This window comes from Curcuma longa, unplaced genomic scaffold, assembly GCF_044706935.1.
Source record: "Curcuma longa cultivar G26 ecotype Majalengka, Jawa Barat unplaced genomic scaffold, ITB_CL_G26_1.1 contig_20762, whole genome shotgun sequence".
In the NCBI taxonomy this organism is placed as follows: domain Eukaryota; kingdom Viridiplantae; phylum Streptophyta; class Magnoliopsida; order Zingiberales; family Zingiberaceae; genus Curcuma; species Curcuma longa.
In genome coordinates this window covers 511-70,594 of record NW_027431474.1, presented here as the reverse complement: position 1 = coordinate 70,594, position 70,084 = coordinate 511, and the positions used below count along the sequence as shown (strand labels likewise).

The 70,084-nt window shown below is 36.3% G+C and overlaps 9 protein-coding genes across 14 annotated transcripts in view; 1 reads left to right on the top strand and 8 right to left on the bottom strand.

The window, feature by feature from the left end:
- LOC141817508 (uncharacterized) overlaps positions 1-18,267 on the bottom strand; it is a 22,949-nt gene extending 4,682 nt beyond the window's left edge. The window contains 11 exon segments of the mRNA XM_074705151.1: positions 2,165-2,334; positions 2,415-2,528; positions 4,275-4,353; positions 6,268-6,414; positions 6,670-6,927; positions 10,327-10,522; positions 13,163-13,344; positions 14,888-14,995; positions 17,248-17,353; positions 17,870-18,149; positions 18,152-18,267. Of these exon segments, the coding sequence (XP_074561252.1) occupies positions 2,165-2,334; positions 2,415-2,528; positions 4,275-4,353; positions 6,268-6,414; positions 6,670-6,927; positions 10,327-10,522; positions 13,163-13,344; positions 14,888-14,995; positions 17,248-17,353; positions 17,870-18,149; positions 18,152-18,191 (1,680 nt within the window). The 5' untranslated portion in view covers positions 18,192-18,267.
- A 2,905-nt stretch (positions 18,268-21,172) lies between these two features.
- Positions 21,173-23,992, bottom strand: LOC141817506 (myb-related protein 2-like). The gene is made up of 7 exons (XM_074705147.1): positions 23,616-23,992; positions 23,310-23,520; positions 23,164-23,240; positions 23,015-23,072; positions 22,865-22,943; positions 22,723-22,792; positions 21,173-22,409 (listed from the first exon to the last, which is right to left on the bottom strand). The coding sequence occupies exons 2-7, from the start codon at positions 23,518-23,520 to the stop codon at positions 21,780-21,782; spliced, it is 1,125 nt and encodes a 374-aa protein (XP_074561248.1). The 5' UTR covers positions 23,616-23,992; the 3' UTR covers positions 21,173-21,779.
- Positions 23,993-26,351: 2,359 nt separating this feature from the next.
- On the bottom strand, positions 26,352-28,604 carry LOC141817511 (E3 ubiquitin-protein ligase SIRP1-like). Of its 2 annotated transcripts, none has more exons than XM_074705153.1 (2): positions 28,517-28,604; positions 26,352-27,763 (listed from the first exon to the last, which is right to left on the bottom strand). In XM_074705153.1, the coding sequence occupies exon 2, from the start codon at positions 27,729-27,731 to the stop codon at positions 26,694-26,696; it is 1,038 nt and encodes a 345-aa protein (XP_074561254.1). In that variant the 5' UTR covers positions 27,732-27,763; positions 28,517-28,604; the 3' UTR covers positions 26,352-26,693. The 2 variants fall into 2 exon arrangements, with proteins under 2 accessions (XP_074561254.1, XP_074561255.1); XM_074705154.1 differs by lacking the exon at positions 28,517-28,604 and adding an exon at positions 28,207-28,341.
- Positions 28,605-35,797: 7,193 nt separating this feature from the next.
- Positions 35,798-39,659, bottom strand: LOC141817507 (protein ETHYLENE-INSENSITIVE 3-like 1a). 3 transcript variants are annotated; one of them, XM_074705148.1, is made up of 2 exons: positions 39,433-39,659; positions 35,798-37,894 (listed from the first exon to the last, which is right to left on the bottom strand). In XM_074705148.1, the coding sequence occupies exon 2, from the start codon at positions 37,803-37,805 to the stop codon at positions 35,970-35,972; it is 1,836 nt and encodes a 611-aa protein (XP_074561249.1). In that variant the 5' UTR covers positions 37,806-37,894; positions 39,433-39,659; the 3' UTR covers positions 35,798-35,969. The 3 variants fall into 3 exon arrangements, with proteins under 3 accessions (XP_074561249.1, XP_074561250.1, XP_074561251.1); XM_074705149.1 differs by having other exon boundaries at positions 35,798-37,813; XM_074705150.1 differs by lacking the exon at positions 39,433-39,659 and adding an exon at positions 38,302-38,307 and having other exon boundaries at positions 35,798-37,813.
- Positions 39,660-40,953: 1,294 nt separating this feature from the next.
- LOC141817512 (GDP-mannose transporter GONST3-like) lies at positions 40,954-44,047 on the bottom strand. Of its 2 annotated transcripts, XR_012600836.1 has the most exons (3): positions 43,930-44,047; positions 41,156-42,536; positions 40,954-41,030 (listed from the first exon to the last, which is right to left on the bottom strand). XR_012600836.1 is itself a non-coding variant. In XM_074705155.1 (2 exons), the coding sequence occupies exon 2, from the start codon at positions 42,534-42,536 to the stop codon at positions 41,412-41,414; it is 1,125 nt and encodes a 374-aa protein (XP_074561256.1). In that variant the 5' UTR covers positions 43,930-44,047; the 3' UTR covers positions 41,047-41,411. The 2 variants fall into 2 exon arrangements, 1 of the variants encoding a protein (XP_074561256.1); XM_074705155.1 differs by lacking the exon at positions 40,954-41,030 and having other exon boundaries at positions 41,047-42,536.
- Positions 44,048-44,668: 621 nt separating this feature from the next.
- On the bottom strand, positions 44,669-49,265 carry LOC141817513 (cell number regulator 5). Of its 2 annotated transcripts, none has more exons than XM_074705157.1 (5): positions 49,070-49,265; positions 48,242-48,411; positions 45,688-45,861; positions 45,026-45,252; positions 44,669-44,955 (listed from the first exon to the last, which is right to left on the bottom strand). In XM_074705157.1, the coding sequence occupies exons 3-5, from the start codon at positions 45,854-45,856 to the stop codon at positions 44,791-44,793; spliced, it is 561 nt and encodes a 186-aa protein (XP_074561258.1). In that variant the 5' UTR covers positions 45,857-45,861; positions 48,242-48,411; positions 49,070-49,265; the 3' UTR covers positions 44,669-44,790. The 2 variants fall into 2 exon arrangements, with proteins under 2 accessions (XP_074561258.1, XP_074561259.1); XM_074705158.1 differs by having other exon boundaries at positions 48,242-48,372.
- Positions 49,266-52,853: 3,588 nt separating this feature from the next.
- Positions 52,854-59,274, top strand: LOC141817503 (protein ROLLING AND ERECT LEAF 2-like). The gene is made up of 6 exons (XM_074705144.1): positions 52,854-53,028; positions 54,390-55,543; positions 55,835-55,909; positions 56,187-56,398; positions 57,367-57,590; positions 58,175-59,274. Exons 2-6 carry the CDS (start codon positions 54,415-54,417, stop codon positions 58,827-58,829), a joined length of 2,295 nt encoding a protein of 764 aa, XP_074561245.1. The 5' UTR covers positions 52,854-53,028; positions 54,390-54,414; the 3' UTR covers positions 58,830-59,274.
- A 173-nt stretch (positions 59,275-59,447) lies between these two features.
- Positions 59,448-62,177, bottom strand: LOC141817509 (putative steroid-binding protein 3). Its single transcript, XM_074705152.1, has 2 exons — positions 61,758-62,177; positions 59,448-59,939 (listed from the first exon to the last, which is right to left on the bottom strand). The coding sequence occupies exons 1-2, from the start codon at positions 62,078-62,080 to the stop codon at positions 59,681-59,683; spliced, it is 582 nt and encodes a 193-aa protein (XP_074561253.1). The 5' UTR covers positions 62,081-62,177; the 3' UTR covers positions 59,448-59,680.
- Positions 62,178-65,472: 3,295 nt separating this feature from the next.
- Positions 65,473-68,517, bottom strand: LOC141817514 (guanylate kinase 2, chloroplastic/mitochondrial-like). Its single transcript, XM_074705159.1, has 5 exons — positions 68,293-68,517; positions 68,014-68,148; positions 66,495-66,686; positions 65,804-66,158; positions 65,473-65,734 (listed from the first exon to the last, which is right to left on the bottom strand). The coding sequence occupies exons 1-4, from the start codon at positions 68,515-68,517 to the stop codon at positions 65,820-65,822; spliced, it is 891 nt and encodes a 296-aa protein (XP_074561260.1). The 3' UTR covers positions 65,473-65,734; positions 65,804-65,819.
- Between the last annotated feature and the right edge of the window lie 1,567 nt (positions 68,518-70,084).

Here is a 70,084-nt window from a genome sequence, read left to right as displayed (position 1 = left end):
AAGATTGGAATTTATATTTATGAATAGGCCATCATACTTCCAGTCAATTGGTTAAAAAATATCATAAAACCACAAAATTTATCACAAACATATTCAATTTTAGGATCTGTTGAAGACTTGGTAAATATGCTATGTGACAAGTGATCTCTATACTTTGTCTTCTTGTGAAAGATTGAATCTGAAGCAATGCACATGGCAGTTTGATTATAAGCAATATAACTTCATTGACTCAGTAGGAGCATTACTCAACTTGGCCAGCAACTGTTTGTGCACAAGATGCTCACATGCATGAGCAGCATAGCCACATATTCTACCTTGTTGGTATTTGAGTTGGTTACTACGGTTTGTTTTTTGCTCTCATAAGATATTAGATTTCCTCCTGGAAGAGCACAATACTTCAATGCGGATTGCCTATACAGGAGACCTTGCCAAACTACATCTATGCATCCTAGAATTAGAAGATGGTCATGATCATATTCAAGGAACCTCTTTATGAGCACTTACTTGAGGTACTGCAAAATCCTTATACCTGCCTCATAATGACAGATCATGAAGAAACTGATAAATCACATTCACAACAAATCATCAAAGTGTAGGTAAACTTGGTCATCAATTATTTGAGCTAAAGAAGCTCATATGTCATAAGAGAGATAGCCATACATTCTGTTTTGTTGGCATTCCCATTTTTGCTCTTCCAAATTACCTCCTAGAAGGCCATAATAGTTGAAGTGGATTACTTATGTAGGAGAACTAGCCTAAACTATATCTGTGCACTATAGAATCTGAAGATATGATCACGATGTAGAAGACTTTTATAGCGCTTTGTTGAGGTAGTGTAGAATTCTTAAAGCTGCACCCCAATGATCATGATAGAAAACTAAACTGTCTCCCAATGATCATGATACAGACCATGAAGAAACCAACAAATCACAATGCAACAAATCATCAGTGTAGATGAGGTAAGGAGCTTGCAAAATAGAACTCATCTGAATTCATCTCTGCATGATTTATCATATGCCGAAACATGTCATGCGCTGTCATGCTCTGTTACTATAAATTTAAACTCAATTGCCTATCTAATTTTTATGATTTTATTTTTATAAGTAAATAAATTAAGTGATATTAGATTTATGATCTGTTACTCTAAATTTAATTCAATTGCCAAAAAATGTCAAGGATTGAAACCCCAGGACACCCTAGCACAAAGATATCTTACACCTTGACTCTACTTCATGTCCACTGTTTCTTATTTGAGTTGAAAATTCATAGTGAATAATCTTGATGGTGTTAATAAATTCAGCCAGTGCAGCCAGAAATATATAAATGTTACGAATTTCATTTTGGTAAACTTCATTCTTTAATTTGCTAGTCTTGCTTCATTATATCATGATTTTTGTCTCCGCATTTAACTATCTAACTCCAATAACCGTGACCACTACTTTTTTTATGTCTTGCTGCATACATACTATGGAAGCTATGGAAAAGTGTTACATTATTAGGCCAAACTGTGTCACCCCTGTGAATTCTAATTGATAATATGGCATAAAAGTTGGTTAATTTTGTACTAATAATAAGTATTCTAAATGGATCTCTATCATCTTTAAATTTTCATTAATATCTCTAATTAGAAAATCAGGGCGGTGGCTATTGAGGGAAAGCTTCGAGAGACACGTTTAAGATGGTATGGAGTTATACTTAGGTGACTAATAAATATACCAATTAGGCGATGCGAGATCATTACAAACATGAATATTGATTAAGGAAGAAAGAGACCAAAGAAGACGATTAACAATGATTAAACAGGATAAAGTTCATTTAAATATAGATGAAGATATAATAAAGGACAAAACCTAATGGTGTAGGAGGATCCATCTAACCGACCCCATATAGTGAGATAAAGGCTTAATTGTTTTTGTTGTTGTAACTCTAATCAGCTTAATTTTCTTTTAATAATATGTAGGTTAGTCTTAACAAATCTTTCTCTTCCACCCTACCTAGTAATCAACTTAGAAGCCTATTTCTTTCCTTCCCTGCATCTGCTCTTTCTTTTCCCTTCTTTCCTTTAGTAGAGGTAAGATAGTCTTCAAGTAAAGACAAGGAAAGGCAATAAAAACAATATTTCTTCATCCATTACCAACCAAAATGGGAAAAATATTAATATTACCTTTCGATTCACAAGCTCGATCACCAAGGTTTCATGAACGCATGTGTAGATTGTATCAACAAAATCTTCAAGCATCCCTTTCGAATGATAAATTTTAGCAAGTTGCATCTTTATCTTCCCACTTTCCCACCAAGGTTTTGGTTGTGCAGAATTTTTTATAGGTGTTTGCTCTGAAGGATAATTTGACATCATGATAAATAAGAAGTCATCAACTTGTACACAATAGCAAGATGAAAAGATAATCATGTACTTGATTTTTGTGGAGGGGAAAGTAGATTGATTGTTTCTTGAACTTTTCCATCTTCAAGCAGAAGGGAAGATAAGATGATACGGGCATCAATACAATCCTCCATTTTAGATAATGCTGATACAGATGGAAAATATTATAGAGGGTTAGAGTACTATGAAAACCTTAAGTGTAAGCACCAATGCACATGCATGCAGACATAAGTCTAAAACACTTAAATTTGCAGCATCAGGCAAACCTCACAAAGAAACAGAAAATTTCAGAAATAGCATCTAGATTTTTAAGTGTTCTGGCTGATCAACAATGAAACCAGGAATAGTTAATGGGAAACATCCATTGCAAAATGAAAGAAGGTTCTACCTCTCATCATATAACAGTGCACACCTACATTTTACAATACAAAGAAAAAGAAAATCCTGCTCATAATTTAATTTCATAAAAAATATTTAAATTATGGAAAACATAGCATATCTCGAATCTAGGGGTCCAGCCAAATTCCAGTACAATATATCACAAAACAAGTAGAAAGAAATTGCAAAATGCACTCTGACAAGCACTGAATAAAAAACAATGAAAAGCATAAATTCGTAAGAAATCAAAAAAAAAGGGGGAAAAAACTTCAGATATATTATTTCTTCAGCCATATGAAAACACCCAATATTAAGTAACATAACGAAGAAGCTTTTAGTACACAATTTGGAACAGTCAATCTCATTCTAAATTGAAGAAATCCAGCCCCAAGATTGAAGCATTCACTGGTCATAAGGGCAGAACAAGAAATTAGCACCTATTTTTATCTCCCATCCTTGGGTCATCTTCCATTATCAGTTTATCACAATTCAATTCTTGTAGTTACATATGATACCAGCAGATCCTTGAGCAACAAGCTTATCGAATTACTTGTATTAACAATTATTAGATATGAGACCAGCAGAGAGACAAAAAGGGGTCACACACCCTTGAGTCCCCACTTCTTGGGAGCTAAGTCAGACATTTTAGACAATGCCTATACGCCTCAACTAGACTTTGGGCAATGCCTATACACCTCAACTAGAATGTACTCATGTTATCAAGATAGCCTCCTCAGCATAGTCACACCCCACAGGCCGACTATATTTTCCCTTCGTCCAATTTCAATTGAGCACAATTTGTACTCGTTTAGGTAATTAAAAACACAATTATCCAACCAATTCTTATTTGTAATTAAAATGACCCTAACAATTGAGTAGTTCAATTGGCACGTGAATGACTGCATGAAAGTAGATAGTGGCAAAAACTATGGATCACACTGAAACAACCAGTTATCTTCTAAGTAAATATAGTAGACTAGGCAAAATACATTAAATTTAGACAAGCCTAGCTGATTTCAACCAAAACCAAAAGTCAAAAAAAAATAAAACAATAAAAGATCATGGTATTACTCCTCAGACTCACTAGCCCTTTCTGTCCAACCTTGTTTCTCTATTGAGCTTCATTTCATCAACTGAAAGCCCCCTCATCTCTCAGTCCAAATACCTCTCTAGACATAAAACAGGCATCACATGCAGTGCATTTGCAATGATCTATGGCACTTCATCACTCCCCCATATGGAGCATTGAGAAAGCTGTGTACATAACAATATATTTTCGCATAAAAGAAAATTAACCTACAGATGGAATGAAAATAGAATATGCTAAAAGTTATCTGCACAATGCATGAAGAATCTGAGGCACAGAACTGATAAAGCAGATTAATGCTCTTTCTATTAGATCATCTTAAAATAAAAAATTTTGATTAAAACCCCATGCAGATGAAAATAGATGGTTATTAGTAAGAATGATTAAGATAACTATACTTGCAAGTTCAGCTAATTTTCAAAAGACCTTTATAATAGAATGTAATAGCTTTTCCTGGCTCCTTCATGGATAAGAAACATTCAGCGATTTTTAGATGTATGTTTCCCTGCCAAGAAACAAACACAACCTTGAAGCAAGAGACACTAGGGAGATCACATATATTATAGAAAATTTTGAAATACAAAATAGCTTTTATGAATGGAACTTAAACTGAAATTAAACTGACCTAATAACGTCAAAGAACATGAAATGGACCATATTTATCTAATTAAGACTACTTCCAGGTTCTAATACTGCAGATTGCTAAAGAATGAAGGTAGTATAATCTCAATTCCCTTTCATGTTAAAATAGTGTTGTAACCCTTCCCCCTCTACACAATGCTACCTAGAAGTCTCTAAATTACTATGTGGACCTCTCAGGCCAATATATATATCAAGGTTTGAAGAGTCAGTCTTGGTACCTTGTATCTTCATTAACTAAATAAATAGTCCTTAGAAAAAAGAACGCAGGGCATAGAAAGGTTATGGTGTACTTTGCATGAAATGTGCAAAACTTTATGCTATCAACCCGTGAAGACAGCAGTAGCATATCCTCAGGAAGTAATGGCATTCTGTATCAGTCCTAATGTCAAAAGTCACTAATAGCATTGGTTTCCATCCTGCATTTATAGACTATTGATTATCAAGCAAGGGCCTCCAGGTAGTTCATTTATTGATGTTGATAATTTGAGATTTCAACGAATTGCAACTATAAGAAAATTCAAAAAATGGGAATCCTTGAAATTCTTATGGGCAGAATCCAGCTACAAGCCAAGAAGTGATGTTGCTTACAACAATGTTCTTGTACATACAAATTCCCACAAAGCACTACAATGCAAATTGCATTATCAGTCAAGAAGTATTTTGTGAGTCACAACTGAGAGTAAACCCATTTTTTAATCATTTATTGCAATTATGACCCCTGAAGCAGCACAGGGGGATAACTCTCAGGTACAGCTTGGGAGGAGGGCATTACTTTTCTTAAATTCACATTTTTATTTGTCTGAGCTACAAAAGGACCCTATGGCCTTTGCTCCAAATCAACATGCAGTAGTTGTAGCAAGTTGCAGTGACCTTATTTAATTGTTTGTGGCAATAAAACATTTGCACTTACTGAACTCCCTTCAACAAGTCCTCAAACCGAGCATCTTTCAAAACACTAATTGTTTTAATGGGGCAAAATTTTCAATTCTTAAAATTGTCAATATCTGACCTAAGCCAAGACAAAAAAAAGTTGAAGGTTGCATTAGCTTCTCAGTCAGTGTAAAACAATGCTAAAACTTATGGGCATGAATCTCTCAAAGAATGACAGGATAAGATATATGTAGTCTACCCAAATATTTAGGGTGGATGCCTAATTGTTGTTGAAGTTAGTAATACCTATTCATGGAGCAGAGGATAATGCTCTGGGCATATGAATATTGCCATCAAAGTTGCATCCTTAAATCAAACATGGTCAATGACTCGATGCTTGTTTCAGGAATTTAGACTTCAGATAGCTAACATATTTTCAGCTTTTCACATAAGCAAAATGTAGTTTCACACTTGTGGCAAACGAACACTAGCTACAGAAGTGACAAAACAACCATAATAATTCACGTGACCACAAATGATGTACTCAAGTTAAAGTCACTATATGCCATATAAACTTTTGAAAAGCCCAGTTGTAGAGTATTGTCAAGTTTCCACCAAATCAGAGTAGAGTCAATTCAATAACTTTTGATCCAACTAAGACAGACTCAGAACAAGATAAACTCCCTTGAGAATTAACAGCAGTGATTGTACATACTACAACTGTGCAGTAGGAATGTACAGAGCAATTACACCAGAATCATACTAAGTGTAACTCTATGAGTGGTATCATGTTATAAAAAATGTTGTCCTTTTTTGTTAAGATAAGGAACTGAGCATAAAAGATATCCTACCTTCATGAAATGTTTAAGAGGAATTAGATTGATAGACATGATATAGTTTATCTTACATTGGCATGATTAGGTATGTCTTCAAGCATTAAGTAAAACTTCAATGCACGATGATATTGCCTGAGATTCAAAAATGAATCTGCAACTTCAGAGATCAAGACTCCATTGTCATCAGAACGTTCAGTTTGTATACCTTTAAGCAGACCCTGAAACAATATTCTACAAGTTAATACCAAGAGAAGAGAGTATCTCATATTGTACAAGTATCGAGAAGCACAACAAATTGATTATGGAGGTCTGAATGCAAACCCACAAGTGGAATTCTAGTCCTAGTGAAATGGAAGATAACCGAAAATCATGTTTGGAGGAAGAAGATATTTTTCAATGAGGGAAAGAAATAATACACAGCATAAGAATTGACTTTTATATTAGAAAAATGTTGAGAAGTGTCAAAAGCAAACCTCAGTTTGTTGCATATTTCCAAGTTGAGCATGACAGACTACCTCTTTCATCTTAAGATACAAGGTATTTTCGCTCTCTATATCACACATTGAGTAAGCATGCTCAATAAGCTTAAGTGCTTCTTTATGTGACCCATTTTGCATATAACATTCAATAAGCAAGTTAACAACATTCTTATTGCATATAGAGTGATGATCTTTCACACAATCCTCCAAGACTCGTATAGCCTGGTCAGTCATACCACATTTCCGGTACATCTGAAATAAAGTAAATATTTGATAAGAGGCTGAGTATCGTTATGAGTGATAAAATCAGAATGACATTACCAAATAAAACAATAATAAAACACTAGCACAGAACTGGGAAAAAGTTCATAATCTAATAGTGCTTCCCTCTTTACACAAGGCTTACCCATAATTTTTCTTGACGAACTTTCCACTTAAAAAAGACAAACAGACAGAAGGAAAAAGAGGGCGGGCTCATGGAGATAAGGGTATGTTAAAATGTTTAGAAGCAGCACTTTTTTAATAGCTTAAACTTTTAGGAAAAGAGGGCATCTAAAAAGATCATACAGGTATCACATGAAAATTAGCAAAAGGTGATTAGATAGTTCATAGAACTTCTGTCTATAGGCTCAACTGTAAATTGGCATTGTCATGAAGACACTCTTCACAGAAGTAGATGTATGATGGTTTTCCTCCATCCAAAAGGAAAATATGTACGTTTTGAACTGACAAAGGATATGGAAAGAATGATATTGCTCATAGAAAAAATGTGTGAATTGAGTCCTTTTAATTAGGCTTAAGAACTTGGAATACAGATCAGATAACTAAAATCAGCTTGTTAAAGCATAAAATTTTGTTTTAGACTGCATCAAGATGAATACAGTTTTTCTTTTTCTTCTTGTTGTTGTTGAGCGATGTGTCATTGCCAGAAGTTAAAACAATTGCATTTGTTGTTATTTGTTCATAAATTGAGGTAGTAAATAGACTGCATGAAGATGAACATCTAAACAGCTGTCTATAACTATGAGATTCAATTAAATGATGCAGACAACCGCCAAATAATAAGTACTCTTTTACTTCTAAATCAAATTAGGTGTACTAGCAAGAGAAGCATACTCATTTTCAAACTAAAGGGATGTAAGTTCAACTATAAAGACAATGTAAGACAAATAGTGTGCATTAGATCCATTGTTCGCATCACTAGTGTAGGAGATGTGGAAGATAACCCTGACAAGAAACAGTAGGTAAAAATTTTATTTTGATTGTGAAAGACAGATTTTTCATATGGAATAATTTGATCGACACACAACATATGATGTTTTTATCATAACCAACTTAATTTTTACGGGCATATATTTAAGCAGGATCGGTAGCAGAGTTATCCACTTAGAAAATAGGGATGTCAAATGCTTTCCTGACTCTGGAAAACCAAATAGAAAAGGCATTCTAACCAAACTTAATTCTTTTATCCACATTTTCCCCAAGCACATGCTCAAACTATAGCTTTAAATCAAAATTTAGTTGCTCAATGTAACCTAGTGGGTGAATTTACCAGAAACATCAGTGTCCATTCAAAGTTTGGGCTATCGACCTTGCTTATTTAATTCTTTGCTCATATCTTATTCATTTGACTATGATGAAAGATTATGAGTGAAATACAGAAATGTAATCAAGTGCTTGATTGAAAATTGCAATAATTAATGATCACTATGGAATTCATATTGTTGACAATGCAGAGTACAAAAATACAATTTAAGAGACTATTCTTGTGCACAGCACACCTCAAATGCTTCTGTAAGAACTCAAACACGACCCAACTAAACCTAAAACAGAATTAATCAATATTAGAACTTATAAAATCACTTTTTAAAATATATAATTAGTTTGATATTATTTCATATATTTTTTATATTGACCTGAATGATATGATCCCTTTATGACATGATTAACATGAGTCTTTAGCTATGCACAACACTAGAACACTAAAGTTTGGATAGGTAACCACTTCTTAAAAAGCTTAGGAAGCAAGGAAAAGATTCAGTTCATGCAACAAGTATCATAGGAATTAAATCACAACAAATGTCTGAGGACATCCACACAACTAAATGAACAACCTATCTAATGGACGATACAAACTCTAATGCCAAACTGAGTATTACAAGCACTGGCAATATGTACTAATCCAATCCATGCAAAGATCAACACAGGAACCATTCAGTTATAATTGAACTGGTGCTAAACTGAGTATTATAAGCGCAGGCAATATGTACTGTTCCAATCCATGCAAAGATCAGCACAGGAACCATTCGGTTATAATTGATCTGGGTTATAGACCAGCCAAAACTGAACCAAGTTCAAACCAATTCAAAACATGACCTTCCTTCTCCATACTAGAATCTTGCTGCTCCTCCTCTTATATACTTGCACTTGCACAGTTACTTGGGACCTTGCTTCCCTAAGCATCATAGGCATTGCCTAGTGTCCTCACCTACCTCCACATACAACCCTCTCATCTCCTTCAACTGTCCTCCCACTTCCCCATACGACTCCCTCATCTTCCTCCTCTAACATGATGACACCTTGGCATAGCATGCAACTAAGGTCCACCCCCTTCTTCCTCCATTAATAGAATCCACAATAGTTGCAAACCTGCAAACCACTCCACTCACTGTCCTATCAGGCAAGCCTTGCAATCATGCTGCCCTGTACCACCATTGGTATCATCTTCTTCTTGAGCCAACCTCTTCCTTCTCCTTGACACCACTGTTGGACACCTTGCAGCAACTCTTGGCCACGAAATGTTGTCTTGTACCTTTGAGTCTAAGCAACCAGCACCAAACCTACAACAACCTTGCTGTCTCTTTCTTCCTATGCAGCTACAATAACAACTTGTTACTAGTGTTATAATTAGTGACCCTTTCTTCAATGAACATCATTGACACCTCCTTCAGCCCACCTTCTTCACTATAGCTGATGCAGCATGGTACACATGTGAGTAGACATAATAGCATATTGACCTAATTTGTGGAAGCAGACTTTGACCTTATTGATGATATGTTTGTTGGCCCACCTGTATCGCCTACAACCACATACTATCCTTCTAGTAAAATGGACTTCGGAGGGGGGAAAAGACGGCGAGACCTTACACGAAAGGTTACAAGGACAAAAGATGTTGTGTTGAAATTTCATTATAATGTGAAGACCATAATATAGTATAATCAAGTTAAAGTTAACATAATATGATGTGTACAAATTTTAAGCTCAATATTAGACTATTCGATGGACCTACAATGCATGATACATACTGGTCTCATCAAGATCAATTTTGTACCAAACAGAGATTTTAAACCTTGATCTCATGTATTATCATGCCAAGAAGCTGCACATTATTCATGGTAACAGTCTTGCATGATGTTTACATGTTCATAATTAAGTGAAGTATATATGCTCAAGACAAAAACATGAAATATCAAGTTGGCACCATATGCTTTATACAAATCAGCAAGAGCAAATACCCAAAAAGACGATAGTTAAACAGACCGATATGCTGACTTGTTAGATTAATGCTATAAACGAAGAATAACAGAAACAAAAGTTGATGACGTCTCCAGTTGGAAAGGTATAAACAACTGAATAGCACCAATATCAGACCTTTGCAGCCATTTCGCGTGCTTGAGTGCTGGCAGGATTTATACCACATATCTGATCATAAGTTTCCGCAGCTTTTTGGTATTCTCCAAGGCTATAGTAAAGAAAAGCAAGATTGAACCTAGGGCTGACATCTTTTGGGTCTGCAGTTATTGCCTTCATAAGACAATACCTAACTTGACCGATATTTTCCTGCTCTCTGCACCAATAAAAATCCTATTATACATATCAAATCAAAAAAAAAAGTCATTAACTGCATCATAGTTTGTCATATGCAACAATGAATTCCCAACCTCACCAACCATGATATTTTGAGGATCACAATTTTACAGCAAGCATGATTTTTTTTCCTCGTCATCATTGTCAAGCTAAGCTTGTCTCAAGAAGCTAAGCTTGTCTCAAGTACTTAGGGTCAGTCTACATAGATTTTTATCACTTCATTGAATTTTATGCAAAACCGTATCACTAAAAATATTTAAATCAATAAAAAAGTTTTTTTGTTACGTTAACTAAAATGTCCTTTAGTACCCTCTACCTCCTACACCTTGCAATCTTGTCAATTTAATCTTCTATCTATAAAATAAATTGATTAGCCTGAAACATGTTCATACAATTTTAGAGATACACCTAATGTCTCTAAAATATTAGAATTTTTCCATCCTTTGTGGTAATGTTGCATTGGATTTGGAGCCACACTTAATGTCTCTCAGATATTAGTATTTTTTTATCCTTTCCAATAATGTCGCACTATACTACCTTAATTTAGTACACGTTGCTTTCTATCATCCCAACACACTTATAATAAAGTGTTGTTTGTCATATCATAATCTTATATATTTTCCTTGTATCTAAGGAGCACATAAGGATTATGCAAGACTCCAAAAGCTCCTCTTCATTTTGATTGTTCCCTTTATTATCCTATTAACGATGTCTAGATTGGTATGTTAATAGATTGAAGATAACTAAACTTATTACAAGAATTCCATGATTATCCATCTTAACTCCTCCCTCTATTTGTTACTTACAACTAAAACTAAATTTTGCATTTCAATTTTGGTTTTACTCGAAACTATTGGTAATACATTAAATATGTTTTCCCCATTCTTACTTCCTGGATTATCCTAGAACTTACCATATGCTTTAAACGTCATTATGCAAAATTCAGCTATCTTCTACCCATTCAAGTCATCTTAGATTCAATAATTTTGTCAACTTCTAAATATCATTTTCTTTAAACTATGAGCCTCAGTACTTCCTCGTTCCAATAACTCTCGTCACTGCAATTCTACTTTAGACTCTCTAATAATTGATCTTGGCACATCTTGATTTTATTTACCATTGAAATCCACATGACAAAATATCATAAAAGTCCTCATTCCATATTACTTTCTTCATTGTATCAATGAAAAATTCTATAATAGAGACCATTGCTGTTGAACGTTCGTCAACTCAACACGCTCTTTAGAAGTGTTGTCAAAATGTCACTGTAGTTTCACCATTCTCATTTTACCCACCACACTGACATAAGTGATGTTGATTCAATGTTGTGTTTTTCCTCTTACATTTTCTTAAAACTATATCTATCATTAGTCAATGTTGATTGCTTGAGTATTCCCCATGTATTACATTATAATCTCTACACACAATTCCTAGTCCAGAAAAAAATGTATTCACAATCATAAGCTCATAAGATGTAGCAAAATCCAAAATTATAATAACTTCATTTCTTTCCCAAAATCCAAAATTTCCATATACAACTTATAACTTATACTCCCCATAGACTATATCTATATGTCTATCTAAATCTGCTCCAAGTATAAGCTTTTGAGTCATAGGCATACTGCAAAATACTTTACCTATATTATCCCCAAACTTCCTTTCAATGTGATCATCTAACAATATTGGAGCATAATAACTTACAACATTTAGTATCTAATTTCTTAAAACCAACTTTAACACAATATTTCATCTCTAATTCTGTTTACTTTGACAGCCTTTTCTTTATTATCCTCATGTAACATAATACCTACTCCATTATTATTTTCAACTACTCCAGTATACTAAATTTTAAAGCCTGTGTTCCTACTTCTCTATCCTTTCCAACTTATTTTGTTTCCTATAAAAAGCTTACAATTATATTTTCCTAATCAATGCCCTCCAATTTTATTCCTTTCCCTGAAACTATTCCTAATTCCATGTTGCTAAACTAATCCTATATTAATAGACTAGCTTCTTTACGTATATGGATCCACAACAATGAAAGAAGCCTGGCTTATTTGTATCGCATCCGTAGCCTATGTAATGGCTCACTTATGGGCAACCTCCTGATTCACTCTTTACGTACCCAAACTGCTTTGTGAAGAAGGTCACTGCTTATGGGAGTTTAAACATATTAATGTTGGCTATTTAGGCCTAACATAATGCTCAACCTTTTCGTCAAAGCCTATGACTGTCAACGGTTGTTTTAAATTATTTCATATATTAACATATAATATCGTTGAATTTTCTCCAATAAAGATAAAGTTGTTTTAAACAGACATTGCTTAATGTAGCTTTAATGCTAGATTTGGAAACGCTAACTGCACAGAATTACTAGATATGAATGAGAATTATGACATCTTATGATTGATCTATAGAAAAAAAAATGATAATACAAGGGTTTCCCCAAAGGATAAACAACAAGAGTGATTGTTTGTGTAATTGAAAGTAGTAATGTTTTTCTGCATCAATTACCCAAATGCTGGCCTACCAGCATTTAGTTGTCAATTGAACTTCAGCAAAAAAAACTACAACAAAAGAGAATTAATGATTGGAATAAAGTAGAAGTCTAGTAGCTCACAGTGACTGAGCAACAATTTTTTTCCATTTAGCTGAATCCTTGGGAGATAAATGTGCAGCTATCATGTCACAGCCTAAAGCTTTCTCCCTGTCACCTTTGGCATGATATATGAAACCAAGCATATAATAAGCTTCAGAAAGATTAGGTGCAAGTCGCACAATCTCTTCCAATAAAGGTATTGCCTGCAATGAGAAAAAACACCATCTTTTTCAGGGTCATAAATAAGTCAATTGAATCATGCTGAAAAATTAAGGTTTATATCAAGATTAAGCAGAAATTCAGTTTGGAGTAGTCAGATAGCTTTTAGAAATCCATAATGGGGTTAGGTAGTAAATTTGCTCACAGAAAATTGCAAGATGGTCCTGCTTATATAAACATATGGTCTAGTTCACAAAGTCCTAATGCCCATGAAGTAACGGTTTCTCCCCTCTCCCAAAAGGATACACAATTTGAGCTGAATAAAAAATGTAGGCCCCTTTAACAAGGTATTTAAGCATATGGACTGGAGGATTTTTGCGTATCAACATGCAAGTATTATAGTATTGTTCCTTATAATCCAACATGCCCTAGTTTAAGAAGACCGTGGCCTTTTAAATGATGGTTGCACTCCACTCCCAATCAGGCAGTAATCAATCTATATTATGAAAGATGGAAAAGGTGGCATTTATCAAATCAATCAAAGTCTTGGACAACCCTTTCATGAACCATCTATACTGAGCAGTCAGTCCAGTACATACTGGCAGTATGAACAGGATAGGTAGGATACTACCCTGTACCAGGTACAGCCTACAGAAACTTTGAGCTTTAGTCCATTAATTTTTTTAATTTATATTGTCAGTATAGTAAAGTATAGTGAAACATGTAGGTAAGATGTACAGGTTGGATGGATCGCTCACGTCAATATCAGTGTTATTTACATGTTGCTAGTTGCTATCCATTTTCAGTTAAATGGGTGCTACAAGCCCCATAACAATGGGGGAAAAGAATAAAGAAGATCCATTAATGAGTTATGTTTATCCATGTACTGATTAAGAGAGATAATATAATCTTGTATTTGTAAAAGAGAACAATACATCCATATATATAGGACTTTGCTATTATATCCAATGAATAAGTACTCTGTGGAACTAAATATATACTCCTACAACTATTTATTAGATTGCCGTATTATGTCCTGTATGCTTTATCCTAAAAAACATATCTGTTTTCCATGCACCTTCGAGAAAGAAAGGTCTGATCCAGTGTGAAGAGCACTCACTGACCCCATGGCTACATGTTCAAGACATGAGTCATTTTTTATCCTTTTAGTGTTCTGAGAAGATATGTTTGTGTACAATCTTTGTAGGGAACAACATGGATCTAGGTTTAGGAATTTTTTATGTCGGTATGGGTAATTTCAGATTGTCTTTTCTTCAGACTTAAACACATATCAGATAAGGTTGTACAAATTGAAAAAAGGACGAATGGAGACAAATCATAGTAATCAGCAAAATGTTAACCACGAAGGTACTATTAGCTGTATTCTACAAACAATTAGACATGGAGAATATCCACAAATTTAAATAAATGCATGTTGGCGAATGACAATAAGGCTTACACTGAATTAAATGAGGAAAAGATATCTAAAAGCCACCCTCACTTATGTTTGGTGATGGTATGCTAACATTTTTTTTTTTTGCAATATTAACAGAAATAATAAACAAAATGACTAACTTACAATCTTACCACATCATAGTCCTTGGATGCACAATGAAGAGTGGCATCCCTCATTTTTCTTTCAACTTCAGGGGAAAGTTTACTTTTTGATCCCTTCTTTCTGCCCCTTTTCTTTGGCTGCAAATTAAAATACAAATAAAGAGGCAACCATGGAGAGGTAGTTACTTAGCAATGTCATGAGGGCTCAAATGCCAAATCAAATTGTCATGAAAATTTGACTATTTCCAAAGTAGAAATGTAAAAATCCACGATTCATTGAGAACAATCCTCTGTTTTATATTTCCATCTTTCTAATTTTTCATTTGCCATTTATAGCAAACTTTATAAGAACAGTGAAGGATCTTTTGTGTAAAAAATAAAATTCATTATTCAATGGTGCCACAAAGTTGATGACAAATATTTTTTTTTTATTTCTATTTATAATTTCCTAATTCTTTATTCAGGAAAACAAAAAATTAAAAACATTAGATTTTCACATGCCAAACAATAACAAATCCAACTGAAAACAATCTAATTGGTTCGCCTTCATGAAGTGATACAGTCTGAAAGGTTCACTTAGACCTGAGATTGCAGAAAGAATGACTTGATACACGAATCACCAGAAGGACAACACTCTTTCCAAGACATGCATGTTACCATGAACTTTGAAAATTACCTAAACCAGTGTGCTATCTGGTATTCTGAATTGGCTAAACATTGAAATTGAAATATATGGCTTCCACAAGGTACACCATTTATTTTATCTTGTTTTTTATTTTATTTGACAACATAGGGAGGTTTCGTATGGCAATGGTAATCCTACTGCCAGACTGATTGACTAGGTTTTCAACACCACAAAATCAAAATAAGTAAATTAATTCTAGACATATTTAATTGAGTACTAACAATCCCACTTCTGAATGATTTATGTGGTATTAAATCTGTCACGAGAATGTTCAACACCTATCTTAAACAACAAATCATCTAGGTTTAGAAAGCTACAACCTCAAGCTTGAATAGTAGAAGATAAATGCATCTCACAAGTTAGGTCAATTGCAAACTCAAGTAATCCAATATCAATTTGTGCACTATGTGTGAGTTAATTGCACCATGCTCAAAATGTTGAGAATTACGAAACAGTGCATGCTCTATAATGTGTAGCAGAGGTAGAAACGCTATGGGATGCAGATCAATGCTATACAAGTTAATTTAATCAGAGTTAGTAGTATGAGAACATTAAGAGATCAACAAAACTCTACATCATTAAAGGAGATCTGAACAGCTTGGATACTACTAACTTTACATAGAGCAGCAGGAAAAGATAAATGTAGCAAATTCCAAATAGTTGGGTATGGGACTTAATAGTTTAAAATTGGAGCCTACTTTACATAGCAAGTACATGGATGCATCAGCAAGAAAATGAGGAATATTTATCCTGTGAGACAGAAGATAGAACAAAAATCAAAGAAAATTGTGCTAGAACCATAGGAAATCATTTAATTGTTCTACAGACAATAAGCCACTTCTGCTCATCAAAGTTAAGGGGTGGGTGATAGAACTCGCATAGTCAATCCAGAGAGTATGAAACAAAGTTTTCTGGTATATGCAGGTGAATGCAGTTAGATGTATTGAATAGCACATATGTTGTATGTGGTTGCCAAGGGGGATTCCCATGCAATCATTATTAAAAATATTTAAAATTATTATATTTGTATACTATTTTCCAGGTAATTAAGAATTCGCTCAAATAAAACAGTCCCTTAAAGGTAACTTTGAACTCCGCCAATGACTTATTGGACAATAAACAGAAATAGATACAAGTGTTTGCTCATGCCATCATTATTAAAACTTAGATCAAATTATATCGTTGGCTTGCTCAAATGTTATGAATTAAATTGGCATTATCAATCTATGAAAGGTAGTTTATATCACCAACCAAATACTTCATATATAGAAAAATGCAACAAAAAAACAAATTTTGATGATCTAGTAATACATGGTTACTTTCTATGTAACAAGTTAATAAAAACAAAATGCAAATTTATCAATATTTTTAACAAGAGATATATAGACAAATTTCATCATTCAACGTGGAATTCCTTATTTAAGAGAGAACACCATCTCCAAGGGCATCAGCAACTAAAATTCAGTTCTACTACTTATCTTATTAGTTGATTTCCTTGTGTATCACTAATCTTTTATCTAATATGTTCAAGGAAACAACTCTTGTCATATACTTCATATATGCATCAAAGTAGAAAATAAACCAAATCATTTAACTTGCTGTAGTCTGCCCCTTAAAATATAACCTTAAGGTAACAGAAGCACGAACCAACAATGTTATGGAAAAAAAATGAGGCACAAACTCATGAATCTAGAAAACAACATACAGCTCTGAGTCTTCTTCTTCGGCGACCAAAATTCATTAGTTCGTTCATATCCTCCATAGCGGCGTCCAAAACATCCTCCCGCCTAGATTTCTTGATAGTCTCAGCACTAAAAAAATAATTAACTGGTAGTTAAAATTAAATAGGAGATTAAGTCATTAAGACAATATGAAATAATTTGTGAAACCCCTTCATTTTGTCCTTTCCACTTACTTTAGGTCAAGAAAGTGTTCAACAGCAAAATAAATTAGTTTTCAAATGTTTGGAGAGTAAAATGAAGCAATGTTCAAAGTCTATGGGTATAAAGTGGAATCATTTCTGAAAATAATCTAGGATACTTCTCACATGTTTTGTGCATGTGACAGAGTTGCCGTCCGCCATTACAAGATGAAGTTAAGAAGAGAAGGAAAGTGAGATTGTTTTCAAAAGTCTTAAGAGGTAAATGTAATTCATTAAAATATAAACTACGATAAGAAATTTTGAAAACACCAGGATAGACTAAAATTTCCTCCAACAATAAAGAAAAGTACAGTTTTTTCACTATCAATAAAAAAAAGAAAGTTTGATCTTTCTGAGATGCACTATGAATCAAGGAGAAAAAAATAGTGATCGATTTGTTTCTTACGGTCGTTCTTGTTCTTGTAGAGCCTTGCGTTTCCTCTCGGCTAAGGCTTCATACTCGAGCCTTTCAAACTTCTGGTACAGTTCGATCCCGTGGTTATCGTCTTGGGCAAAGCCGATGGGGTCCATGTCACCGTCAAAATGAAACGTGTAGCCCTCCTCCTCCTCCTCCTCCTCCTCTTCCTCCTCCTCTCCTCCATCTTCTTCTTCCCTTTCCTCCTCCCCTCTGTCACCTCCGTCTCCTTCGAACCTCTCATCCAGTTCCGAGTCTCCATTCTCCAGAGCGCGCCATCCTCCAAGACCCTCACAGCCATCTCGCCTTCCATTCACACAGTGTTCGGTATGAAGAAATGAGACAGAAATATTAGATGAATTAGGTAACAAGCTCCGTCCAGTCCCAGCGTCCACACCCAGCCTGCAAAGCGGAAGCCGCGTAATGTTATCGATAGATGTGAGGAAGGAAGAATAATAACAGTGAGAAATGTGCTGACTATCTTCTAGTTAGAGGGTCTGCCTCGAGCTCGATTAAAATCAAACCCTAATTTACTCTACTGTTACCTCTCTTCTTCTTCGGCGGCGCGTGGAGGCGGCAATGGCGCCTGCAACGACAGCAGAGGAGAAGGCGGTCGCGGCGGGCGAGGGCGCAGCTGACCGACGGTGCTTCTGATAGCGCGGATCGGAAGAGCAGGCGGCCGGGGCGGCAGACACGGCGTTGTTCGCGCGTCGCACCCGGAAGAGGAGCCGAGCCGGGGCGTTCGCGTCGTCTGCAGGTAGGTAGGAAAGCGAAGTGCCGCCGGCGTTGGCTGTTCGCCCAAATCTTAAACAAGTTATTAATAATCCAATTATTAATCTTAATCCAATTATTATCTAATCAAGTTTACAACAATCCAATTAATTAGCTATCCCAATTAATTATCTTAATTACAACAAACTACGCAATTAATTAGCTATCCCAATTAATAATCTTAATTAATCAATCAAACTGGTGAATTGATTAATAGTTTTGATTAATCATCTAATCAAATCATTAATCTATTAATCGTCTAACTAATTTAAAATCCATCGAAACTCATTTCATCAAAAATTCATTATATGATAGACAGGACGGCCACTACCAACTTACAGGTTGAAAAATCATCCATCCAAACAAAGTGAATTGCAAATTAGACGAGACAATCCACTATAAAAAAAATAAAAATAAATATTAAAAATTTTAAATTATAATTATAATTTAAATGATCTATCAAAAAATTAAAAAAAAATTTAAAAATTTTAAATTAAAATTACAATTTAAATGAGTCAAATTGAAATTTTTAAATTTAAATTACAATTTAGACAGATCAAATTTACTAATTCATTAAATTTTTTATTTTAATTTTTAATTTTAAAAAAAATCAATCAACAGATCAAAATTCAAGTACATCACTAAATAAGTTTACATGATTTATTCTTTTTCACAGTGTGAGGGCTCAATAACCTTTTACCACCTCTATAGTCATCAATTTGGATTGAGTCTGTTGGATTAATTTATCCCATCAAGTAATTTAGGTGGATTGGATAGAAATTATTAACCCATTTTAAGATGGATTCAGATGGATTAATTTATCTAGGCACACGATCCACATGGATTGATCCGCGATAGACTTGGATTGGTTCGCAATTAAAAAAGTTTATTTATTTATTTTAAATTTTAAAATTAAAATAAAAAATTAAATAGATTAGTGGACATGATTCGTCTAAATCACAATTCAAGTTTGACTAATTTAAATTGTAATGATCAATGGATGGACCCGTCTAACTCGCAACCCAACTTGAATTGGATTGAGTTGAAGATTTCTCAATCTGTTAAATTGGTGGTTGGTCCATTCCACTCTATCGTATGATGAATTTTTAAAGTTAAATTGATAGTTGGTCCATTTCACTCCGTCGTATGATGAATTTTTAATAGATTGACTCGCTCCGTGATGAGTTAGTCCGTTATTAATTAATTATTAAAGTAACTAATTATTTAATTAAATCGATTCTGATTAAACTAAATTAATTACCGTAATTGATCAAACTAACCGGCGTCGGCCTGCAGCGGCGGTGCTTCTTGCTTGGCGGCGCGACGGCAGCGGATGGCAAGGGAACGGCGGCCGGTGCTGTAGCGGGTGGCGGGACGCGCGCGAGGGAAGGAGGAGAAGAGCAGCGGTGAGGTGGTTGGGAGGCTGGCCGGCGGAGGTGGAGACGACGGGGGCAGGGCGGGACGCGCGAGAGCACGCGGCCGGGCAGAGAGAGAGACAGCGCGCGGCGGCTCGATTAAAACTTTAGGTTTTCCCTAATCAAAATCTAACGCCCATTAACTTAATATTTTTCTTTATAAAAATATTTCAAAATTTTATAAATAATTTTATTTATTTATTTTACATATTATCACCCTATTATTATTATTATTATTAAATTTATTCTAACTAGAATTTTAATCAAACATGATTTAGTCCCGTAAGTTATTAAACATCTTAGACTAGTTAAACATCTGTTTAGTTGTTTTGAGTTAATTTTTTATTAATAATATTTTATTATTTCTTTTTCCCAAAATGATAAGTTTTTGAATGTCTATTGTATGGTATTCTATGAAATTAATAGGTCTTTTGAAGATTGTTTCTGACACGAGTGTTTGAATTAATGGTTTCAATAATTTCCGTTACATCAATTGCTTTGTTGGCCTTTAAATTAAGTGATCTTGTGAACCAAGGAAGCATTATTGAGATTGAATGTGATTATTGTTATTGTGTTAGTAGAAATTTTATACTCTTTTATTTTTATGATATGAAAATATAAATATTATTAAATACTATTGTGTTAAAATGATAGTTATATTATTAATTAATTTAAATTTATATATGTAATAATATCCTTTGTGGTGTAGAGTGTCGACGATTGCTTGTATATAAAAAAATTATTAATCTATTTATATGCAAATAACCTTTTATATTTTTTTATTATTAATCATGTATTATAAAATTTCAAGGGTTTTTGATAAAATTGTACAATTCTACGATCTAATCCTAACCGATTTGATCATAATCCCAAATCAATCCTGTATAAGATCACGATTCTACAAACTATACATGCAACTGTCGACACTCGACACCACACCTGTGTAAATTTAAATTAATTGGTAATTTAACTATCATTCTAACACAGTGGCACTCAATAATATTTATATTTTTATATCACAAAATAAAAAATTATAAAATTCTACTGATACAATAATAATACTTGTATTCAACTTCAAGAATTTTCCATTGGTTCATAAGATGGCCCAGCTTAAAAGCCAACAAAACATCCCCAAACAAAAAATGCATATAATTGTTCATAATGTAGAATCGTACCAATCTTGCTCTGATTCTATCGACACCATCAATTTTGCTCCGATTCCACTGTAAAAAATGATTCTACACTATCCAAGAGCGATTTGATACTTTCATACTAGGATTCTGCAAACTATGGTGAACCCCAAGGGCCTCTTTGGCACAACATGTCTCGAGCATAAATATTAATTTTTCTGGTGCCACATTTTGGTAGATGCCACACTTTACAACTCTTCCTTGAGGATGAGTGACCAAGCACACATGTTGCTCCATAGATGGATTCATCTTTCATTCAGAGAATTCATATGCTTACTTTGCTCTCCCTAGACACATTGATCCTAAACTTGTCCTGTAAACTTTATGTTGTTCCATCAGGATTGCTAGGCTTTCTTTTGCTTTGATGATCAATCATGTGCCAACAATGAACTAGTTGTTCATTTGTTTCAAGTTCTAAGTAGAATCACTAGTGTACAATTAGAGTTGCTAGTTACATTTCTGGGGAGCTTATTTCAATGTTTTCAGCAACATAATGTTTTATTTCAATTTCCTAAGTCTCTCTTTCTATAAGCTCCAACTGAAGCCATTCAGGTCCAGTTCTCTGCAACTTGAAGTACCTTCTTCACTGTCATGATGGATGTTTAGTTCTAGTTCAGTTTTAAGACATGGCAACCCAAACTCTTCTAGTTGCTTTCTACTCCCATGCCCCAGGGCTGTGCTCTTTCTTTTCGAGTGTTCATCATCTCTTTCCTCTTTCTTTACCACAGGAAGAAATGCACCATCCCCCTCTGCACATTGAGGTTTAGCATTTGATTGCTCCATGTCCGAATCTCTTAAAATTGATGCAGCAAAAGGCTTCTTCTGCTCATGCATATCACTATACCAGGATGATAGGAGAAAATCTTGATGGCATGAACTTATTGCCGATCTAGTTCCAAATGCCTCTTTCTCGTTTTGTAGTCCCCCAGATGAGGCTAAGCAAGTATATACTCGATAATCATTTTCCTGAGCTTGAAATGAGTTGCTGAAATATCCATTTGAGACTGAGGAGGCCAGATCAGAGAGATGAATCTTAGCACCTTCAAGTCCTGCAGAACTCAAGCTTTGCTTTGCAATTGTCTCTTGAGCCTTCTCCAACACTGACTGCAAATATTTTCCCTGGGTCTCGATCTGCTGTTGCAAATGTCTTTGTACCTTTACAGAAATGTCAATCGATCAACATGTAAATCTAATGACAAAGAACTGTGTCCTAAAATGGTTTGCTGCTGCTATTCTTGTTTTAGAGTTCAGAACTGATAGGTGGTGTTGCTTTAGTGCTTTTCGGTAAAGGATATAGATTTCTACAAATATTCAGAACTTAAAATGTTAACATATAGAGTTGCTTAGGGATTCAAGTGACTGTTCCTTTGTTTCAGTTAACTACTTCAAAAAGTATGAAGATCTAAACCAGAAATGCTGAAAGAAAAAGAACAAAAAGTTGTTTGTTATGTTTAGATTTGCAAATTACCTCAAGTTGTTCATGCAACTGTCTCTGCACTTCAATTTGCATTTTAAGTGCCTCATTTATCTGCATGGTTCTGTAATTGATGAACCGTCAGCAAATGATCCTTATGTGTTGAAATAACTCAAGTAATATTCCTTTTACGTACTTATTTGATGGGGTTGCGATGTTCATTAATGATTTGTTATCCTCGGGTGCCCTCTCTTGTGCCAGTGAACTACCAAACACTGTATATTAAAACAAATCACCATTTAGCAACATTAGGTTAAAAAAATTAAACCATTGTGCTCTTCCTTACCATTTTTGTTGCTTCCATTACTTATTTGAGCCTGCACGTTTTTGCCAAGTCTGTATTTCTAGACGACCAACAAAAGTAGGTCAGTAAATGCAATAATCACAAACACAGAAAAATGGTGAGGCAAAAAGAAACACAAAGAGAGTTCGAACCTGAAGATGACTTTTTAGATGATACAAAGTTAATCCTGGAATGCCCATTAGTCTCATGATTGTTTTTGGAGTAGCCTCTGCAAGGTATAGTCTTCCTATATTACTCATCAAGATTGATCACTTAGAGACAACTGTTTTATACTCACTGTCAGCTCCTCCAAGTTGGTTCACTGCCTCTGTAAATCTCTTGTGGAGCTCTGCGTTCCATTTAAGTCGAGGCTTGGCATCAGTTGAAAGAACTAGCCCTGAATCTTTGGAAACACTTCCTCTCTGCAGAAACAATTGCCTTTCTGGGGAAAATGTTGTCTTAGGAGATAGGAGGTTGTTGTGTCCATGATGAAGCTGATGCTGATACATCTGCATCAGAAAATTATACAGACATGTTGAATTAGAATAGGTCATTCAAAGACAAACAAATACAAGCTTCTTTTCGTTGTTTTTGTCTTCCGTACCTTATTGCAAACCGGTTAGCTTCTTGTGCTGTCAATGTTCTGGATAAGTCAGGCCATGCACAGCTAGAACATCGTGTGTGCTCTTCTTGTTTAGGAAGGGACTCAGATTCTCTTCAGCTCACTTGATGATGAGGAATGACCCCAAGGGTCTCCTTATAAGCAAAGTGGAAGGGGAATTTTGAGTTGTTTGGGCGGAACAGTCAACTGCAATCTAATCGCATAGCTTGAAAAGTGGGTGTGCATCCTTGCTTTAAGTAGATTGTTTCCGATACTTATAGGCTAAAGCTTCTATCTCAAGGTTTAAAAATACCATTCCGTGCTGAGGTTTTACCGGTCATTCTACTTAGTTTATTTGCTTTAAAAATATGACTATAACAATTAAAATTTGAAGAAACAAACTATAAGAATATCACACATATTAGTTAAATTGGCATTAGTTTTAGAATTGATCTCAGACTACTACTTCTCACAGATGGGAGATTATCCATCTTCGGAAATTTATCAGAATGGTAAATTTCAACCCTGAGAGGAGGCACAACATGAAATTTCAAACCATGGCCTCGATTCATATGACAAAGAATCTCCATAAAAGAAAGGTAGGAACCTGTACTGTTAATCATATATTTTACTTGGACTTATGATTCCTGATATCTTGAGAACTTCCTTTATTCTCAGGCAATTAAAGCTCATCAGGGGTTCCCAAAGGACACCTTATGTGGTTGGATACGATTTTATCTTTATTTTTATTGTTATTTCTTTGATCGAATGAAAGCCTTCACACTCATTCAATACTGTGATTGGCATATATTCATCTTTTATACAGTTTGAAGAATTTTATTGGTTATGACAAGAGAAAGTTGAAAGCTCCATTTTGACTGTTGCATCCAGAAGCAGAACTAGATTCTTACTTTCTATAAAGTACAGAAGACTCTACTGTACATAATTCCCTTTGTGCCTTTCATGAGTGAGGAGGAGAATCTGGCATAAGAATTTGATTCCCTTCTATCTCCACTTAGTTTGGTACTTATTCAGCTATCCGGAAAGAAAGAAAAGACTGGGAATCCTGAACTGTTCATTAGCAGTTAACCATAATAGACTCCTGTTTTGGGATCCCAACAACTGAACTTGAGATGTAAAGAGGGCTTTTCCTATTATTTTTTATGCAAGACATTAGTTCAAGGTTATTCAAGCAGGTCTATGTGCATGAGTTGTATCTGGTTGAGGTAATTTCAACATGGATTTATAATTTACTATTAAAATCATAATTTTGTGCCTCTGAATTGTAAATCTTTTAGCTTTATCATACTTTCTTACTTTGCATATTCTGCATCACTTCTTTTTGAAAAGATGGCCAGGTTTACTTGCAAAGAATTTTGGCTCTTTTTTCGCCTCTTGTTTTCTCCTTTGGTACAAAAGCTTATGGTAGTGTATATATGTGTTGCTCTTATCCCTAGCTTGTAACAAAATAAAAGGTATTTTAAGGATGGTGAATGACCACGACACAGGTTACCACTTCGATGCATAAGGCAATCTTGTGGCGATGATTAGGGAGAAACTATGGATGAAACTCAATAGTAATGATGGAGAGGAAGAGATTGGCCAAGGTGTAGAAAAGGATCCAAAAAAAATCTTGGAATAAAGATTCGTTGAGCAATTGTTAAGGGTGCATGTATATCTCAGAGGTGATGTTTATATGATAAATCAAATGATCAGATGCTAACATAGCAAACATTTAAGAGTGAAGCAACTATCATTAGCAAGGGATGATTTGTCAATGATGTGTGGAAGACTAGAGAGGCATGCAACAATCGATGTTGTTCTATGTAGATAGTCGTTGAGACATTGATTCGTTGAACTCAATCCGCTAATGATGAAGCACAAGGAGTTAAGCTCGGTTGGTGCTGAACAAAAGGAGACAAGCTTGACTGGATGAGCCAGTTCCATCACTTAACCACTGCAACATCCTTCTCTCATGCAAGTGATTCGAAGAAAGCCATTGTTCACATCCAGAAATTTTCCACTTTTCAATTGATTCTTTTTTCTTTGGAATTAAGATGAAAGTGGGCATAAAGTTCAGTTTATCATGAGAAACACCACTTGTGAGTTTGTGATCATGGGAGAACATATTCTTTTCTCTACATTTTTTCGAATATCTAGTGGTGCCTGAAAATGTTCAATGATCTATCACTCTCCATTAATGCATATAAAGCATGATAAGAATGAAGAAATATGATACGATCTCTCTCCTTTTTTAACTGCAGGAATATGTGTTCTTTCCCATGCTCATGTTCATATTCTGACCATGACAAGGAAAATGCTTTAAGTAGGGAGATAGGTTTAGTCTATTAATGATAAATGAAACATGGAAAATACTTTTCAAATTGAGAAAAAATTTACAGTAGATTATGTGTTTGATAGTTTGTTTGTAATTTAAATATTTTAAATATATAGAAATGGAATTTACATATTTTGCTATTTAGGTTTCGGCCAAGAATGCATATTTGTGGGTTCGGTCTTAATATCATGCAATTTGTTCAAGCCCGTCCAATAAAATGTATCAACCACTGGAAGTATATTAAATCTCAAGAAATATTAATGACAAAACATAAGAATAAAATATATAATTCATTTACTTATTTCCGAGTAACTATTAAAAAATAACAATACAAATATACCTATTGATATAATTAATTATTATTTGATTGGGTTCCAGTTTGTTCATTTATTGGTATTTTTTGCAAGTGTTTGTTGGGATTACTCTAATGAAGCATATCCACTTCATTTCAGTTTTAAATTCTTGATTTTGCCAACAAGCACTACAATGTTTAATGGCCTAAATCCTAACAAAGCTGAAATAATTCTCGATTTGCAACACTGTTTTTTCTTGGTTTCAATAAGCTGCTAAAGTGCAAGGAAGCCTTGGAATCGTTGCAGTGATATTAGTTTGCATTGAACACTTGAAAAGAAAAGTAAGATAGGACCAAAGTTATTCTTCCATCATTCGAATATTGAACAAAACGATATTTACAGCAAACTGGCATGGCACTCATGAAAGATAAACAGAATGAAACAACATTTTTAGTTTGCATCAGGCTGAGAGTTACCTCTGGTGGGTGATGTTGAAGAAGACGGCTGCCTTGAGGATGAATTTTCACTCCGGTGAGACCCCAGCAAAGAGAACAAGCCATTGAAAGGCCAAGGAACTGGTAGCCAGGAGCCCCTCTCTCTCCCTCCATTGCTGTCGTCGCTACTACCGGTGCTGCTACCACCACCACCAGCATGAAGCTCCTCCCTATTAACAGCATCCGAGACCTTGGACGACTCCGAATGCATCTGAAATCGGCAAATTGGGCATGAACTATGGAGCTCAAGCCACGGAAGGATGCAATTGCTGTGGAACTTATGCTTGCAAGGCATCTCCCTGGCCTCGGCGCCAATTTCAAAATCATCCAAGCAGATTGAACAGCTCATGTTCTCTGTAATCTTCACAGTGGGCATTGCCTCCACTGCTGATTTTTGAGCAGGTGGAGTGCCATAGAAATTTGGATCACTCTCTGCCAAATGCTGTAGGAGAAGATCTAGGCCCGATCCGAGGAAGTAATCTCTCAACAAGTCGCCATTGTTGCTGTTGTTTGAGCTCTGTCCTCGTGCATGGTTTGTGTCTAGAGAACCGTCTATGGCATTGTTGATGAGATCCATAAGTAAGTGTGCCCGGTCTCTTTCCCTCTCCCTATCATTATCATCTCCATCAGAATCCAACACATTGCCCTCCCTGAGGGCATTGAGGATTCGAAGAATGGCTGAGCTCCGTCGCTGCCACCGGATAAGGGCTGCTTCCGAATCATGGTCCCGGTCAGAATTGGCCTCTTCTTCTTCGCGGTGGAAATGGCGATGCCTCAAGGAGCCACCACTGAGCATTCTATGCGAGATGGGAGCCCAAAGAGAGAGGTGCCTGTTAGATTCTAGGTCAGGAGTTGTGGCTGCTTCTCCTCCCCAATTCATCTCTTCCACAAATCCACCGTTGCAGATTGGGCACTCGATCTCAGCTCCCATGATCGGATTCACCGTTGTTGAGCACATGTAGCACCAATATCTAGCAGCTAAATGTTCATCCATTGATCCTGCCTTCCTCTTTCACCCTGTTGAATCTACACAATCACAATCAAAAAATTCTATGAGCATTACTTCACAAGGATTACATGCCATGTGCTTCTCTCGCATACTCGGAAATATGAAGAACATGAGATTATTAAGCGGTTTTAGGGTTAAAAAACGATTTTGGATGGAGAAGAAAACGGAATGTTCAATGCCCAATCTTATCACGGAGAGAGAGAGAGAGGGTTTTAAAATTGTTGTGAAGTAGCAAAGGTCGGAAAATTTTCCCACAAGACGAAGAACAAATCAGATAGAAAGAAAAGATTCTATCAAATCTATCACAAATCTCCTTTAAGAGAGAAGAAAGAAGAAGAAGAAGAAACTAAGGTTTTCAATTTGCATGTCAGATATCAACCATTGCAGCCGGAAAAAAGACAATCTCATCGCATAAACACAATCATCAAGAAGAAGGACGACAAGAAGCAAAGAGATTTACCAGCTTCCCCCTTCCTGCCTCGGATTCAAGCGCAAATTTCACAAAACATATAACACACCATCCCAAAAATCCAACTTTTTCATAAATTCCTCGGAAAAAAAACTGGATTTGGAAGATATTTACATCTGAAAACAGATAAGATTGTATCAAAAAAGGGGGGAAGAGTTGGCAGCCGAGGAATCCAGATCGGCGAAGCACAATTTCAAGTCACCGAGCCACTGGAAGATGATCCATACAGGCAAATCGAATGTACTTGAATCTGATTAGATCGGAATGGTCAAACTTGGAAATTTAGGCGAAGAAAATCTACCTCGGCGAAGGAAGACGAGCAGGTCGCGGGATCGACGGAGAGATTGCGAACGCAGAGGGGAGGAGAAAAGCAACCCTGGCAAGTTATGTATATATACACACACAGTTCATATATTCGATTTTTTAATATATATATATATATAATAAAATTACTCTAATCTAATTAAAATTATTATAAATAAAATAATATTATATTAAACTTAATTAAATTAATTTTAATACCACAGTATTACATGTGTAATATTTTTTATCAAATTAAATAAAAACATATATTAAACTAATTTACTTTAATACATCATAACAATTATATTTTGTAACAATATCGTAATTATTACAATAACATTGAAATAAAAATAAATAAAATAAGGTATATTAAAAAAAAACTTTTGACAAAAACAACAATAAGATAAGTCCTGCAGAAGAAGCTCCCAAGAAGAGGAAAACATGTCACCATTCTTGTTCTCTAACACAAGGCATCAGGACCACACTGTTGATATATACAAAGATATCGTCACAAACAATTCCAAGTTTAAAAAACTGCATAAATGGTGATACAAACTATAAGTTTGTTTTAAAGAAAACATAATTGTTATGGGTCATAATGAATGGCATGTTCTAACATGTATAGCTAGTACTATCTAGACTCTAGGATATAAGCACATAACAGATTTATTGCCTTTTAAAATTTTAATTTATTAGAAATTCTTATTTTGACTATATTTGTTACAAACTTTAATATCCAGATTACTTTTAGCAATTGCCTTTCTGTTTCCAATATAATATTTCAGAATAGAATGTGCAAGAGTATGGAGGAATCACAGGCAATGAATAGGATGCCTCACTCATTACCACCAAATAGAAGGAAACAAACTCAAGCCAACTGCTGCTACTTTACAGAAATCTGAACCTGACAAGTGACATCCACCATGTTTAGGGAGCCCTACACCACATGGGTTTTAGTACTCGGCCAGCAAATTCCTTATTCAGAGTCATAAAAAGTTTATAATATCCATTATGATCGAAGGGACGTCCTATTCGATATCATGCAAAGACAGGAATTGAATGACACAGAGAAATTATTGTTCACTTGCTTCTCAATGTTACCTTATTGTCTTTAACGACTGGGTCAAAGGAGTTGTGAGGACCTAAAGGCTCAGCACTCTCCCTCTCGATCATAAGATAACTCTGCTTGATTCTCCCTCTCATCAGTGAATTGCTTTGCCTATCTCTCATTCATACCAACCAATGCATTAGTTTGTGGACAGATGATAACAGAGTTGGGAAGTAAGACTGTTTGGTCCATGATTTGCAACATTCACAAGAATTTCAGAGTAATCTTATGCATGATTGTGATAATTAGGAAAACAATACATAAGCAATGTACAGCTTGAACTTGGAAATTTTGGCATTCCTTAATAATAAGCTTCATACCAGTTCAATGGCATACGATGACAAAATATAAAGGTTGATAAATGTAAAGTAACACTTGCAAATGTTAATCGATTCATCCAATATGTATGAGCCATTCTAAAGTCATGCATTTTGTCACAGCAATGAAATAAGTTAGGATAGAACTAGCAGTAAACTATGATATTAGAATGATAGGAATGTATAAGAAAATTAAAGAACCATACCACTTAGTCCCTCACCACTACCGGCTTCACTGATCTCCAAAGAAGCTGAAGAGAAAGCTCCAAATTCTGAGTCAGAATACAAGTGCCACATCTCCAATTCCTCTTTTCAGTTGAACTTGAATACACTTTTTTTTTTATTTGGTTGGTGCAAGGAGCACTAGTCTACCTCTAGGGTTTCGATGTTTGACAATATATTTAAGTCTAGTCAGTTTGACCAAGGATTAATCCAAACATAACCTGATGTTTGGATATGAGTGAAGTCTAATCAAATCAAAGTTGACCAGAAGACTAGCAAGAAGTCCTAGTCAGTTGAACCGGACAAGAAATCCTAGTTGGGGACTATGCAGGAGAAATCCTAATTGGAGACTAGGCAGGAGAAGTCCTAGTTAGAGGTTAGGCAGGAAAAGTCATAACTGGAGATTAGGCAGGGAAAATCTTAGTTGGAGGCAGGGGAAGTCCTAATTAGAGACTCGGTAGAGGAAGTCCTAATAAATGAAGTTAGGCAAGAAGTCCTGATTTGAGAGATTGGGCAGGCAAAAAGTCTACTAAGTGACTAGACCTAACTGGAGGTTAGGTAAGGAAAAATCTAAGCAGGTCAAGGATGACCGGATGTTTGACAAGTGGGAAGTCTACTGAGTGACTAGTTCTAACTGTAAGTTAGGCACGGATAAACCTAGTAGATTAGATCTACATGATAAGACTTAAATAAGCATAGTAGGTCAGACTATAGTTAAGTTTAAGTAGGTCAGTATAGTTAAGTTTAGTTGCTTGTTTGTGTGTATGCTAATCTTGCATGAACTAAGAGCTGGAAACAAGACTAAGGAAGCATAAGAAAAGCGAATAGAAGCAGCTGAATCAAGTCCAGAAGTCAACTCAGATCAAACCTAGTTTATTGGTTTCAGGAGCTCGAATCATACTCTGAGCAATCAGAATGATCTAGGCGCTTTGATAAAGTGGAATTGGCCCCGATAAAGACCGATGAAACCGGATCGGATTAGTTCGGAGCGCCCGGAAAGGGATCCGGGCGTCCGAAGAGTCTTTATAAGGCCATTAACGTGCACCATCAAGGAAATCAATCACACTACTAATTCTTCATCCTGCAGTGCTGCTGAACGCAAACGGAACCGAGCTCATGTAACCGGGAAAGCTCCAAGAAGGGTGTGTTGTGCTCAGAACTTCCAAAACAGCCTACTCGAGATTTGGTTACTTTATTTATTTGAACTGTAAGATGAGTTTCTCCGCCTTGAAAAAAATTCCGGAAAGCAGACCAATAGTGGACAGACGTCTTCTCGTACATAGACCTTCGACGTACTAACCCCCCTTATGTTAGGAACCAAGTAAAATCTATGACTACCTTGTGTTGTTATTTAATATTCGCTGTTAATTTTTGATAGAACGAACGAATATTCACTCTCTCTCTAGCGCGCACCGGTTATACAATTAGATCTTTTACATTCCAAGCCAGTGCTGTAACATGGAAAATACAAGAAAAAAAAAATGTTACATCAATAACTAACCCAGAATACCCTTTGAGTGACACTTTTTAAACAAGTTGCAATGAGGTTATATATTTGCTAATTTGAAGATCCAGGTTGTGTATCATTTCCAATTCATTTTCCAGAAAAATCATTAATCTTATCAAGTAATCATGTCACAGTTTAACTGCATAGAGCACAAAGAAGTAAACAAAAACAATCTGATTTTCCAACTTTATGAAGGTTCTGATAACTATAGACATGTATATATGATAGTAGAGCTTAAGTTCATTCACTTGGTCAATTGAGAATAAACAAACAAAGCAAACACAATAAGATTTCCTAGAAACTGTAGTTGTGAATACAACGACCTATACATATTACATCTCACAAACTTTTCCACAGCTAGAAAAGATGTTTAATTTGCATGTTCAACTTTATGAAGGTTCCTTTAATAACTGTAGACATGTAGATAGAAGAGCTTCAGTTCTATCACTTGGTCAATTGGGAAGAAACAAATCCCAAAAAAAATTATCTTTGAGTAATTGAGTTCCTACAGGATTGAAGTTCAGTAGAAACTAACATACACACGCCACATTCACTCACGATTCAAAAAATTCACTCGATAAGAACACAATCTAACCAACCGCAAACTTCAACACCTGTAAGTTTCCACGCACTGTCAAGGAATCAAAACCCTCGCGTCCCATTTTCTACCCCTCAGCTCACGATCAAAACAAATTAAAACCTAGCTACAGAAATTGATGCGATGGGAATACCTGGATCTGTAGCGGCGATTGAAACTCGAAGGACAGAGCGGAATCTGGACATGGATCGAGCTGCAGACGGGAGGCAACCAGGAACATGGGAGAAGGATCGCAGGGTTATCGAACAACGGCTTAAATAGTAGAGATGTAAGCCGTCCGATTAAGAACAAAACTAAATCTGCAGCGATGACTCAATCCATAATCGAATCGAGATCGAAATTAAATTTATTTAGAATTAAAAAAAAATAAGGAATGTAATAGTTGTTGATAAAACAAGATTTTAATTAATGGGATGGAATAATATATAGAATAATTATTTTTATGTTTAAGTAGTAAAATATTTTTAAAATATTGAAGAAATAATTTTCTTTAATATAAATAATTTATTTAAATAATACATTTGGGATTTAAAAAATGGATATAGTATTTGGAAATGAATTTTTCAATCTAAATGTGTATTAGAACTAATTTATCAGCGCGGGAAAATTAAGTGAATGTTAAAGATTTGATAAAAATTAAAGGCCGACAATAGGGATAATCGGTTTAAAATTGAACCGAATCGAAAATTAATAAAATTAAATTTTTTAAAAACAATCGATCAAATTTTACCATCAAAATCAAACAAACTAAATCGAAACTTTTTTATCAATCAACCTATGATATCATCAATTAATTGATATTGGACACTCAAATCAGACTGATTTATAATCGAATTACGTTCCATTCAAATACATCAATTAACTGATATATTGATGTTTCAATTTAATCGATTTATGAAATTTATAATCAAAATCGAACCGAATAAATTAATATTTAAAAAAAATAAAATTTTAAATTAATTAAATCGAAACTTTCAAATTCGATCAGTTGATTAATTAATTTGATTTAACCAATGGCATGGTCGAGATGATAATAAACAAGGGCAAAAGTCAAACGAGGGTCCCTTAGTTTTGGAATCATCAAGATGTCATCCTATTTTAATTTTTATTAAAAAAATATTCCATCTCATGTATAATTATCCAACAACCCTTCACTATACTATTCTCATTATTAGCTCTCTTCTATATTTTTCTGCCTAAATTCTAAATCGAGGGTGCGTTGTAACATTTACGAATCTATAACTATTACAACATGAATGATTACTTTGCATTCATGTTGTAGCAATTATAACTTCGTAACTATAACAATATTAATTCTTAACTGCTACAACATGAATAATTACTTTGCATTCATGTTGTAGCAGACTTCGTAGCTACAACAACATAATCTTACTCATCTAATATTCATGTTATAACAGATATAAAACTGTAACTATTATGTGTATAACAGCTACGATTTTGTAACTGTTGCAATGTGCTCGAACAATTTAAAAGTAAAATAATAATAAAAATAGTATTGAAGAATATTTATATCATAAAGATAGGACGTCCTTTTGAAAAAAAAAATTCAAAATAGGATGCACCTTTAATGATTAAAAAAAAAGACTCTTTTTTACTTTTGCCCAATAAACAAACACTAGTACTAACATAAGGTCAAATAAGTCAAAGTGTCTTATTTCAAGTGGTAAACATGGAGACATATGTTGCCTGAAGTTTCAGGTCCTCTTAGCAATATGTCATTGTTGACTGAGGTATTGTTTCGGCAATAGACTCTTATCAACATAGTGGTATCGTGCCTTCAAAAAATCCCTTAGGGAGTTTCTGATATGAAGTCGTTTCGACGATAGAGCCGGTCACTATAAAAAATTTACCCAATACAATTTTAGTTCCTGGGGCATAGTTGAATTGATTACGACGAAGCAGAATAAGACCGAACAAGCAAAGAACAACTCAAGGTGAGTCGCGAGCAAGTCCTCTTGACTCATCTAGGCAACTGTCACCACTGCTTCTTGTGCTACAACAGCACATGCCAGCAAGCCTCCATGACACTGACACAGTATCAATATAGTATCTAGGGATGACAATTAGACCCAGACCCGATGGGGAATCCGTTCCCCGAACCCATTTTGACCGGGGAATCCCCGAATCCGAGAAAGCGGGGATGGGGATGGGGAATCCCCAAATATCGGAAAACGGGGATGGGTCGGAGATGGTATTCCAAATATTCCCCATCCCTGAACCCGACTTTGATAATTTCATTCATTGAGATTCATTAATTTGATTACATCCTTATCAAATGAAAAAAATAAGTCATATTGATAATTACTTGTTTGAATACTATAGTTTCATTATTTCTAAAACAAATAATACTTCCTTTTTTAATTAATAAAAAGGTAATAAATTTTAAAAAATATTTTTTAAATATGTCATGACGGGGATGGGGATGGGTATGAGGATACCCATGGAAATACCCGCGGAGAAAACCACTCCCGAAACCCGTGGGGATCCCCGAAACCCGCTGGAAACCCGAAACCCGAAACCCGAAACCCGACGGGGATGGTATTTAAATTATGATACCCGACAGGGATGGGGACGGGGATGGTATATGGGTTTGGGTTTCGGGGATGGGGATGGAGAAGGCTTCCCCGCCAACCCCCGAACCCGTTGCCATTTCAGTCGACTGATTCTCTAGCTTGAAGTGGCACTCTTAAGGCTCGGTTCGACGAACCATGAAAGGGGCGAAAAACATCAAAATATATCCTCTTGGTTGTTTCCTTCATTCAATGTATCTTGAGTGTTGGGGCAGTTCGCAATCACATGGAAGATCATGCCATGTCTGATGAAAACATGTGAATGTGTTGAGGAAAGTATACCTACAAAGTGAAGTGGAATAAGATAGACAGCACTGGTAGATAGAAAAGGATGATGAGGTTTGAGATCATGACAGAAAACTAGGTATTTAAGAAAGTTGTCATTTGAGCATTGCTAGGTATCACAGATCTTCTCGATTGTACGAATGAGTCGGTATCGTGTTCTTAGTTCATCATCCAACTCTAAACTGAATGAATCAATGCCATGTCTGATGAACACATGTGAATGTGTTGAGGAAAGTACCTACAAAGTGAAGTGGAATGAGATAGACAGCACTGGTAGATAGAAAAGGATGATCAGATGTTTGAGATCATGACAGAAAACTAGGTATCTAAGAAAGCTGTCATTTGAGCATTGCTAGGTATCACAGATCTCCTCGATTGTACGAATGAGTCGGTATCGTGTTCTTAGTTCATCATCCAACTCTAAACTGAATGAATCAATGCCATGTCTGATGAAAACATGTGAATGTGTTGAGGAAAGTACCTACAAAGTGAAGTGGAATAAGATAAACAGCACTGATAAATAGAAAAGGATGATCAGATGTTTGAGATCATGACAGAAAACTAGGTATCACAGATCTTCTCGATTGCATGAATGAGTCGGTATCGTGTTCTTAGTTCATCATCCGACTCTAAACTGAATGAATCCACAACTAACACAAGCACTGCTAATCATAGTCCTAATGAAGTCTTACAAAATGCTTCACCATTGAGTATATGACGAGAAGAAAAGGATACAGGTAAATAGGGGAAGATCACCTTGAGCAAAATTCGTCGGTTATTTATGCGCAGCTTCTGCCGAGATGATCGGTCATTTATCATCTAACTAGAACCAGTCAAATCCGTCTTGCTTTTGAAAAGAATCCACAATGCCTCCATGTACAGCATCGGCATAGTCCATTCCAGGTGTGAGCTTGATGCCTCCGGTAACTTCGATTGGCTGGTCACTGAGTTTTGGCTGAAAATGCACCATGCTTTGTTGCATGTACTGTGATTGCTCCACCAAGCTATCAATTTCTTCGAAGAGGACACCGCAAAATCCCGGGCTGTGTTCAGATAAGCTGTACTCCATCCGGTTTCGATCATTTGACTCTTCAAACATGGTCAAACCTCCCAAGTTGAAGGTCTTGCTACTGTTGACATTGTTTTCATAGAAGTCCATTAGTTCATTGATTGATTTTTGTCCATCATAAGGAATACCTAAGTCAGACATATCAATTGGATTGTGGTTTGATCCAATCGAAGGAGGATTGAGCTGGGTATTCGATGGCAAAGAAAAAACTGAAGGTTTATTCTCGGTTGACTGAACTTGGTTGTTCACCTTTCCGATACCGGGAGGAGTAGTGTTCTGATACTTGCAGAAGTACTGGTGACTGTTTCGAGCATTCCTATCAAGAAATCCATGGAGAACATTATTATGTGGGCATACCGCATTTTCGCATGTATAGATCCTCTGATTCATCTCCAGTTCAGGATTCATAGAAGATCTCTTCTGAATGAACTCCATGTGACTTTCTTCCGACTTAACGAAATTTGCAGTACATGAACTAGCTCCTAGTTTGAATGTGTTAGTCTCAACAGCCACCTTGTAATCCATATCCTTGTTATGGCCTTCTTCAACACCTTCGACGTCATATTCACCGTTGCTGCTGTTGAAGGAGAACGCTACAACTCCTGAGGATGGGGCTGGGCATGCATCCGGATGCAACTTCATATACATTTCCTCTTCCAGTTTAAGAACCGCAAGCCACGTTGCACTCTCCTTGGCAGTCATCTTGTCTTGCAGGCATTTGGACTGCCTAACAAGCTTGCGGATCTTCTCAATGTCGGGGCACATATGCTTGATTACAGCCGTCAAGACACTGACCTTCCAAGCCTTCTTAAGGTCATGTGGCTTCTTGTAGGGGGGTGGTCCTTGTTCATTCGGGATCCCTACTTGAGTCCACCACTCCTCTCTCCCAGTAGGCCACCATGGCGGTTGGATTCCTTTTTCAAGAGGAAACCTTCGCTGCGGCGGATCACAGTGCTGCATAAGGGCTGACAGAAGAGAGCCCAGTGTTGTGTCTTGAAGCTCCTGCAATGAGTGAGAGCTAGCAGTTCCAGAGCTGAAATCACTGCCAGACCCAGGGATGGCATTCTCAGCTCGATATTTATCTATTGCAGCTGGCCCGTTCCGATCAAACCTGACCTTTTCTTTCCACCAACCCCTAAGATTATCAGAAGCACCGGTGATCGGCTTGCCTTTATCAGGAATTATACCATAGACAAAGCCCTGAGCTTTGCAAACTTCCATCATCTTCAGCATGTTCTTGAGAATTCCATCCTGTGCCCGCGACATCTTCTTCCGGCAAGCTTGTTCTAGGGATTGACTTTGCTTAGCTGCATCCCCTAGATGCTTGTTTTTGCTCTGTTGCCGCTCCTTTAAGCGCTTCAGCAGCATACGGTCTGTCCACATACGTCTCTCAAGTTCTTCTATGTCAATATCCTCATCACTCTCTTCATCACCAACCTCGGCAAATTTTTCTTGTGCCATGTCAACCAGGTCTCCTTCTCCCATTATGCATTCACCGATTGAAGGCTGAAGGAAGCTGCCAAAACTAATACTCCTCACATTGTCGTAGGGGTAGATTTGTGTACAATTTGGGACACCAGGATGTGCCATGCCTTCAACTAATAGTCCCCCCAAAAATTACAAGATGCACAAGAAAGCAAACATTTATGCACTTGATACAGAAAAGGTATCGTATCCTCCTGCAGTACAAAAAGTGACCTTTAGAACATATCATGCAGTGTCTAAAGTGTAACGAACATAATGATGCGTAGTTTATACCCAACTACCGACGTAAATGGCAGATGTAGAATTGAATCAAGGCATGGTAAATGGCAATGCAGAAATGTGTATCACAAAGTGCATAACATGTAAAAAATGTACAAATTCTAGCTTATGTATGTGAATGAACTAATGTCGTCATTTTTTTTTTAAGTTGTAGATTGTAGAATGCTATAAGATGGAAGCATAGAGTTAACATGGTCAAAACCCATATGGGGAACCAGAAAAATGTTTACGAGAAGACTATATTCAAAGTGGGGCAAACTAAATCAGGCAGTACATTAGCCTAGAAAAGATGGTCATCCTAATAGCACATTACGAGCATTACCTTCGTATTTCCTCAACTTAAATGGGCAAATATCAAGTAACTTAAGCCTAGATCAGCTTGCCGTGTGCAATATTTATACTTGCGGTTGTAGAAGAGTGGTCATTTACGAATGTTGATCATGACACCAGAAGAAGCTAATATCCAAAATGCTTGATAGCTAACAGAAACAACTTGCTAATAACGTACGAACAAATGATTCTTCAACACTAAAGATGGAGCCATCTGTACGAAGACTGACTGATTTCTAGCCAAATGAAATGAAAGCATACCAAAAGACATAATCAAAAGGCATGGATACTGTAAAAACATATTCTTTTTATGAAATTAGAAAAGATTGAAGTAATCTCCATCCTAGATCTACACATAGAAGCAAAATCCTCTAAATAACAATGAAATAACAAATGACTTTCTGTCCATGTTCAAACATTAAACCAGTCTAAATTGGATTGCTAAACAAGAAGAGGTTTAAAGAGAATAGATCAAACTACATCAAACCAAGAGGATTAAGGGCCAGATATATTCACAATTTATGATTGCCCAATATGGAAGACAAGTAAATAGATCTCCATGGAAACACTGAATTCCTCCATGGAAGCATTAATAGTTTCAAATCTGATACAATATTACTCGACCAAGAAAATAATGAAACAAAACACCACCAAATCCTCCCCTGGTTGGTTGTAGCAAAAGGAACTTCCTTACAAAAAAAAATAGATCTTGCATCTTAATCCGGAGATGAAGTCTTCAATTGGAAATGAACGAGAATTCATGCAAAAAGAACAAAAAAATATTTTTTTTTAAAAAAAAAACATGAACAGATTGGAAGCAAACTGTCTTCCTCAACTTCAGTGGCATACAAGCAGTCGGAAAGCGGGCAAATACTCGGACCCCTAAAAATCAGGAACTTAGCCACCATTAGGGCAGACCAAACTGACTTCTTAAACTCCCAGCCGCCGGTCCATCAAAAAATCACAACAAAGCAACAAAAAATCACCAGTCGATGAACACCAATAAGCCAAAGCGCAGCAGCCAAGAACAAAAAGGGCGCGCAGAGATCCACCAGAGAAGGAGCACAGTGAAGATCATCAAAAAGTAGCACCTTTAACCAAAAAATCCGAGCAAAAATCGCACCTTTTTTCAGTTTCCCACCCACGGCCTCAAGATCAAACTCCGCTTCCCTGCGACGCAGATCGATCCCTCGGCTTTCACCTGGAACGTCAACTCCCGGCGAAGAAGATAAGGGAGGGCACGGAAATTGGAGAGGAGGTCTGATGGAGATGGTCAGAATGAGATTGACATAGTAGAAAAGGAACGGAAAGCGAAGTTGGTGGTGGCGTCGCCTCGCTGCTGCTGCTTCTTCGTCCTCTCTCTCTCTCTCTCTCTCGTTATTTCCCGCTATATCGTCGTTATTTTCCTCAATATATCGTTGCTGCCACGTGTCCGGATGGGATGCAACAAGGCACGTGACCGTGTCCCCCTTTGAGTTGAGTTTCCATCAAAGCATTTTTTTTATTTTATATTTTTATAAAATAAAAAACAACTTTAACCTGAAACACATTGAAAATCCAAATTTAATTAATTTAAAATTAAAATAATAATAATAATAATTCAGGTAGAGTCAACTGATTATACAATTAAAAAATGATAATTAAACTATATGATATTTTAAATTATAAATATGCCAATTATGAAGCTCAACAAATAACAAAATAAAAATATATAGTAATAAAATAAATAACAACCAAGTGGGTTGATGGATATGGTTGAATTAGGTTAAGTGTGGCATTTTTCACATGGTTATTTCTTTGAAAAAAAAACTTTTAATAATATAAAAATATTAATATTTAAATTTGAGTTTGAAAAATAGATGTGATATTCAAATTTGATTTAAAATTTACAAATATAAATAATTTTAATTTGAATTAGATTCAAAATAAAATTTGAATAAATCAAATAGAATTAGATTCAAATAAAATTTGACTTCGAATTATTTAAATTTTAAAATTATTCAAATTTAAATATATTTAAATTAAAATTATATAAAAATAATTAAATTCGATTCAAGTCCAACCACGAATGGCATGAACAATCGAACATAATATTAAAGTCCAAATAATTTTAAAAAATTATAGAACATGTTCAAATTCAATATTTTCAAATACAAAATAAATATTTTTTTGAAGCCAACTCGAAAAGCTCAACAGGATCAATTCATTTGCTCTTCATTTATATGAAGTCAAATAAACTTAGGAATCATTCAATTTTCTTAGATAAACTTTAATTTGTTAAAGATTTTATCAAACTGTTTTTTAAGCTGATATTGTTATTCTTAGAATTTAGTTAAAATATTAATTTAATAAATAAATTTTGTATTATTTTCATTTCCAGGATATTGACTTTTTTTAAATGGTATACTAATAATTCCATTTTAAGCGACAATTTAAAATCCCGTAAATTTAAAATGCATATTGATATTAATTTTCAAAATTTCAATTTATGACAAATAATCAATCAGCATTTAAAAACTTTAATTTATTAATTCAGTGGTTTTCAATCAAATTAACTAACTGAAACAATATGAACCCATGGGAAAAAAACTGTCAAACAAAGAATATAAATCAATTTTCGTACCTTAATTTTTTCAATACAGAACTATTCCAACTTTCGATCGTTTTTCATTCACATTTCCAACACATTTTGCAAGCACAGGTCGATCTGTATCTTATGCCCTAACAAAAAAAACACAGTTCTATCAAATAAAAATCAAATTGCGCCATTGTCAGCTGACAAAGATGAGCAAAACTAAAAGAAAAAGAAAAAGAATTGATCAGTAAGATCATCTAAACATCATTACCTCGAATTTAACTGAACAGCAGCCAAACTCCAGTAATTGGAGTGAGGTCTTTCTTCATGTCTGTCATTCATTTACTGAAGAAGACAACTAACAAACGGGAGGGATACAAGAGCAATAGCTCATCTTGGATATTGTTCAGATTCTAGTATTTGACCTGAGTTTCCTGCAAATTTTCTGGAGGAAAATCTCTTTTGGTCCCTCCTGGCACATGCAACAGATCGTTCGCGACTGCTTTCCTCTGCATAACAAAAATAGACTATTTTGAATTTAGTGTTGCATGTTCAACTTTGTCAGTCTCTTCGGTTGCCTTGATCTCCAACAATTCCTGTTGCTCCTCTTCTTTGTTTTGAGTCTCAGTTCCAGCTACTGGTTTCTGGGGCCTGGTGGTTGACTGTTGGTATAGAACACCTCCAAACATGCAGATTAGTAGGCCGGTTGTACCGATCAAGGTTGAATGTTTATCCCATATAACCAAATTTATCACGACGGTGAGGAGCTTGTTCACGATACCGAGCACTGTGAAACCTGTCGCCGAGATTGCTCTTCTGCAAGAAAACCCAAAGAAGGATATTGCCAAGCCAAACAAACATGACAATGCCACTGGCAAAATCACACTGAAAGAGTACCACTTGTATTCATCTGATATATCATGTGTAATCTTTTTTAGCTCCCCCATTATAAGCAACTCCAAGGGGAAAAGCATCAATGCCTCCAAGTTGTTGTACAGCACCAGACCCCATGTGTTGAGCCCTATGGTCATAACGACATGCTTTATGTACACAAAATCTATTGACATGCTCACGAGATAAGCCATGGCCCAAGTATAAGCAGTTACTGTGAACTGATAGTCAGTGAGCACGTAGACAACACTGCCTGCAAAGATGGTTGCAAGAGAAAGCCATGTCTTGGAAGAAGGCCAAGGCTGCTTAAGAAATACAGTCTCTCCAACAGCTACGAACATGGGAACCACCGAGCGAAACACAATAAATGTATCCACATTGGCATGGAGGAGGAGCTCGCTATTGGTAAAAAGTGACAGGTAGAAGATGATTGCAGCAGGTAAAAACTTCCACATGGTAATGAGGTCCAAACGATCATGTTCCATGAGCTTTAACCAACCGCAGAGCATAACACCAAATGCACTAGTAAAGTATTGTAAAGCTGTCAAAGCACCTGGGTATGGAAATTTCATGACTGCCCATTTATTGATTATGGACAACAGAGATGCAGATATACAATAGCCAGCAGCTACACCGTATACTGACGCTTGATGTGCAAAACCTAGTAGAGTGTCCTTCCAGGATGAAACACTTGAAGATGTTGAAGAGTGTCCATTCCCACTGCCAGCATTAACTTTCAGAATCACATCGTCGCCAGACATCTGGATAGCAGAACCCATAATCATCACATAACATGAAATTGATAAAAGAGATGTCTGGGAAAACAAAAGAATGAAAAAAATGACTATTAAAAAATGGCAATAAGAGGAAAGACATGCTACAAATGAATGACTCAGCATCCAATCTAGGCACATAATTATCATTTATAGCTTCAAATGAAAGACCGAACATCTAATCACCAACTGATCTTCACATATCATTTTCATACCTTCTTTGTCTTTGCCTAAACAGAAATAGATTATTTGTCACCTGTTCTTGAGGTTTTCCTTCTACATATGTTTCAAGGAACAGTATGAAACAGAAAGAAATTGAAGCTTCAGAGATAATGTGAATCTTATATCTCAGTAAATCATGGTAAGAACAGTTGAAACGGGTAAAAACAAGATACTTAATCATGGTTAAACAAAACATATAAAATGAAAAATTAACTCATTTTGGACCAATTGATTCAAGTGTCTCCCTAGAGCAAGAAACTACTAGCTGCAGTTCCAAATCTTTCAGTATGCCTATTAAAAGAAGGAAACATCACTATTGTCAAGTTATAAGACACTCACGTGGTTTGAACATTTTTCAATCCGATTGATGTTGTAGATCACAGTGATAATCTATTATCTATAACACCTCATAATTCATCTTTGTTTTAACTTGTTGTCTACCATATTGTCCATGCTGAGAATGCAATGCAAAATGATCACCAACCAGCTCACTGGAATATCCATTTGTCACAGAACTTAGCTATATGCAAAAGCTGAGCTGTTCCACGAAAAAAGTCTTAAGGAAAACGACAACAAAATGCAAAATTCCCAGATGCACAAAGATGCCGGAACGTATTCCAAAAGAGTTATTGTATCCTTCTGCTAGTAAAAGCAGTAAATCCAACTAAAATTGTACCAAAAATTGCTGAAATATTTTTAGTTGAGGAACAATGTAACCGGAAATCCAGTGCTTATATGACAGAAGAACTAGATAACAACCACCACTAACACAATCATCACGAGACTGAAGACCGTCTATCAACTCTTTTCTATTAACAATCCATAAAATATTCATCGTGCATAATGATGAAACAGAACCACTCCGAGAGAAATCGAAGGTCTTCAAGACCTAAAACTCTGGCAACGAACTTGAGCAATGATCCATGTAAGCGCAGGAATGCTTTAACGGGCACACATTACAGATATTAAACTGATAAGCTAATGAGAAATATTACCATCCATAAATTTCCAGATACTGGCGCCACACAACACATCCAGTAGATCAGTAACCAAGAATCGAAAGAAAAAAAAAAGAGTTCATACATCAAAAAAGGGAAACCTCGAAGGAATCAAGCAATCCCTATGAAAATCACAACGGCGAGAGAGAGAGAGAGACAACCTCGAAGGAAGAAGGGGGGCTTCGTGACGCCGAAGTCGTTGGTGGAGAATGGAGTGAAGCATCGGCGATCGGCGACGAGCAGATCTATCGGAATCGCGCTTTCTCGTCGGAGCGAGCATTCGGCCCACCCTAACCATCTTATTGGGCCGGCCGCTAACTTTGATAATAATGGGGGCATTTTGGTAATTTCATTAACAAACATTCACGTGTGCAGCACGTGAATTTTTTGAAACGCTAAAGTTGAGCGCGCGTCCTTCCCTCTTCATTGCCACGTAACCCAGTCCGTGTACACGCGTCAAGCCAGCGGAGACCGCTGCCATCTCGCCGCCGTCAAGTCCTTCCTCGGAGCCGCCGGCGGAAGAGAATCCGGTCAACGGCACAACCGCGCCGGGCAACGCCCGCGACTATCCCACGACTGAAGGCGCTCGCCGGACCGTCGACTGCATGACCGGGAACAGGGAGGCGGCGAGGAAATGGATCTCCTTGGCCGGAGGAACCCCGCACCGGCATTCTGGCAGGGAGAGCCGGTAAGCCGCCGGGGCAGGGGAACAACGTCGAAGCTGCCAAGTATCCCTAAGTTTGAAAGCTTATTCTTCAAGGTGAAGGTGGATGTCATCGAGGAAGAACAACGGCCGACGCAACGGCCGACACATTCAAGCAGACGATGACGAAGGCGACGCCGACGGCGGTGGCTGAGCAGACAACAAGAGAAAGAAGAGATCAAGAGGAGAAGAAACTGTAACAACCGAAATGGCAATTCAATTTACAGACACAACCACACTGCAAATCTTGATGTTATCATATCGAAAAGCAAGAACAATGAAAGAACACTGGAAATGTGGAGATCAGAATGACAATGCATCAGCTCCCATCGTTCTCCATAGTCTGAGTTGTCGGAGCAGCAACCGGCGAGAGCGCCAGAGTGGGAGAGGAGCCATTCGACCTCTCGCGAATCTCTCGGTACTCTTGGCAAAGGGCGCACAGATGGCAGAACAAATGCGTGGGCAAGTCGCCGCACGGTGCTTCCTATAAGTAATCAGTCATTGAGTCTTATCCCACTAGATAGAGTCGGCTATATACATTTCTAACTGCCTACCTGCAGGTTGTATTTTGCACGAAGTGTCTTGCGATATCCGCAGGCATAGCAAGCGACCATCGATCCAGGGACTCCGGCGAGCAGGCCTCCGGTGAAGAGACAGCAGAGGCTGTTGACGAGGCCCCACAAGATGAAGTGTGTCATGCATGACCCTGCTAATGTGCCAGACCCAAGGAACTCTGCATTCTTCCCGAAGAGGAAGCAAGGGCAGACAGTGCCAACACAACCTACAATAAAGGAAAACAATGAGCTTCCTCATGAACTTTTTACTGATTTGTTATTAGTCTCTTTTCATCAAGTTGAAAAGAATCTAGCCACAAGTGTATGATCACAAAGATATAGTTTAGATTTCGATAACCCTCAAATGAAAGTAGAAAGTAGTGACAATCGCGCTCGAGGCAAAAGCAAGAGTTCGCAAAAGGAATGATATGGCTTAAAAGATGAATATGCCACTCGCTATGATTGGGAACATTCACATTTCCACATTGATTTCAGTATTCAAAATGAATGTAAACTACATATGAAAATTGTTGCCATAGATCTAGAATCTCCATGTTTATGAGCAATTTTGTGGTGTGATATGAATATTATCCTTTTCTATTGCATGAAAAAAATGCACCTTGAATTTTATATTCTTCGTAAACAAGGATCAGAGGTCATACAGCTCTGCATATCGTCAAAGCAAGCACAGATTCCAGATGACCATTGTGTTGGATCCTGCATTGTAGATTGGTGATAGTGAACACCATTTGCATGAGTATTTTCGGTTTCGGTATCCTCCTGATTGAGAGGGATGTATGGAGGAGGAACATAGCTGCCTGGTCCTTTCATATTAACTGAAAATTAGATCACATAAATAGTTTCAGGAGATGATTCAAATGAACTTTCAAACTTACAAAAAGAAAATAGATACATTATGAATGTAGAAGATGCATTAGAAAGATCAGCAGCATCAATAGTTCAGCATAATAAATCAACCAACTGTTATTTTCGTTCGAGCAATATGACGAGGACATTGACTGAGTTTAAACAGAAAAACTGTCCACTGCTTCATAAGCAATCTGTTATCAATGGTGATTTTCATATCTTTTGATTAAATCAAAGTAAGAAAGATTTAATGTCCTACAAAAACGCAAAGACCATATTTTAGATGTTAGATTTCTAACTGAAACTTTCCACACCTTCTCATTATTTATATACACAAAAGATATGATGATCCCTATTGGAGGAATTGAGAATATGAATTTAATTGGCAGCGTATATATCGAACAATAGCAATTTTATCCTCAGTGATTCATTTCCAACATAGGCATCCATTACATTTCCACAATAATGTAACAAGCAAAAGAGGATCCTTTTTTTTTTTTTTTTTTTTTTTTGCTGTTACTCAGAGAATGTGACTACGTAAACAATATGTCCATAATTTCTTGTATGCTGTGTAAAACTTCAACCAGAGAAGTAAGAGTGCAACTATCCCAAATTAGTTCCGAAGGTTGGTGAAAAAGAAAGAATATGTAATATGTGAGATACCTTACGACAAAACTAAGAACCTTTGTTAAATCTTTTGTATGACTAGACGGCTTGAAGGAAGGCAATAACCAATGAGCCGTAAAGGATCTATTTAGGAAGATAGACAAACCAGGATAGATAGAAAATAAATAAGAAAATATAAATTTGCTTCCTTATTGTCTATTAGGGAAGATAGAAGGTGATAGAGTGTATGCTGCTTATGTTGTTTGCTTGGAGAAAAGATACAAACTGAAAAATATGCAAAAGATCATCTTATCCATTGTATGATCATTCATCTTGATTGCCACCTTAGTTCAGTCCTCGACACATCACCTGGAAAGTCATTCCTTCTCCTTTGTCTCTACTCTTGGAAGGAAGGCATGACACTCGCTAGGAGTGAACCAACATAGACCAAGGAATTTAAGATCTGCATTATCAGATTTTGGTCTCAACAGTCAACTCAAAAACTCATCTGGTTTGATGATATGAGATCAGCCAGCTCCTTCCTTTTCTTCAAACATTCTCTCATCTCCCTCTAAGACAATTCAAGCCTGGTTTGATTTGGAGGGAGTATGGTTTGGTTTAGAGATGATCTGCCAGAACAATGGCATAAACATAAATGTTGATGTCTGAAATGCTCATGCTGCAAAGTTGGTCCTTCCACTGATCAAATACAAAACAGAAAAAAAAAATTGGTTGTTTCCATAATGCAACACAAGTAGAAAACCACTGCACAGTCCCCCACTGGATTTGAGAATTTCTAATGTTTTATCTCTTAGTGCTTTCTTGAAATTTTTATGCTAATGTTTAACTCCTTTGATTGAATTAATTATAGCTTTGCATATTTATGAATTCACTAACTGTGAACTTTGTGACTAATTCATAGAAGATGGAAGGTTGGTTTCAATTCTTTTCTTTTCAAATCTGTGACCTTAAACTTGATTTCTTCCCCAATGTCTGTAGATTTTCTTTGTCCTTTTTTGTCAATGGCCATAGAATAAGAGAGCTCCTGAATCTGCTCTCTGTGACATGGGCACTTGCCTTTCTCTAAGTGCTATCAACTACTAGAGAAGTTGCATGATCAGGTTTGGAATAGCAACATGTATGAATCAAAGATATTGAAAATAAGAGCTGAACGGATAGCATCAGAAGGTATAGAAGAGAAGGAGCACATTTTTGTGTGAAACGGGAGAGAGGGAGCAACTATATTATCTCTACCACACTGGAAGCTCGCCGGAGAGACCAAAGGAAAGCCTCCTGCAAACTAGACATTCTAGAGAAGTGGAGTGCGAGAAGGTACATGCTTAGTGACTGACTTCCTTAAGATTGGTAATTAAATTTGTCAATCAATTCACCTACATTTTCTTCCCAGTTTCGAAGAAATACGATTGGTAAGACAGAAAACATAAAAATTTCATCTTTTGATCCTCCCTCTTTCTATTTTCCTCAACTTTTTCCACAAATTATTGAATTCTAACATCAGCACTAACAGATAGAATATCCGATCATATATAGAAACCTCCACAAACTACAAACTTCACTAAATAACACAAACCAGATCCAAAACACAGTGATAAGGTTCTTCCAAGAATGCAAATCTAAGATTTGCAGAGTGACACGAAGATTATAGAAAATTTCTGAAAAAAAATCCAACTATGCGGAAGTTTCTAACACAATAAAAGTGGAATCATATTAGATTTTTCTTACCAAGCGGATGAACCAGTGGCAATAGATCAAAGAGGGCTTGCACCAATCTAATTGAAGCTTCGATTGCTCTTCTTCTCGCCAATCATCAATTGAATGAATCTAGGTTCCCAGATCAAAGTCGAGAAGAAAAACTAGAGGACGAATTACAAATTGTTATTGCACAATGGAATCTGCATGAAACAATGGAAATTGCGTGAAACAAAGAAAGATATGTATATATTAAAAAAATTATAAAATTGGTATTTTATATTTTGGGGGATTTTTTATTTAGTCCCCAAAATGTGACGATTTCCATCGGAAATGAACGAGAATTCGTGGAAATAGAACAAAAATTATAAGAAAATAAACAGATCCTGAAGCAAACTGTGTTCCTCCGCTTCAATCGCATTCAAGCAGTCGGAAAGCGAGCGAAATACTCGGGCTCGATAAAAAAAAAATCAGCTTTAGGGGCAATAACATGAATCAATGACAAGGAAAAGGAAAAGGAAAAAGAAAAGATTCATACTGTCCAGGAAACTTTTAACAGTAATTCGAATCCGATCAAAATCTAGATGGCATACAGATAACAAAAGGGCATTTTTCTTTCCTATTAGCAAGCAGGAACTTGGCGTCCGTTAGGGCTGACCAAACCGATTAACTAAACTCCCAGCCGTCGATCCATCCTAAGATCGCAACAAACCAACAAAAACCCCGGTCAACAAACACCAATAAACCAAAGGGCGGAAACCAACAATACAAAAAGGCCGCCGAGATCCACCGGGGAAGGAGCACAGCGGAGATCATCAAAAAGGAAGCACCTTGAAGCAAAAATCCAAGCACAAATCGCACCTTTTTTAGCTTCCGCCACAGCCTCTAACTTAAACCCCGCATCCACGCGACGCAGAGACAATCCCTCGGCTTTCACTTGGACGGCGAAGAAGATAAGGGACGCATACAGAGGGTCAGATAGAGATTAAAATAGCAGAAAAGGAACAGGGCGCGAAGGCGGTGGTGGGATTCGCTGCAGCAGCTTCGCTTCTTCCTCCCCTCCTCTCTCACTCTCTCTCTCCTCTCTCTCTTATTTGCCTCAATGCTCGTTTTGCTGCTAAGCGATGGGTGGGATGCAGCAAGGCACGTGACAATGCGCCCTTTATTTTTGAGGGACAATATCATGAATAACTTTATATAATCATTTTAAAATTATTATAGTGGCAATTATCAATAGCTACTTATGAACAACAACGATTGAAATACTAAATTCAATCTTAAATAAATTAAAAATAATTTTAATCAAATTTGAGTAATTTTATCAAGTCAATAAAAATATATAAAATAATTTTAATTAAATTAGATTTGTTTTATTGTTATTAAAAATTGTAGTAGCTTAATCTACTATGATAAGAAATAAGATTATTTTTAAGATCAAAAATATATGTAAGACCATACTAAATTTTTTTTAAAAAAAACTAAATATACAATTTTACTCCTTTAAAAATAAAAATTTATTTATTTTTATTATTACTATTATAAATCGCAAGCAAAATTAAATATCTAAGTGAGGAGTTAAAGGTGGGCCAAGATCGGATTGGATTAGGCCCAGGCCCAAAATACACTTTAATATTAGTGTTTTTTTTATTTTAATATGTTTTCTAACATAGCTTGATAAATCTGAAAGCCCATCTCAGATTTTTCATCTAATGAAAATATCCTACGGTGTATCGTGTTCAAATTATAGTCGTCTAAATTTAATCAAAATTTTCTGATTAATTATTATATTTTATAATTTAATTTTTACGATATGATTAATCTTAGAAATGATCGATCCTATGCAAATTTCTCATCAATCAGGAAGCACAAATGAAATAATTAGCACGGCTAGTTAATTGGGTAGATTGTGAGTATAAAGAATTGATCCACTTCATCAAACAATGAAAAAGGATTAAATTGACCCTTGAGACATAGTTGACTTCGTTACGACATAATAGAGTTGCTGAAATAGATAAAGGTTTAATCTCAACAAAGTTGAGATAATGTCCTTCTCTATTGTGACTAACTGCACCTTCTCGATTTACCTCCTTACAGATAGTTGTGGAGCCGACTGTGTGAGGGCACTGGAATAAGGGATTTTATCAATCTATTTAAAAATAAATTTTAATAAATTAGTCCATGTGGATTACTAATCTAGACGGATCAGTTCATGATGGACTTGAATTGGTAGGTTGAGATGAAAAATTTTAAAATTCAAAAGTAATGTGAAAAATTCAACTGGTAGGTTGAGCTCGCCCATCTTAAAATTCTGTAATTTAAATTTAAAATTTTTAATCTTTTTTATATATCTATATTGATAAATTCTTAGATTGGACTGCGTTGTTGAAAATTTTCTAACCCATTAAATTGAACCGGTCATCAGACCGAACTAATGCCACACGTGTGAGAGCTCCCCATGAGCAATTTGTTAAGTAGGAACATTATCCAACTTTTTTTTAATTCTTTTTAGGTCGAAAGGCATATTCACATTGCACACGACACGTCACCAAAGTTAGCCATCGCTTACTTCGTAAGCAAATTTATGCACATATTTTTATGTTATTTATTTATTTATTTTTATTTATTATTTTTCTCTTTTAAGATTTAAACTTATGTTACTTTCACTCTCAGCCGGAAACTTCTACTCTGCACCTTAAATTTGCGCCTTTTTATAAAGCACCCTTCGATTTGGATTAAATTTATAACTCTGGTCCACCGAAGCTTCCACCCAAGTTCTTAACTTCCTTCTCTTACATTTAAATCATTTTTTTAAAATAAAAAAAATATGATGAAGACTTGAGAGTTGACTTGGAAAGTCGTTCCTTGTAATATATTTTAAATCTCTTTTTTTTAATCAAATATTGTTATTCTAACATTATTATTATAACTATTATAATATAAAATAAAATTTTAATTAAGATTATCATATATGAATTCAAAATATTTAATTTCATCAACATAATTTTAATATTATTATAACTCCTAGCAATTGACCTATTAATTTTGAAGATGATCGATCTGGCAATCGATAATCGATCCCTACAGTCTTCACCATCTTACGTGCATCCATGCCGCCTTATTGCGGTCGTGCAACGTCTTTTTGATAGGTGCAACGTCTTTTTGATAGGGGTGACTGGTGAGTGAGTATTCGGTTAAAATTAAATCGAATCGAATCGAATAATTGAAAATCAAATATATCGATTTTTTTTAATCAACTGAACCAACCGAATTTTCCAATAAAAATAAAACAAACCGAATTGAAATTTTATCAGTTAATTTAATTTTCGACCGAATTAACTGATTTTTTTAAATATTATAAAAATTTTACTAATGAATTAGGGATTTATAAATTTATTTATTTAAAATTTATAAATTATTTTTTAAATTTAATTAATTCGGTTAATTTGGTTTAACTGAATAAGAAATTGTAAAATTGAAATCGAACCGAATTAACTAATTTTTTTAAATAACCGAACTTCCGAAATAACCGAACTGAATTTTTAATTCGATTCGATTTAATCGGTTTATTCAATTTAATCGAATTTTTTCTCACTCCTAGTAGCTCCTGCCATTAATCGATCGATTCAAACTTTCAAGAATCGAATTTTGGAGTGTGATCGAATAAGAAGAAGAAGAAAAAAAGAACCTCGGGAATTTGGAATTGTGAATGTCCTTTTGGCCGTACTTCCTCCAAGTGTACTCGTCGTCCAGAGGGACGTCGACGTCGCCGATCCTCACCGCCAGGACCGTCCTCGTCACCACCCCCTCCTTTCTAGAAACCACAACCAAGTCAATTTACAGGACGATCATGGAAGTTTACTGCATTGACCAAATGAAATCTACGAACCTCTTCTTTGATGGCCGTCGCTCCGATGGCGACTCCCGGCGCAGGGGGTAGAGTAACAAACTAGGCCCGGCAGGCTCAGGACCTCGACCGCGCGATCGACCTCTCCGCTGTCGCCCTCGACCCCCGCTACCTCCTCGCCTCCTGCGAAGAGCTTGCTGTCGCCTTCCACCAGGCCGCCAATTTATAAATTTTAAGTAAATAAATTTATAAATCTCTAATTCATTAGTAAAATTTTTATAATATTTTAAAAAATTTGATTAATTCAATTTAATCGAATAAGAAATTTTAAAACTGAAATCGAACCGAATTAATCGATTTTTTAAAAAAATAACCGAACTTCTGAAATAACAGAACTGAATTTTTTAATTCGATTCGATTTGATCGATTTAACCGAATTTTTGCTCTCTTACTTTTTGATATATATATATATATTGAAAATAGAATGTAAAGATAATAAAAATTGAAGATAAATGAATTAAGTTAAAATGCTACTTTCTTTTAAAATTAATTTAAAATTAATTTTATATATATATATATATATATATATATATATATATATATATATATTATGAAGGCTTGATGTTAAAGTCGTATTTATCATTTTGTGACAGGGGCATATTTGTCAATTAGGTCGGCATAGCAATTCAACTGTTTTAGTTTAATTCTTCCTCTCGTATCTCTTTTTGCCGATTCTCCTTCCGATCCCAATTTCTACGCGGAGGAGGGCGAGGCGGGAGCCCCACGGTCTCTGTCCTCTTCTTCGCTCTGCTCTGCTCGCATCCTCTCTTTCCACCACTGGAGATTCTCTTCTACTTTTCTCGCGTCGCCTCCGGACTCGAAGATTGCTCACCGCCTTGAAAAGATTCCGCTTTGATGAGTTGCCGGACAAGATCCCGCCGGCGGCGAAACCTTTAGTTCAGCAGTTCGGTCTCAGGTGCTCTGAATTTTCATGATTTCTATAATTACGGCCTTTTTGCGAGTTGTTCGGTGCGTTTGAGTCAATCGGTTACGGCTTTTTCGATCTTTCTTTTGCTTGAAAAGGGATAAAGGAGTGCTCTGCCTTTTGGAGTTCCAGTTCGTCTTCTGTTGACTAGTTTTTTCACTGAAAAATTGGATTTTTGTAACGTTAGGCCGACTTTCTTTAGGATTTGAAATTGAAATCTGCGTCGTCTTCTTCTTCTTTTTCTGGATTCATCGTCATGTCTGATATATTTCTCTTTATAGTTCTAGTCGCGCTTAGTTATGAGACAAAATTTTACAATCTGTTTGTAGGTTAAGAAAGTTGCAAGTCCATTAGAGAATTCCATGTCCTGAATTTGAGGCCACATTCTACTGGGTCAGCACCTGTTTTGATCGATTATCTGAAGTCCTGTTTAGTGGTTGGGGTTTATTATTTTTGAGCTTAGGACCATCCAAATAGTTAATTCATGCAGTTCACATTCGTTTAGACTGTGACAAAATTTATCAAATGGGTGAGGCTTGATTGTTCGTGAGAAACTTCTGGAATTGCTTTCTTTGTTCAAGCTTTGGGTTCAGCACTTCAGGCATATTCCATAAGAGGTGGTTCCCATTTTTATCCTATATGACGCCATCAATTGTGCTTATTTAGGGGCATTTTTTAAATTATATGCATTGTTCTTGTTCTCATTTTTCTACTTTTTTTTTATGAACATGTGTAAAGATGGCTGATATATTCTATAATTACATTAGTTGAATTGATTAAGGTTGAAGTTGTGAAGTGAAGAGAAGGACCAAAGGAAAGTTTAGATAACATAACCAAAAGTGTTTTAAAGCTCTAAATATCACTATTCATATATTCTTTCTTACAATTTACAAGAAGGATTGAATTCATATAGCTGACCGCAAAAAGTTGGGACTAACACGGCTTGATGAATTTCTTATTGTAATTACCATGATAAAGCATGGTTCTAATGATTAGCTTTTGGTTCAAGTATAAAGAAGGTGGATATGATTAAGAAACTTCTTTTGGCTCACACAAAGGGTCTCAAATGTCATACGGTAGAAACAACTTGTCAGATCAAATAGTTTTAATGGAAGGCTTGGGCTGCTCATTAGTAAATTTATTCAAATGACAACTGTATAGTCGGATTTTGATTATTTTAATGCTTATGAATCATTTGATATTCATTACTGCATAAGTAGAGATAGTCTTGAATAATTCTATAAGTTGTATTCTATCATCATTCGTCGTTTTAAATCAACAATGCTCTTCTTTTACACAGTTCAAGCATATTTTGTAGACTTATAGCTAATTTATTACATATTGGGAAATAGGTACCGAGTCACTGTGCTCGAACCAATGGGGGTTGCCAACTCAAAGATTGAAGAAGAGAAAGCCCTTGTATTATGTAGAAAAAGGAAACGATTTGTAAGACATGCTATAGATGAAAGGTGTTTACTTGCCGATTCTCATTTTTCTTATGTTCAGTCCCTCCGAATTACGGGAATCGAACTTAGAAAATTTGTAGAGCCTGAATTCCCTGCTGAATCCTCCATGTATACACCAACAGCAGCAGCAGCAACACCTGAGCTTCTTGCTTTAACTGAAAGGGCACTTTCCCACTTCTCTAACTCAAATCCGTCTATTTCACAACGTTTGGAGACAACCAAATCATTTTCTCCAGTTCATTCTCCCTCCTCATCTGGACACATTCAAGTAAATCATATGAAATCAGGAAAAACTTCTGATTTGACAGTCAAGGAGAAATTTCCTACTTCAGTAACAGCCACTCTAGAGTCTTCGATTGATACTCCAAAGCACATCGTCTCAGAACTTGATGAAACTTCATCCTTTGAATATCCATCAACACCTCCTGCAGCACAACCATGGGATTATTTTGGTCTTTTCCATCCCATCGACAACCAACTTTCCTTTAAAAGTGAGGGAAGATTAAATCATGATTTTGATGATGCTGATGAAATTAGACATCTAACGGAAGAGGAGGACATACCAGAACTGGAAGAAGATGGAGACATAGCTTCCGCAAATGAAAAAAATGACCTAGAATCAGAAGATGATTTTGATCAAACAACCAAAGAACCCTTGGTACAAATTTACAAAAACAGAAATGTCATTTTGGAACAACAATTAAGCAGTGAATTTCCAGTCATACAGCCTACAAAAGACATTGTTTCCAAAGCTAATCATCAGGATGGAGACAATGTGAAGCTCACAAATGGTATCTCTGAGACTTATGAAACTCCTGAAACAACCCCGACAAAAGCAGCACCTCATGTGGCTGTCTTTCCTATTAATGGGAAGACCACAAAGTCTGAATCAGAAACTAATCATGAGACAAGAGATTTTGTGACATGCATAAAAGAAATTGAAGAGCTATTTCTGAAAGCTTCTGAATCCGGAACTGAAGTTCCTAGGATGCTGGAGGCAAACAAAGTGCAGTTTCGGCCTCTAGTTCCCAAAGAAAGAGGTAATACAATTAATAAGTCGAACTTTGTTTTTGCACATGAAAACAACACTTCAACCAATTCTAGAACCTTGATCGACATGCATTTTCTATCTGCTCATAATTTAAGTTTTGAAGGTCATTCCTCAAGTATAACCTAGCTTGGTTACTCCTTTAGTTGGTTTATTCTTTATCTTGGCACAAAATTACTAAAAAAAATATAAATCCCATGTGTGCCATTTGACTTCTTTTTAAATGGCACCTTCTCCATCTTAATTGAAAAGTAAAATTTTTGATGATATGTTTTGTATGCAGCATACAAATCAAAGGCATCTGAATTCCTCACAGCCTGTTTCACTTGTTGTACAGAAGAAGCACCTCATCCTCCAGGTAGGCTCATGACTGTACATCACTTTCTTGTGTTGTTGTACTTTGGGTTGATATTTTTTACCTCATGTAAGTTTAAATTTGTTTTACATTGAATAAATCAACCTTTATAGTATATGCTAATTAACTTGTTTGTTCCAAAGTAGGTAGAATTGATGAACTCTAATTTTAAATGTGGTTTAGAACAATAAGTATGTTAGCTGTTGGATTTCTTGTTTTGAGCTTGTAAAGAAAATTTTGCAAACGATGCAATTTCTAATATCTTGAGTTTGCATTGCAGTTGCTGCTGAAAATGATATGAAGTACATAACATGGAATAGGTCAATGTCATCACTCTCCTCATCATCTAGGAAATTTGTTGGCCCTACAGTGAGCAATGATATTGATGAGCTGGGAAGCAATATCTTCCATTCATACATGAATTCAGGTAGCCATGCCTCGACATTAGATAGGTTATATGCATGGGAGAGAAAGCTTTATGATGAAGTCAAGGTTGGCCGTTGCTTGAACTATATGCTTTTATTATTTGTTTGCAGCCTATCTTAATTGACTATGTAGGCAGTTAAACTTCAAATACTGACAATGTGTAGAAGCTAAATTGCTGCTCCTGATCACTGAAAAGAAAATTCTATGGTAGTTAGCACAGAATAACAATTTTATATTTCTGTAGTTTCTAATTAGTTCTCGGTGCCACATTGTCAGTTACCATATGCGTACATTTTCTTCCTTCACTTGCTAAGTTATATTGACAGTGTGCTACTAGTGCTTCTAACTGCTGTCAGAATCTTGGTTTGCGATATGCATAGATGTTTCTCATCATATGTTTATAGGTGGAATACCATATACTTCTTTAGTATATAATTCAATGCATACAAGGGCCTGGACAAACTTCAATTGCATTATTGTTATTTGCACTTGTTGGTTTTCAGATTGATTTGTCCACATAGGAAAGATTGTGGAATCATATGGTTGACTGTTTAAAGTATCCTGTTGTCTTTTCAAGATAGTATCTTGTATTGTTTCCTACATCCTGCTAGAATATTTTTGCTTGATGATAAATGTTGCATTGTTTTCTTATTAGAATAACGATTAGTTTTCTGCTGTTAATAACTGCCATCCTTTCTACATATTTTGTTACTTGTAGTGATTTTCTTCACATCTAGAGATACAGTTTTGTTACTTGATTGTTCTTACAGAGAAATCAAAATAGATTTCCGTATTAATTTTTCCTTCTCTACAGAAACAAGTCCTTGTTGCTCTGTTTCTGGAATTTAATATTTGCTCTTTAAGTTCATTTACCTTGCTCTTGCAAGTTGCAACTCCCTACAACATTGCTCTTAAGTTATTTTTGCTCTGCTTTCCTACAATGTTGCTTCCGCTCCCAAGTTCAGCTACTTTTTTCTTGCAACTTAATGCTTATCGTGTCTAATTTATTGCTGTTTTATTTTATGTTATATCAGGCAAGCGGTGTCATACGAAGGGAGTATGACATGAAATGTAAGCTGTTGAGACATAAAGAGTCGGTAGACGATAATCCAATAAAAATTGATAAAATCCGTGCTTCCATTAAGGACCTTCACTCGAGAATTCGTGTTGCGTTCCAGAGAATCAATTCAATATCAAAGAAAATAGAGGAAATAAGGGATAAGGAGCTTCAACCACAGCTCGAGGAGTTAATTGGAGGGTATGATTTCCTATTATCTCATCTTTGTGATTACCCTTTCACAGGGACTCACAGAAGAAGGGAAACATCTATGCACCTTAATCTTGTCTTTTCAAATCAACTATGGTATTTAGTTTTATCATCTTCACTTGTGTCTATTCTATCAAAATTCTTGATGACAAAATGGTGTTCCACTATAATTCTATTAAAACAGTTCATGGGACCATGCACTACCTGCATATAATCTTCAGCGAAAACACAACTCACTAAAATCACCTTGTTGCAGCATTTCACTTGAGTATATAGATCTTCATAAAGATATAGTGATCTTGGGGTTTCTCCTTTTCCCCTGTTGCAAAATGTGATACTTTTCCTAAACTTTGACAATAATTATGTTTCACGAACAAAGTGTGTTTCATATGGAAGATGAGATTGCCTCCCTCTTAAATCCATACTGCATTAGCATTGAATCTCTAATCATATTCTGAGCTGAGTAATTATTTAATTTTTGATGCTACCCTTTTTGTGTTTGATGTGTTCATCACTATGACTACAATCTTATTGTTCCTCATTCATTTGGTTGACTTTATCTGTTATTTTTGCAGCTTGATTAGAATGTGGAGAATGATGCTTGAGTATCATGGCCGTCAATATGACATTCTAGTATCGGCTAACAACAACGGAACCACCAAAATTTCAGTTCGATCGGAAGCACAGCACCATGCTATGACTCTTGTGCATGAATGGAACTCTTTGAGTTCAAATTTCTCGCAGTGGATGTCAGCACACAAATCATACCTTACTTCCATCGACGGTTGGCTTCGCCAGTGCATCGACTACTCGCGAAAACATAGCCGGTCATCTAGGAAGTGGCGCCAACAGTTCTCTCCGACACGAGACATACACATACCTCCACCAATCTTTGTGACTTGCAAAAATTGGTTGCTACTACTCCAAGATCTCCCTGTCAAAGAAGTGGTTTCTTCAATAAAAGATCTGGTGAACGTGATCTCACATTTCTTGCCTAGCCAAGAGAGTCATGGTACTTCAAAGTCATCCTTCTCATTACCACACAAGGCAGACTCAAATCCATCATCCGTCGATTGGAGTCTGAACTATGATCAACTACAATCAGCTCTCACAATCTTCCTAGATAGGCTGAGGACTTTCGCGGAGTTGTCGGTTACGAAGTACGAAGAACTACAAACTTCAGTCAAGCTGGCTCGAGATAATTACGAAAGTAGTCAGTTTACATCGTAAAGTCGGTAGGAGCAAGCTGCACAAATCCTTTGGAGAAGTGTCATTGGTAATTAATTCTTTGAATAAGTTAGTTGGTAGTCTGATGCCTTCAAGTATAGAGTAGAGCAAGTTTATTTTGCCTCCAATATTACATTTTACCTTCCATAGTTTGCAAAATAAAAATAAAATCTCATTTTTTAGAGAAGGAACTGTTGTGAGAGTTCAGAAAGGCAAAATGTGATTTGGCCTTCTACCCAATTATGTCATGTATGTTAGGTTTAGAGGCACTTTATTTTTATTTTGCAAACTGTTGGAGGTAAAATTTGATATTTTGTATTATAGGGGCAAAATGAAAAAGATAAACTATGAGGCAAGTTTATGTAGATTTTGTGGATTGGAAGGCTGCAGATTGGTGTTCCCTCTTTTGTACATCTTCTGGTAATAAAAAGGGGTTTTGTGATATTCATGGGAGTAGTTCGATCAGATCACAATTGTGGGAAATGGAAATCTTTTTCTTCTGCAAGTCTGCTACGTCGTAACCAACTCAGCTATCACTTGTTATCTTAAAGTATCTTTGTGAATTATGTGTAAGCTCACAATTTTCATTTTGCTATTTCAACTAATACAATAACAACTATATAAATCTTTCTTCGTAACTGTTCTTTCTCTTATGATCAGGTTATGGCAATCTCAGGGTTGCTACTAGCCATAAGATTACAGTGGCCATTTAACTATTAAAGAAGAAGTTCATCAAAATGAAAATAGATAAAAGATGAAATTAAAATTTTGACCTTTCCAAGGTTTTCTATCTGCAAAAGCTCCATTTCTCTCCATGCTTGCAAATTTCCTTTTACATTTACGATATTCAGTCCTCAGTCCTCATCCCTTTTTGTTTCCTTGCCGCTTTCATTTTCGTTTTCATCTTTACATTTTCTGGAAACAATGTCTCCAACTTTCACATATTTCTCCTTAAACTTCTCCTCCCAGTCATGTAAGACTTCTAGCTCAGCTTCACTCAGGTCACTCAGGTCACTATTGAGATCGCGAGGGTCGAAAGACATAAGAGCCAGGGCTCGGCTTGTTTCCCTTCCGGCAAAGAAAGCATAAGGTCCACCAGGACCATAAAACAACCTGAAGGAAGAGAAAACAAAGTATAAATAGTTGAACACTACAATTGAAACCTGATTGATGGATTCTATAAAAGTTTTTCGTATATTATTTGGATACTTGGCTCTTCGATGAAAGATTTAGGAAAGGATTCAGCCCTAGAAAACTTGATCTACTCAATCTAGAAAACATTAATTCAAATAATTGCAGTATCAATGCCCTGCCAAACAAGTGTTTGTTAGAAAAAAAGAGTATTGTCTGTTGATGAAACACCATAGGATAAAATTTTTAAAAAAACTTCACAGAACAGCATATTTTTGGTGATCAGATCAACCAAACAACTTTGCAACTTCAAAAATGAGGACATAAAAAGAAATAAATCTCTATATGAAAGGTTGGAACACAAAAATCTCTACATCAAAGGTTGGGCTTCAATTCACCAAGAGGTTGCCTCAGTGAGTTGTGCATGGTAAACAAGCAGCAAAGCAATAATTGAATCATTGTTTATAGATAGAATGAACCTTTAAAGACATAGCTATCATAATTGATTGCTTGAGTTCGAAGAGTAATTCATTGTAGAAGTAAAGAATAACAGATCGGACAAGTGAATAAATACCAGAGATGCTCATACTATGCTAAAAACTTGTGCAGACATCCTTAGCAAATTCTCTAAATCAGACTAATTATATTATGACTCTTTTTAGATTGGACTAATCTGCCATTTCACAAGGAAAAAATGTTTAGCATGTAAAGGTTTATCACATACTCGAAATTCTTGTGAATAAGATAAATTGTAAACAATATATATCAATCTAAAGTTTTCAATTGATGGAATAAAAATAAAAGAACTCTCTCAATTAGGTATTGTAGTTATCATTTTAAGTTAACAAAAAAAATCTAGCAAAAGTGATTGTTGGATGAAGGACACATCTCTGAAGAATCGACTTGGCCAACTTGTGGCAGTATGTATTCGAGTGAAAAAGAATTGAAGCAATAGAAAGTAGTTGGATCTGTTACTGACCATGTGAAACTCAGAAGTGAGAAGTTCATTGGGCAGGCAGTCACTCCAAGGGCCTACATAAGGCAAAAGACTCCAACCATTTGACACATCTTGGACCAAAAAATTATATAGCTCAGACACTCTTTAATCTCACTTTGGAACATCTTAAACCTTAACCTCATCTAACTCCATCTCAACCTATTAACTAATCCATCTACCCTAAACTCCATTGCCCACCTCAATTCCTCATCTCATCCAAACCTTCAATGCCTAAGACAACTCGACGGAACCACAAACAATTCAGGCGAACTTGACAAATCCAATACCCTCACTCACCCAATTCAACTGAACTGGACTCAACTCAGGCAAATGCCACTTGACTTGAACCCAACAAGTGTGAATTCCACTCTGCTTAACTATCTCTATCTCTAACCAGGTTTCCTATTGAGGTCAAATTTCTAATAGCAGGCAGACCAACTATAATCTACTGCAAAATTACCACAACACCTGAAAGTGCAGGCGGGAATGAACAAAGAGTTCCCTCGATGCCTAAAAACTCCCAAGTTCAAAGAACATTGACTTGGATCATGCTAAAATGTCATCATCTTACTTCATTTATTGGTTCCCTTTAACATGTTAGCCATTCTGTTTATAACTGCTAGATCCACAGAGCAAGCACCAACTTCACTAGATAACTAACAGAGGCAAAAAAGGAACAACATGTTTGATTAATTTTTGTATAGGCCAAACTGTTGACTTCCTACCGTTGTGGAGAACGATAGAACTAGAATTTCGACAAGCAAACTGAAAGGGAAAGGAGTTCATCTTAAGAAACAGCGTACCTTCCAATAGAGACGTCGTAAACCTGACCCTTGATCGCCACCAAGAGGGGCTTGTTGGGGTCGGATCCGTCGTACGCCTTCAGATCCTCCAAGGTGATGTCCCCCAGCTGGACAGGCTGGGGCGGCGGCGAGAACGCCTCCGGCGGCGGAGGCGTCTGCGGGGCGAGGGATCTCTTCGCGGCAGATTCTTCGTCAGGGTAGACGAAAAAGGCGGAGACGAGGCGGTAAGCGCTGACCATGAGGGCGAGGATGGTGAAGAAGGCGGCGGGGGACAGGCCCGTGTAGGAGTCGATCGCCGCCGCCAGCGACGAGAAGAACGCCATGGCGAAGAGAAAGCCGGAGACGAGACGCCACTCGACTCGAAGCGGGAGTAGGTGAGGCGTGGGAGTTGGAGACGGAAGGAAAGGTGAGATTTTTGTAAGGGGGTTGGTAAAAGGAAAAGTGGAGAGGAAAAGATAGAAAAAGAAAATAACCTAAAAAATTCATAAATCCCGTCTACATTAGATTTTGGATTGTAAGTTCTATAATTTTTTTTGACTTGTTAAGGTATCATAACTTTTCAAATTCATAAAACTAAGATAATATTTATTATTATGGAGTACTCAAAAAATAAATCCAAAACATAACTTATATACATTCAAAAAATAAACCTCTAAAATATTCATCTTATTTAGAATTCAAACTTTGATCTTTTGTTATTCTTGAGTACTATAATACAAACTTTAATCTTTTATTATTCTTGAGTACTATAATACTACACTACACCTATAGAGACATCAATAGAAGTTATATATATATAATCCATATGTCTGTACAGTTCACTTTCCCAACTCTCACAACCAAAGGAACTAACTACCAAACACTAGTTAGATGTCTCCCTACAACCTTATCCACATCAATGGAACATATTCTATCACTAGGGGTCAGTATTCAGTTAAATATGAACCGAACCGAACCGAATTAATCGAAAATCGAATACATCAATTTTTTTTCAAATCAACCGAATCGACCGAATTTTCCAATAAAAATCGAACAAACCGAACCGATATTTTATCGGTTAATTCGGTTTTCGACCGAATTAACCGATTTAACCGAATTTTTTTAAATATTATAAAAATTTTACTAATAAATTAGATATTTATAAATTTATTTACTTAAAATTTATAAATTATTTTTTTTAATTTAATTAATTCTGTTTATTCGGTTTAACCGAATAAGAAAATTTAAAATCGAAACCGAACCGAATTAATCAAATTTTTTAAAAAAATAACCGAACTCTCGAAATAACCGAACCGAATTAAAATTCGGTTCGGTTTGATCGGTTTAATCGGTTTAATTGGTTTAACCAAATTTTTGCTCCTCCCTAACCGTGACGGAGATAGTCCCGGTGAGAAGGGTCGGCTACGCCGAGTTTCCTCCGGAAGACGAGTATAGTTGGAAGAAATACGGCCAAACAAAAATTCAGAATTCCAAATTTCCCAAGTTATTTCTTCTTCTTCTTCCTCGATCCCATTCCCGAGTTCTTTTCTTTTTCTTTTTCCTCTTCATCCCACTGCAAAAGCTTGAATTGATGGACTAATGGCAGGAGCTATTACCGGTGTACGCACAAGAAGTCCGGCTGCGAGGCTAAAAAACAAGTCCAAAGGGTCGACAACGACCCCTTCTTCAAGGTCACTTACATCGGGGAGCACATCTGCCAAGAATCCACCCCGTTCCACATCCCAGCCATCGCCATCGACGAGGGCGATGATCCTTCGGTCCAATTGCACCTCCAAACGGGGACATCGTCAGAACCACAGTTGGGCGGCGTAAACAGAGCCCTCGGCGAGGGCCCTTCGGCCCAGCTCCAAGCCACAGGGACGTCGTCGTCACAACCGCAGTTGGGCGGCGTAAACAGAGCCCCCGGCGAGGGCCCTTCGGCCCAGCTCCAAGCCACGGGGATGTCGTCGTCACAACCGCAGCTGGGCGGCGTAAACAGAGCCCCCGACGAGGGCCCTTCGGCCCAGCTCCAAGCCACGGGGACGTCGTCGTCACAACCGCAGCTGGGCGGCGTAAACAGAGCCCCCGGCGAGGGCCCTTCGGACCAGCTCCAAGCCACGGGGACGTCGTCGCAACCGCAGCTGGGTGGCGAGAACGAAGGTCTTGCCGACGGCGATGACAAAGTTGGCTGGGGGACTCCTCTTCTGGATTAAGTTTGGTTGCTGCCTCATTCTAACGTCGACCATTTGCATTACATAAAAAAAGTTTTTTTTTGTTGGTTTGTTGTGATTCTTTTGTTACAGACAGATATAACACTACAAAAAAACCCAAAAATAGTGACGGATTTAACGACCGATTAAATATCCGTCGCTAAATTAGCGATCGAATTTATATTTCGATCGCTATTTAGCGACCGAATTAATATCGATCGTTAAATTAGCGACCGATCAAACTTCGATCGCTAAATTAGCGACTGATATTTAATTGGTCGCTAATTAGCGATCGAAATATAAATTCGGTCGCTAAATAGCGACCGAATTTATATTTCGATCGCTAAATTAGCGTTCAAAAATTAATTAATCTGGTACTTTTAAAAATGTATGACAAAAAAAGAATTTAGCGACCAATGTTTTTTCGGTCGCTAATTTGGTCGCTAATTTAGCGACCGAATCAAATTTTGGTCGCTAAATTAGCGACCGAACCGAAATTCAGTCGCTAATTTAGCGACCGAACTTATTTCAGTCGCTAATTTAGCGACCGAAATAGGTTCAGTCGCTATTTTAGCGACCGAACTGGAGTTTCGGTCGCTAAAGAAAAATTATAGGTTAGTTATCCGAACCTTAAGTAATCTAACTATCCTGGCTCATTTTAAATCATAAGATATAAAAAAATAAATTTTAAAAAAAAATTATTTAAAATTTATTTAACAATTTTATAATTTTAAATAAAATTTATTTATTTTAAAATTTTATTTATTTATCATGTTAATAAAAAATTGATTAATAAAAATATTTTAAATATTATTTATAAATATTATTCATGAATAATTTACAATTCTTATTCATAAATTTTAACGAATTAAATACATATATATTTAAATTTATTTATTTATTTTAATAAATTAATTAATTTTATTTACTTAATTAACTTTATATGTATTAACAAATTCTTATCGAATCAAATATTAAACTTACTCACGCCCTTTAAAGGGAGAGGAAAGATAGAAAGAGAAGATAATATAAAAAAATTCATAAGTCCCGTCTACATTAGATTTTAGATTGTAAGTTCTATTATTTTTTTTTTGACTTGTTAAGGGTATCATAACTTTTCAAATTCATAAAACAAAGATAATATTGATTATTATGGAATACAACAAAAATAAATCCAAAACATAACTTATACACACTCAAAAAATAAACCTCTAAAATATTCATCCTATTTAGAATTCAAACTTTGATCTTTTATTATTCTTGAACTATAACACTACACTATACCCATAGAGACATTAATAGAAGTTATATATATATATATATAATCCATATGTTTGAACATAAATGATCTTTCTCTTGGTTTGTCTATCAACAAATTCAAAGCACCGACTTCTAAAATATTCATTCCATTTGAAATTTGAATCTAACAAGCCGGGCTACCAATAGACACCTAACTTAGTGATGAAAGAAAATGAAATATTTCGATTGGCAAAATAGTAAACCAGGATCATGCAAATACTGACCTTTAGATCCCGTTTGGGTGATATTGATGATACTTCTGTCTGAAATTTACTAGCAGCAGGATGACTTTAGCTTCGCAATTGATACAACAGATCAGAAAAATGGGAATAATTGCATCAAAACAACAAAATCTCCACCCTTTTTGATCGAAAAACAAATTTGAGGTAAAAAAAAAGGGCATAACAAAGTTGTGGTTGATAAGTTATGCATGCTCCAACTAAAAGAAATGAACTAGTTACTTTGAGAGTTGACACCGGCAAACGATACCTATAGATCAGAAGTAATTATTTCACAGAAAGTAAATCAAATATGCAAGGGGAAAAAGGTAATGCTTACCTCTTGAAGAACTGGACTAGATTTCGACTCTTCGCTGTGAAACTCTGGCCTTCTCTGCGTCGATGATGGATTCTACAAGTTTAACTGCACCATCAAGTTTCCCCTCAGCATTGACGACCACATAGTCGAATTTCTTCATGTGCTTCACCTCCTCCCTGGCTGTGGCAATCCTAACGAAGAGCATTTCGGGTGATTCTGTATCACGAGCAATAAGTCTGTTCACAAGTGCAGCTTCACTCTCTGCGACCAGAAAGATGAAGACTGCTGATTTTCCTAGTATTGATCTCAGAGTCGAAGCGCCTTGTATGTCCACTCTCAACACAATGTCAAAACCTTTAGCCATGTATTCTCGAATCTAGATGAAGATTTGTTGAGGTGTCATAGAAGATAAATGTACCAAATCAGATAAATGAAAATATTGTTCCATTAACATGTGCCACGAAATAATCACTGAATGTGCACAATGATAACTCTAAGCATCATAGCAGAAGAAAAGACTTCTAAAGTTTATGAAAGAGATAATTCCTCCTAAAATCAAAATTAAGATCTGTTGCTGTTCTCCTTTCAAGGAAAGATTGCCGACATTAACCGTCTATAGTAAATCAAACATTAGTACAATAATTCTATGACTGAAGTAATTGTTCATGATAAGTGATTTAACATTTGATAAGAGCAAAATGTTTGTGCATACCTGCTGCTTCGGAATTCCCTTATAGTCACCATAAACCAGGGCATATTCTAATAGCTCATTCCTTTGAACCATTGATAGGAACTTCTCTTTTGTAACAAAAAAATAATCCTTCCCATCAACTTCACCAGGACGTTGTGCTCTGCTAGTTGCTGTGACAACAAAATGAATCCCCTCCCGAACTTCTTGTAGCCTCTATTAAGACAATAGTAAGCATGATCAGGCAGGCTTCGATGAAAACAAAATCCTAACAGAAAAAGAATTATTACAGATGAAAGATGGAGTGTTCCTTCCTATCACCAGATAATCAAACAGACACTACCCACCCCATAACACAATTGCAGACACAAGACTCTAACAAAACACGAAAAAAGTCTGACAACATGACACAAGTTACATTATCAAATAAATGTTTTTTGAAAATTAAAAAAATCAATTCAATTTACATAAAATATAAATTGGATTCAGGATATTCAACTGATCTTTAATTGCATTTTGTTTTTCAAAGAAAAAACTGATTTTTTTCTTGACAGCAATATTGACTCAAACAATACTATATGATTGTCACACATTAATGAAAACTGCCTCTCTTTTTTAGGTGTAATAAATCCCTTATATGATAGATCATCAAGGTGCCTGACCGCTTGGTTTTTTATGACAAGTCTGTGGGTCAAATGTCCTACTTTTTGTTTTTTATTGGGTGATGCAACATTATACGAAAGTTAGCCCCATTAAGTAATAGCATTATGAGTATCAAACTTAATAGGTTGTCCACGATGAAGATTAAGCGAAATGACAATAGTGCACGAGCCACTACAATAGAATTGACTCCATATTTAGCCTTCTGGTTTAGAACTAGGGGCCAAACAAAAAAAGTTAAATATTCTTTGCTCACTCATATGAGTTTGCATAAGGGTAAACATCTTTCCTCTAACAAGATAGATCATAAAATTGCATAAAATAATAAAATGATGCTCTATGATTTTCACATGATAATGAAAATTGCCTGCTTTTTTTTAGGTGTGTATGAGGGATAAATCCTTCACACGATCGATTATCGAGGTGCCTAACCATTTGTATATTTTTAGGTTTTTGTTGGGTCATGAAACATTATTTGGAAAGTTAGCCCCAAGTAATAGCATTGTATAGAATTTAATAGGCTGTCCGTGATGAAGATACACAAAGTGACAATGGTGTATCAGCCACTACAATAGAAGAATTGACTCCACATTTAGCCTTCTGGTTCAGAACTAGTGGTTAAACAAAAAGAGCTAAATATTCTTTGCTTACTTGCTTACTCAAATGAGTTTGCATAAAGTAAACATCTTCCTCTATCAAGATGAGAGACCCTCCTAGATTCCACATATCTGTTGAGTGCAATAAATCAAGTAAAACAGTAGATATTGTCAGACACATCGACAAAGGAACGTTTTAATCTAGAAAAAGGTCCGCATGGCACTGATTATGAATGCTCAAGTCAGGTTGGGCAACCTTAACATATGCAGCAAATATGGCATATTACCTTGATCACTGCATCTTTGCCAACACCACTTGGTCCGCTGATAACAAGGATTAGGGGACTCGATGGAGGAGATAAGGGATCTGAACTGAACGTCGAACCCAACGCTGCTTCAATCCCATTTACCGTTTCCGCCTGCTGCAAAGCTTGGTTATCAATTTTATCAGTTCAGCCAACACATAAGCAAATCGATCGATTATGATCTAGCTTCTGAAGATCATATAGAGGAATACACGCATGAAAGCTATGCCCTAAATCATGATTCAGAGGGAGAAGCAGGACCTTGGAAGGGGTTGGAGGAACAATAGGCGGGTCGGGCGGCCGCGGGGAGTCGCCGCCGGTGGCGGCAGAAGAGGCCCTGACGACGGATCCGAAGCGCGCCGGCTGGCGACAAGAAGGGAAGATCCATGGCGAGGTAGGGCCGGCGATCGAGCGGCGAAGGAAGAGAGACGGCGAGAAAGGGAGCTGAGATCGAGAGAGGGACGAGAAGACACTTCGGAGAAGCATCTAGAAGAAGAGAAGATGATGACGTGTGAGAGAAAAGGCGCCGGTATTCGGCTCGAGCGCCGTTCGTGTTCGTCCGTTCGAAGTTGCAATCGCAATCACGTATAATTATACATTTATCTTTAAATATTATTCAATATTTTTATTTTCCATCTAAATTTTAAATTTATCAAATATGTTGTTTAAATATAATTAAAATATAATTTATTTAAAAATATTCATATTATAGTAATTATGATTTTATAATTATTATAATTTAAATTCAATCATGTTTATCCTTCATTCACGTAATAGTAGTTGAAAGTAATTAACAAGATGATTTTTTTATAAAAATTCAAAATGAATCTTTCAAATAGGATAATACACGTTAATGAATCTTACATCTCTTCCAAATAACAAAAACATAAATATTTTATTTTTTCCTTTTTTTACCTCCCTCCCTTCCCTTTCGCTTTCATTAATAAACTTTCTCTATAACTTAAACATAGAAAGAACCTTATCGAAAATAATTTCTAGAGTCCTCTTAACGTTTATTTTTGGGTGTGCAAATTCTATAAGTGATGTGGTAAGTCTTGTCCGGGTCCGACGTGGCGGGAGAGGTCAACAGGCGATCCAATCTGGCCGGTCCCGGGGTCCATGATCAACGTGACCCTATGAACCCAAGCCCAGTTATCCATGGCGCAGGCCATTCAGCCTATCCAGCTAGCCTGTTTACCCGGCCTGTTTGATCTTTCACCTTGTTTGCCCCGGTTCTGGTTTGTCCCGAGCACTTCGCCTCATGCTGCGGTTAGTAATCAGGTCTGCTTAACAAGGGACCTACTTAGGTTTGCCTGACCTACTCGGTTCATTTAGTCAATTTATAACTCCAATTATTCAATTCTCCCGGCATGATCGGTTATGCATAGCGTTTACACGGCTACTCTCACCCATGGCCAGTTCCGAGTAACACGCCTCCCCCTTCAATCCGTTGTCACCACGCAAGTTACTCACTACTTAGGCTACCCGGCCTACTTGGCCATCCATGTCGTTTACCCGGGTAAGCCCATCTATGGGTGGTCCCGGGAAAGTTGCCTCTGTCATCAACACTCAAGTCACTTAGTGTTTGGTCTACTCAGACATATTCTGTTAACCCAGCTCTCTCAGCTTCTGTAGATTACTTAGTATACACGACATCCTCTGTTATTCACTTCCATTTACCCAGATGAGGTTGTATATGGTTGATCTCAAGTAACCTGCCTTACCCTGACATCCGCACTTGTATCCCTCAGATCGCTCAGTCCTCTGGCTCTGTTCATCCGTTCAATTTACCCGACTTACCTGGATAATCCCGGCTACGATCTCTTCCTCATCCTTCCCACTCAGACATGATCAGCTCAAACTCAAGTCTCAAGCCTTCTGGCTAACGAACAAACACACTACAGACAACCAAACGTGTGAACTGGGGTACAAGGGGAAGGTCTATAACAACGCCTCCACGCCTCACCTTGTCAGTACTGCCAACTTTCTACTTATCGCTAAACGACAAAGGTGACGTACAGAATCAAGCTGTAGAATAGTTATAGGACATATA

Bases quoted from the DNA above. Each gene is read 5' to 3' on its own strand.
- LOC141817514 (XM_074705159.1), bottom strand. From the start codon at position 68,517: ATGCTTCTCCGAAGTGTCTTCTCGTCCCTCTCTCGATCTCAGCTCCCT. The intron at 68,149-68,292 runs GTCCTGCTTCTC...CAAGCTTTGCAG, and splicing joins TTCCTCCAACCCCTTCCAAG to CAGGCGGAAACGGTAAATGG. The intron at 66,159-66,494 runs GTATGCACAAAC...ATCTTCATCTAG, and splicing joins AGGGAATTCCGAAGCAGCAG to ATTCGAGAATACATGGCTAA.
- LOC141817503 (XM_074705144.1), top strand. From the start codon at position 54,415: ATGGGGGTTGCCAACTCAAAGATTGAAGAAGAGAAAGCCCTTGTATTA. The intron at 55,544-55,834 runs GTAATACAATTA...TTTTGTATGCAG, and splicing joins TCTAGTTCCCAAAGAAAGAG to CATACAAATCAAAGGCATCT. The intron at 55,910-56,186 runs GTAGGCTCATGA...TTTGCATTGCAG, and splicing joins AGAAGCACCTCATCCTCCAG to TTGCTGCTGAAAATGATATG.
- LOC141817506 (XM_074705147.1), bottom strand. From the start codon at position 23,520: ATGTATCAGCATCAGCTTCATCATGGACACAACAACCTCCTATCTCCT. The intron at 22,793-22,864 runs GTACGTAAAAGG...CATCAATTACAG, and splicing joins ATCGCAACCCCATCAAATAA to AACCATGCAGATAAATGAGG. The intron at 22,410-22,722 runs GTAATTTGCAAA...ATTTCTGTAAAG, and splicing joins AGTTGCATGAACAACTTGAG to GTACAAAGACATTTGCAACA.
- LOC141817512 (XM_074705155.1), bottom strand. From the start codon at position 42,536: ATGTCTGGCGACGATGTGATTCTGAAAGTTAATGCTGGCAGTGGGAAT.
- LOC141817509 (XM_074705152.1), bottom strand. From the start codon at position 62,080: ATGGCGTTCTTCTCGTCGCTGGCGGCGGCGATCGACTCCTACACGGGC. The intron at 59,940-61,757 runs GTACGCTGTTTC...CTCTTCCTTCAG, and splicing joins TACGACGTCTCTATTGGAAG to GTTGTTTTATGGTCCTGGTG.
- LOC141817511 (XM_074705153.1), bottom strand. From the start codon at position 27,731: ATGGATGAACATTTAGCTGCTAGATATTGGTGCTACATGTGCTCAACA.
- LOC141817507 (XM_074705148.1), bottom strand. From the start codon at position 37,805: ATGGCACATCCTGGTGTCCCAAATTGTACACAAATCTACCCCTACGAC.
- LOC141817513 (XM_074705157.1), bottom strand. From the start codon at position 45,856: ATGAAAGGACCAGGCAGCTATGTTCCTCCTCCATACATCCCTCTCAAT. The intron at 45,253-45,687 runs GTATGACCTCTG...CCTTTATTGTAG, and splicing joins CTTTGACGATATGCAGAGCT to GTTGTGTTGGCACTGTCTGC. The intron at 44,956-45,025 runs GTAGGCAGTTAG...GATTACTTATAG, and splicing joins GTGCAAAATACAACCTGCAG to GAAGCACCGTGCGGCGACTT.